The sequence below is a fragment of the Tiliqua scincoides genome, chromosome 7 (genome assembly GCF_035046505.1).
Source record: "Tiliqua scincoides isolate rTilSci1 chromosome 7, rTilSci1.hap2, whole genome shotgun sequence".
In the NCBI taxonomy this organism is placed as follows: Eukaryota; Metazoa; Chordata; class Lepidosauria; order Squamata; family Scincidae; genus Tiliqua; species Tiliqua scincoides.
Genome location: NC_089827.1, coordinates 9,220,259 through 9,292,347, shown reverse-complemented (window position 1 = coordinate 9,292,347; position 72,089 = coordinate 9,220,259). Strand labels below are relative to the sequence as shown.

Genomic DNA, 72,089 nt, shown 5'->3' with positions numbered 1-72,089 from the left:
GTTCCAGAACCACCATTCAGAGCGCGATACCATAGTCTTTCGAGACTGAAGGTTGCCAACAGAGAGAGCTATCTGGATGCTTCACATATTTCTGGACTTGCACTGTTAACCCCTAAATCATATCTAACTCTCCATGTGGTACTGCATCATGGCACCCGCTGTACCCCATGGGGGAGTTTTAGCCTGTATAGTGGTAAGGGAACATTTGCATTACCTTGGGGTAAGGGAACATCTGTTCCTTTCCCGCAAAGGAACTGCTGGCCCAGAGGGTCAACTTGGACCTGCACCAGCAATATCACTGGTGCCAGTCAGCATGGATCTATGAATGCACCTGGGAGGAGGGTTCGGTTACTGCTGCCAAAACCACCCCCTTTGCGTGCGAAATCGACCTCGCTGCTGCCGCCATCATCACCCAGTTTTGGGTGGCACACCCCCCTGCCCTGTTCTGCCCACCCCCACTTCTCTCCGAGCCCATACCTGCTCTTACTTGCAGTGGCAGTTATCCACTGCCACATGCTTGCCAGGTTGCCAGGGTGCATACTCTAGCAGCTTGTGCAACTTCTGGAAAGTGTGTTGTGCCACTGGAGTGCTCATTCCGGCAGCACAAAGCACTAGCAGGACTGGACCGTAACAAAAATAATCTACTTCCAAGGAAACAGTGTACCAATCCTCAAACCAGAAATTCCATAATAATCCCATGAAAAGCAACAGGCTTCTTTCAGCTCAAATTGCTTGAGGATCACATTCCAAATTATAGCTCTATCTACTATCTGGGGCAGTGTTTCTCAAACTGTGGGTTGGGACCCACTAGGTGGGTTGTGAGCCAATTTCAGGTGGGTCGCCATTTATTTCAATACCATGGTATGAAATGCTACCATGGTATGTGACTGCATTTTGGGGAAATTTGACAGCTCTGTACTTTTAACAGGTTACTATCTCCGCATGTGCTTTTAACAATGATAGTCAGTGGGACTAACTCCTGGGTAAGTGTGGGTAGGATTGCAGCCTAGGTTTGTTAAAAAATTTTCCTCCTTGATGATGTCACTTCTAGTCATGACATCACTTCCGGTGGGTCCCGAGAGATTCTTATTCTAAAAAGTGGGTCCCGATGCTAAATGTGTGTGAACCACTGATCTGGGGGATTTTGAGGAAAGCCAAGAGTTTTCAAGAAAGCCAAGAGTGACAACATTTCTCTAAATTGTTATTTTCTTCTTCATGCTGAAGAAACTTGTTATCTAACCAAAAATAGACTCTGCCACTATAGTGATAAGTATTTACAACATGTTCTCTTCTGCTAATCCTCCTTTATACAAGAAGGACATGATATGACTTCACTTTCCTCTTCTGTATCCATCTGTTTGCATGCACCTACCAGTGTTACGAACCCTGCACTGCACTCATCTATGGGTTCATCCAATACTCTATAGCAGGGGTGTTTCCTCCCTCGATTCCTTGTTTAAATATTTATGGCTTGCTCTCTCCTTCTTTGACTAGACTTCATATTAGTTTCTTTTCCTGTCTTCTTGTTTTGTTTCTACCTGCCCAAGTGGCCATGACCAGTTGCTCCTCTTCTCTTATTTTTCAGAAGGTAGTGCAGGGGGAAAGTGCGCTGTGTAACTCAGCCCTGCTGACACGCGTGTGGCCCACAATGCAGGCCATGGCCTGCTACAATTGATGCACATCACCCAAGTGTTCCTTTGGCCTCCTGATTCAGCTTGTGCTTGGAGTAGGCTGTGGAAGATCTCTCCCCTTCAAAGAAGCTTGCTCTAAGTTTCTGCATCAGCTTCTGAAGGGCTGATCCTGTCCGTCAGGCGTCCAAATAATTGGTTACTTGTTGGCAAATTGAAATAAGGACACGATCATTTCAAGCAGCTGGCGTTGCATCAGCTATGGCTCCAAACCATCCGTTTGTTTTCAGATGTGTTTGATTAACATTGATTCCATGCTGAGGGTTTGCCAAAGACAAGGATTTTAATTTTGCATTGCTGGTGATCAATGGCATAGCTAGAGGGGGTGCAAAGCACTAAGTTTTGTAGGAAGCCTCACTGCAGCATGCAAGCGGCCCCTCCCCCTCCCCTTTGGAGCCACTGCCTCCTTTTTGCTTCCCCCACTGGAATGGCTCCAAAGGGGACAGGAGGGGGCCACTTGCATGCTTTGGTGAGACTCCCTGCAAAACTTAGTGCTTTGAACCCCCTCTAGCTATGCCACTGATCACCAGCAATGCAAAATTAAAATCCTTGTCTTTGGCGAAGAGGGGGGTGTGGTACAAAGCACTAAGTTTTGCTGGGAGCCTCACCGCAGTGTGGGTGATTATATTTGTAATATGAAACCTCTGTGTGTGTGTGTGTGTGTGTGTGTAGTTTTATTTCAGTATGGCCTATTGCCAATGAACACAAAACTATCCCACACAACCAGGGGACATCTACCAAAATTGAGTGTTGGGAGAGTTAGGACAGACAAAAGAAAATATTTCTTTACTCAGCGTGTGGTTGGTCTGTGGAACTCCTTGCCACAGGATGTGGTGATGGCATCCAGCCTAGATGCATTTAAAAGGGAATTGGACCAATTTCTGGAGGAAAAATCCATTATGGGTTACAAGCCATGATGTGTATGTGCAGCCTCCTGATTTGAGAAATGGGCTATGTCTGAATGCCAGATGCAAGGGAGGGCACCAGAATGAGGTCTCTTGTTATCTGGTGTGCTCCCTGGGGCATTTGGTGGGCTGCTGTGAGATACAGGAAGCTGGACTAGATGGGCCTATAGCCTGATCTAGTGGGGCTGTTCCTATGTTCTTAGGTTTGTAAGTGACTGGAATAAATGACCTTTCTCTTGAATTATAAGGACCATACAAGTGTGCAGAATGTGGACAAACCACATTTCTGTGGAGTTAAAAGCCACCGCATCTCTCACATAGAACCTATTAAGGTTCTTCTCTCAAAAATCTTTGGCAGGATCATTCCCATTCATTTCCAAGCACTTGCCTCTTTGAGGATTGCCTTCTCCTGCTGCTTAGAAAAACAAATTAAGCACTGAGCAAAAGAAAGGATGAAAGTCATCACAAATCTCTTTTTCTTCCTTTAATAGCATGCTACATCTTAATTGAATGCCCCTTCCACTCAACCACAAAGGCAAGATTGTATGGAGAAAACAGGAAATCATATTAGTGCATACAGTTTCTCAGTCCCTAATGTTGTTTAGCAATACCCCTATACCCCCCTATACCCCCTATACCCCTGGGGGCTGGGGATAAGAATAGGCCCTCAGTTTGGCTGTACTTGTCGTAAGAGGCGACTAAACAGCCACCGGGTAGATGGGACTCGTCAGTCTGGGAAGGCAGCTCATCTGAAAGAAGGAAAACTCTGATCCCAAACCTCCACTGCCTTGTGGCTACATCCAGTTATGGAAAAAGCTTCAGGAGTCAACCTCGAGGCAAAATCCGGAGCCGGAGTCCCTGAGGCAGTTCGTGGCTGAACACAGTCATGTTCTGGCAACTCCTGCGATGCCGCTGGAACCAACCGTATTGGCCTCTGCCTTTCCATTGGACCATTTCAGCGACATGGAGAGGGGGGATTTGCTGCATGGGTAACAGCCTATCCTCCATACCTACTTTACCCAGGCTTTGCGCTCTGGAGAGGACACTGTTCCAGAACCACCATTCAGAGCGTGACACCATAGTCTTCCGAGACTGAAGGATGCCAACAACAATGTTGTTTAGTGATGCAAAATAGTCTTCAAACATGGTGCCGTGATGTTGTTTAGATGACCTATCGAATGTTCTAGCAGCGGAGAGAAAGAGGACGTCTGATAGTTCGGCCAAAATAAATGGAGAGGCTCAGAAAGTCGTTCCCTTATTGTTCTTCGGCGAAATTAGTGATGTGTAATAACGCATGCCTTTACTGTGAGTGAAACCCATTGGAGAAATTGTTATTGAATTTTAATGAACGAGGTTGCCTGGGATTGTCAGCTCTGCCTGAGGAATAATTATCAGAGAAAAATTAATTCTGGCATTCCGTAATTACTACTTCAAATATTGTCCTACGCCCATGAATGGAATCTTTGTCTAAAGCTTTCCTAGCAAAAAAAAAAAAACAAAAAAAAACAAACACAGAGAGTGGGCCTGATCCTTTTCAACTTTCCAGCCCCGAAGCAGCTGCATTGCAGCCCCAAGGCCAAGGAACTGATGCTCCCTGACCTTGAGGGAGTCTCTGTGATTGCCACCCCACTGCAGGATGCAACATACACCCCATAGACTGCATTGGCAATGGAAAGTTGAATAGGATCTATTTGAATGCTAGAAGCCAAATATTGAGAAATGTGCTCAAATCAAGACCTGCTGTTCTTATGCTCTGCTCTTATGTTATGGGCTGTTCTTATGTTCTCATGCTCACCACTGGAGCTGCAGATCCCCGCCGACGGTCAGCCTGCTCCGTATCTCTGTTTCTTGGGATGTCCACCCAAAGAGTCTTCTCGCTTGCCAGATGTAATGGTACACCTTCGGCAGTGACGTACAGGAGGTTCAAGGGGACTCCTTACAGCGACAGGAGCTGTTTGTGTGCGCTACGCAGATTGGAGTTGCTTGGCCCGCATGATTCTGGATTGCATATTTTATTCAGATGCCCTTATGAAGTTTTTAGACCTGGTGTTATTTAAAAAAAAAAAAATACATCTGGCATGTGAGACATTGAGATATATTTTTGTCAGTTAGTGGGTTAGGGCACAATCCTAACCAGGTCTACTCAGAAGTAAGTCCTATTTTGTTCAATGGGGCTTACTCTCAGAAAAGTGTGGTTAGGATTGCAATAATAATAATAATAATAAAAAACTTTATTTATATCCCGCCCTTCTCCCCGAAAGGGACCCAGGGCGGCTTACAACATATTAAAAACAGATTAAAAACATAATTTAACCGCAAATAAAAACATATTAAAACACATTAACAGATACCCATAAAAACAGTAGTCAGATAAAAAGTCAGATAAAAAGAGCAAAACGCAGCAAATCATAGAGGAATCGGGCCTGTAAAAATACTAAAAAGATATAGAAAAGATGTTACAAAAGGCCATGAACTCAGAAGGCTTGTTTAAACAAAAAGGTCTTCGGGCCTCGCCGAAAAGTCTCAAGAGAGGGAGCCATTCTCAAATCAAGGGGAAGGGAGTTCCATTGCAACCTTAGTGGGAAAGGTAACTGCCTTTCTGAAACAAGTAGTGAAGAGTAGTAGCTCAAGACACAGGGTACTGGGGGCTTGTTAAATGTTTCACTGTTGTACCTTGCATTTATAACTGTATGTATTTATGTGTGTGTGTATGACAATGAGCAAGTGCAGAACCAAAGAGACCCGTGTTGGGTTTTTCAGCTTGGGAAGGGGCACCACCGTCTCCACCCTCTCCCAGCAGTGGAGTTACTTTTGATTCTGGAAGTGACAGCCCTGAAAGCCAGAGGAGAAATAGGTTCTGAAGATGCTGTACTGAACTACATCAGCTGTCTTTCTTTTGAAATCAGATTCTGACCTCACTGGCTTTGTGAGTTTCCTCTTTGTAGGATGCCTGTTCCTGAAGAACACGCACACCAATACAGCCACGTTCCCATGCGCTTCTGTGATTCCCAGAGCCTGTGATTGTGCTTCTGATTCACCATCACTCCATTAAAAAGTACATTCACCAGTAAAGAGTTAACAGCACTCTGCAGGCTGTATTTTTTAATGATCCAGATGTAGAAAGACAATGTTACCCTTTGTTACCCAGCCTGCCATCTCATTACGATTTTCCCACATATTTCTTGCGACATATCGGTAATTGAATGCATAAGCTGTCAGACACCAGCTCTTTGAGCTCCCTTTCAGCTTGCTGTTTCGCACTGTCAGGTTTTTTTCCCCCCCTTTTCCCTAAATAAAATCACTTTCTATGAAATAACGTTTTAATAACGTTCAATATTATGATCTCTGTCTGTGTGAAGTCTGTGATGAAATGGGCTCGAAGGCAGCGAGGGTTTCTCAATACAGTGGGCCCTCCTTATCCGCGGATTTCAATATCCGTGGATGCGGAGACCACAGCTGGAGGGCCTCTGAAGGCCTCCAGGATATGACCAGAAGCGACTGCTGGTTCACGCCAGTGACTTCCAGTCATGGCAAGGAGGTACTCTAAGGCCCTCCAGCCTTAGATTTCATTATCCGCGGAGAGCCCTGGAACAGGACCCCCACAGGATGTGGTGATGGCGTCTGGCCTGGATGTCTTTAAAAGGGGATTGGACAAGTTTCTGGAGGAAAAATCCATTACGGGGTACAAGCCATGATGTGCATGTATAACCTCCTGATTTTAGAAATGGGCTATGTCAGAATGCCAGATGCAAGTGAGGGCAGCAGGATGAGGTCTCTTGTTATCTGGTGTGCTCCCTGGGGCATTTGGTGGGCCGCTGTGAGATACAGGAAGCTGGACTAGATGGGCCTATGGCCTGATCCAGTGGGGCTGTTCTTATGTTCTTAAACTACAATTCCCAGGAGGCCTTGCAGGTCTTCTTGTTATCTGGTGTGCTCCCTGGGGCATTTGGTGGGCCGCTGTGAGATACAGGAAGCTGGACTAGATGGGCCTATGGCCTGATCCAGTGGGGCTGTTCTTATGTTCTTAAACTACAATTCCCAGGAGGCCTTGCAGGTCTTCTTGTTGTCTGGTGTGCTCCCTGGGGCATTTGGTGGGCCGCTGTGAGATACAGGAAGCTGGACTAGATGGGCCTATGGCCTGATCCAGTGGGGTTGTTCTTATGTTCTTATGTCTTAAGGGCCCAGTGTATAGATAACTTAGGGGTGTTGCTTTGAATACAAAGATGTTGATGTCTTAGTGGCTGTAACCATGATTGTGCCTTTGTAGAGGCTGAGCTATTCTTGTTGTATTCCCTGGGAGCAGTAGAGGCCTCCAAATGTAGGTATTTATTTAAAGCATTTCTATCCTACTTCTCTTTCTGTTACTTGGATGCCGCAAAAGTAGGGATGCTACAAGTGTCACCCCCCCCCCCCGTTAAGCTGCTTGCTCGATCATCCCTGGACTCCACCCAACCAAAGCTCTTCCCTCCTTCTCCACCTCAGCTGCCTCCATGGAAGCCTCCAGTTTAAAGAAAAACAAAGGCATAGGATAGACCTTGACGATTCCATTCAATCGATAGCCATCCTGCCTGTAGCTCTCAGCCCTTTGCCATCATTCAGTGCTCATACAGGCTCATACAAGTCTTCAAGGATTAAAGGACAAACTAATATAATTAGCGTTAACATTTCTTGCATTCTGTAACGTACGCATCAAGTCTGAATACACTGTTATCACTGTAGCTTGATTGAAGGACATGCTGTTGCTGACACAAGGTGCTCTTCAAAACAGATGGGTGTCTACAAAGCAGAAACAAAGGGCACACACCTGTACAAAGCAACAACTCCAAGTTCCCTTTCGAACATGTACAGTGGACTGTCAATATCCATGGGGGATCTCTTCCAGGTCCACCTGCGGATACCCAGTTCCGCAGATAATCAAATCCACGGACCAGGGGGATGCTCCGACAAACTGGAAGTGACCTTCAGAAGTGTGCAGGAGGCCTTCAGAAAGGCACTTTCAGGTTGTGTCTGGGAAGTCTCTGGGCCCTTCAAGCTGGGGGCTCAGCGTCTACAGATATTCAGATCCTCAGATGCTGAACCTGCGGATAAGGATATACTCCCCCATGGATGTACTGCAAATAGATAGCTTCCAAAGACACAATGGGGGGGGGGGGTGGCTGGAAATCTAAATCTAAATGAACAGGTCTGTAGTAATTTATTTCTGCAGGGCTGACCCATCTGCTGGCACATCACCAGGTAAGGGGAGGGACAGTATTTGGCACACTGCCTCCAACCCTGGGAGCTTTCAGGCTCACTCTGTATTTATGTGTCAGCTTTAGGTGCGATTGTTTGGTGCATCTGGATAATTTGCTTCTTAACCATCATATGAATTTCCACCTTTCTGGACTGCAATGTCATCAGGGAGCCCTGTGTTGTGCCAAAAGCTGAGCCCTGTACGTGATGGTTCATCCATACTTATGGCTGTTAGGTCGGGAGCTGACAAACTGGCAAGCACTTGGCTAAGTTGACCACACATCTCCAACACTTGTGGGACTGAGTATTCAGTGTTTCCTGCTTATCGGTCTCAGATCTCCTGCCCCACAACCAGCGTTACGTGCTTGGCTCCTCTTTCCTTTCGCTTGTCCTTCTTCCTATCTACTATTTTGCCATCAGGACACAGCTTGAGTCTGCTAAATTTAATCCAATTGAATCATTAGCTTTAAATTATCAAACAACATTTGCATAAGTCGTGTGACTTGAGATAATTTACTCATCATCGAGTAAAAGTTTAGAATGCTGCTGTCTGGGTGGTGGAATTTTTGTATTCTGTTTGCAATAAATATAGCAGCTTAGGTCTGGTATTATATTGGAGTAGGGAATTACATGTGTGAGAATCACCTAAGTATTATTATTATTATTATTATTATTATTAATAATAATAATAATAATAATAATAATAATAATAATAATAATAATAATAATAATAATAATAATAATAATAATAATAATAAACTTTATTTATATGCCGCCCTTCTCCCCAGGGACCCAGGGCGGCTCACAACATATTAAAAACAGATTAAAGACATAATTTAACCACAAATAAAAACATATTAAAAACATTAACATATACCCATAAAAACCATAGTCAGATAAAAGGTCAGATAAAAAGAGCAAAACATAGCAAATCAGAGGAATCAGGCCTGTAAAAATACTAAAAAGATACAGAAAAGATGTTTAAAAAGGCCATGCACTCAGAAGGCTTCTTTAAACAAAAATGTCTTCAGGCCTCGCCGAAAGGTCTCAAGAGAGGGAGCCATTCTCAAGTCAAGGGGAAGGGAATTCCATAATGTTGGTGCCACTGCTGAGAAGGCCCTATTTCTTGCCGCCGCCCCACGTACCTCCTTAGGCGGTGGCACTTGTAAAAAGGCCTTCTCTGATGACCTAAGAGGATGAGCCGGATTGTACGGAAGAAGGCGATCTCTAAGATACCCTGGCCCAGAGCAGTATAGGAATACTAGTACTGGAATCCTTATTCAACATGTTTCAGGTGCAGACTCATAGATTACCTCCTCCACGCCAAGATCAAATTCCTACCATATAAGAAATTCTGCAGACCATGGCATCTAAAGAGATGTGCCCTGAGCCCTCACGTTGGTGAGGCACAAATGTCATGGTGCCCCATGACCCGGAAGTGTCTTCACTTCAGGGTCCTCTCCAGATGCAACCCCTCCGATCATGTCTGGAGGTGTTCCGAGTACCAGAGAAGCAGTGTACAGCCTCTCCAGCACTCGGAAAGCTCTTAGAAGGTCTCTGGATCTGACTTTTTTTTTTTTAACTTGCTGGGTCCCTTTGGGGAGAGGCAGCCAGGATCAGGTGAGGCTCTGCCTCCCCTGTCTCTAATGACCACACATCCCTAGGCTTCAATGTATCTATGTGTGGCGCATAGCCTGTGACTTGACTCGTGACTTGGGCTCAGTGACTGGAGCCCATCCCTCCCTGCTGGATGCTTTCTTGTTCCTTACCAAGCAGAAAGCAAACTCAGGGAATTGATTGCACCTCTTGTGATCCTGCATTCATCTGGGTGTGACTGCCAATTGTATAGGCTTGCTATAAGCACATTTTAAGGTTCATTCTCAAGAAGAAACCTGATTATGCCTGCTAGGACTGGCTTTAAACCAATTGAACCAATTGCTCCCAACTGAGCCCTACTCAATTAGAAATAATCTACTATTATTTACTATTTTCAAAGATAATCAACAAATTTTGTTATTTTACTTATAGGCTCACATGCATGCAATTTTTGAGTTAAAACGTGCTTAGATTCATTTGGTCCATTAACCCACATGCACTTTTTAAGTGCACATTTTGATGGCTTTCCATTCTACCATAGAGATACAAAGCCTATAATAAGTATTAGTTATATATCTTAGATTCTATAGGCCTTGGCTTTGGAGCCCCTCAAAAAATGTTTCCAGCTGGGCTCCACAGCTCCTAAGGCCAGCCCTGATGCCTGCCTAGTACGCAGATAGAACTGTCGATCCACCTCCCCTCAAGCTATATACAGCCACCAGCCTCATATGATATCATATTTTAATCAGCGGTAATTACGCATTTTGTACTTCATCTGCTACTCAAACACAAGCAATGTTTTTCATTCAGGACTTGAAAGAGCCATGAAATATTTTTGCTTCCTTTGTCCATGAGCTGTCACAAAATATTAACAAATAAAATCCAGAAGGACGTGATCAGCTCCTCTATTAGGTGACAAAGAACCAGAAAATCGCCGTGTTGGGCACTGTGATCATTCTGGAACACAATCTTCCCTCTGTCCATGCTTTTTAAAAAACAATATCTCCACTGATTTCCATTGTCTTGTGGCATTTTGATGTAAGAATCTAGTTCTGAAATAAACGACTCTAGTCTTCCACCTCATCACTTTCAATTAGGCCTGAGTATTGCAAGGCTAGCTTGCCTGCCTACAGCATTATAATTTTTATTTTATTTTTTACTCAACACTGAATATAATTATTATATTCTGGAAACATGCAAGAGGATCAAGCAATTAGCAATTGAAGATGAATTCGATGTACATATCATTTTGCCCTACCTCTTCAGAATCTGAGCTATTAAAGATTGAATATCTTTGCAGGTCTATAACACAAAAACTGCCACCGGATTCTCAAAAAAACACACAGAATTGTCAGGGGCCTTGACAGAAATATTAGACATGCCTGAGTTGCAGGGTATGAAGGCAAGTCTCCCCCCCCCCTCCCGCACCCTTCCAAATCTCACATCCTGACTGCCTGGGGTTACAAAAAGTGCTCTTCCATCACTTCAGTGGCGTCAAAAGCAAACAAGTAGGTAATACAATGTATAAAAAAAATAGAGAGAGGAGAAATCACAAGAAATTATTGGGCTAGAGCAATATGAGCTTAATCACTGTTATTTTAAGATCTGGTGCTTTATTGACTTGATGCATTATTGATATTTTATGCTATCCTGTGGGATCACCCAAGCCCTATTGGTGAGACAAAAATGAGTCTCACTAAGTAGATTCAATATTTATTCATAACTAATATGTAACACTAGACACCGTATAGAAAATGGAAAGTGACATTGTTCCTTCCCAGCGAGCATGTAGGCTGCATGAGACTGACGAGTCAACGAGTGACATTTGTGGTAACAGATGAGTAGGTATGACAGGAAAGGCGGGAGCTGGATCCTGTATTTATTCTAGAGCAGGGGTGTCCAAAGTTTTTGGCAGGAGGGCCACATCGTCTCTCTGACACTGTGTCGGGGGCCGGGGGGAAAAAGAATTAATTTACATTTAAAATTTGAATAAATTTACATACGTTTACATAAATGAATATATTAAAGATGAACTTATATGAATGAATGAAGGTCTTGCAATAGCTCAAGGCCTATAAAAGGCCTTGTACAAAGCAAGGCTGATCTTTCCTTTTCTGCTACTACTGCATCACAGATGTGAAACAGCAAGCAGTAGAGAGAGCCCTCATCCCACAGTTCACGTGAGAGGTCAAACAATTGCCCTCATGCTGAGAGCAGTTGCATCTGGCCAGTGTGGGCTCCAACAAATCACTGGAGGGCCAGAGGCTCATTGGAGACTGGGAGCTCTCTGAGGGCCACACTGAGGGGCCTCGAGGGCCGCAAGTGGCCCCAGGGCCGGGGTTTGGGCACCCCTGTTCTAGAGTAACATCAAGAATATTGACCCATTCCAATCGTCCAGTCTAAACTTCAACACTGGGGGGACAACTGTGGGAGAGAGGAAAAATGAATTACAACCCAATCCTATGCATGCCTACTCAGAAGTAAGCCCCATTAGAGTTAATGGGGCTTATTCCCAGGAAAGTGTGGATAGCATTGGGCTGTTAATTGTTAATTATTTAACAATGTTGCTAATGTATTTAAGTATTTCAATGTTTGTTTGTTTTTAAAATACGTTTCAGCTGTCAAACATCTGAAGTTTATTGCACGTGGCTCATAAGCAAGTTTGGCCAGCCCTGTTCTAGACCATATCTCTTCTCCGCTGGTCCTCTTCTGTTCCAGGGCCCTCTTTCTCATAGGTTGGCAAACCTTCAGTCTCGAAAGACTATGGTATAAGCCTACAGCACCTGGTATTCCCAGGCGGTCTCCCATCCAAGTACTAACCAGGCCTGACCCTGCTTAGCTTCCGAGATCAGACGAGATCGGGCATGGAAAGACTATGGTATAAGCCTACAGCACCCGGTATTCCCAGGCGGTCTCCCATCCAAGTACTAACCAGGCCTGACCCTGACAATTAGCACCAGTCCTGTGTTAAGCCCTCCCCCCCCCGTTTTGTTTTAGAGCATTTCTTCTCTCTGACCTTGCCTCTAATTGACATCCCTCATCATCACAAGCGCACTTCTGTAGTGACAGCTTCCTGCTGGGGCCCTTCATTCATGTGCAGTGAAATGCCATTGAGAAGCAAGAGAAGGAAGTTCAGTCACCATCACCAGGCACATTCAGATCTTTGGAGACGGCTAATTAGAACCAACATTGGAGAAAAGCTGGTGAACCCCCAGTATGAACCAGGATTACTTGGACTCCTCACAAGAAACAGGAGCAATGTTCTTGTTTTCAAATCTGTTAACAGGAATTGAGTTTCGGCGCCAAGAACAGTGTGTGCTGTCTACGCTGAAACACACGAAGGCCACAGAGTATATTCTGCTAGGCGACTTGACTTCAGAATAGGTCTTTCCCCCCACTTTGGTGGTTACTGCATGACATGTTCAAGTGTACCCTGTAGCCTAATAACTGCAGATACAGAAAGTACAGCTGAATGGAATGTATATGTGCATGACAGTGTGTAGGTAGGTTTGCAGACTTGTCTCCCTACTAAACATTATTCTGCTTGATGACCAGGGTCAGTGTCAGTACTGGTATAACTGGGCAGCTGCTGACGGGCCAGGGTCAGTGGTGTCACTAGCTAGGCACAGGAGCTGCAGAATGCACCGGGTGACAGCACAGGAAGGGGTGACCCTGGAGTTACCTGTTGAAGAAGCTCCTCAAAGAGTGGCAGGCTAAATGCATTACCCACAACATTCTATGACATTCCTGCAGTGAGGAGGCAAATTCACTTGGGTTGACTTGCAGCAGGTCAAAGCCTGCTTCTTCTTCACCTTCTGCTTCTTCCTCTGTGTCCTTCAGTGCAGTGACATACTTTCTCTGTGGCACCACCCTGAGTTGCTGAGGTGGGAAAGGACTGCCCCATGATCAATGCAGAGGATCTGGTCCAAGATGTCCATGATTGGCATGGTTGTCCAGGAGCACCCAGAATGACTGTTCCCCCTCCTTGATCAGTTTGTAGTTTCTCAAGTTTGCTCCTGCACATCTCCAGGTCCCTGTGATAGCCCACATCCTTCAGCTTCTCCATAACATATCAGAGCTGCTCCACATTTCAGTAAATTTTGGCAAGAGATTCCTGGACTAAGTCCTCCTGCTAAATGTTGATAAATGTCTTCAGCTCCTCCATGGTCCATGAATAGCTTCTCAGATGGTGAAGAAGTGTCCCATTGCTAAAAGGAGGAGATTCAGTAGTGTCAGCCATCAAATATCGCTTACCTCCATCATGAGCAAAATCAGTGTTTGGAAATTAATAGCAAAGGTCATTCTCAGTTCTCAGATCCACAATTCAAACGATATTTGCTGCCATGCCTTTCTCTTCTACATGCCACAGGTGTGGGGACAATAACAGCTGCCTTTTCAAGTCAAAACCAGTGAGACTCAGAGCTGTGGTGAAAAAAGGGCTCTCTAGGTGGTCAGTCTAGGATGCTGACGTACCTGCCAAACTCACAGATATCGAGATCCACGTGAGTTTTCCAACCACCCATTGGAAAACTCCATATGGAAAAATCAACTCACAGATTAGGAGGGTAACAAGCTGCAAAGGGATGTTCCATGGCACAAAACCAACAAGATAAGGGAAGCCATGTGTCTGTGGCTTCCTGACATGCGCTTATCCTATGGAAAATATGCAATACCACGTGAATTTCCTCACATGTGATTTGGGCCTCTGTTGCGGCTGAGAAAAAGAAGTGAGATGGCTTTAGGTCCTCCTGAAAAGAAAAGGGATGGCATCCCACACAGGTTGGAGCACTGATACAACGCTCATGGAAGTTTTGTGGTGGAAATAAAAGCAGTGATGAAATATGGACGTAAGTCTTTACAGTGGGAAAAGAAGAAGAAGGATGACACAGTGGTATAGCTAAGGCATCTAGCACATGGGCGCACAAAGTTTTTTGTGCCATACCCCCATATCACACACACACACACACACCCCGCCATTTTAACAGCCCCCATAAGACATCTTAGAGGCTTCTGAAGGGCAAAAAATTTTGGCAAAAAAACCAAAACCCTGTAAGTGCTTTTTGGAGACCAATAAGATAGACCTTCAAGGTGTGGTACCTGGGCAATGTGCCCCCCTGGATCTGCTAGAGGTCCCCTGACCCCAATTAGCTACACCAATGTGGTGATTATGATGACAACAATGACAATGATGAAGATGACAGTGATGATGAGTCAATTCTTTGGGCAAAGAGGGTCAAGGATAGAAAGGAGCGCTGTAGAATGTGTGTGAAGGACTGTATATAAGGGAGCGGGTGAGTCAGAGAATCAGAATGTCAGGCTAAGCAGAAGTTGTCTGCAAGTGCTGGATAGCCTGAGGAGAGATGGGATCAGAGCAACCAGACTGCAGTTGATGAGGAGTGACAAGGTAGGACTGGAGGGGGAGGACTGAGAGAGCACTCCTCATCCTCAGGAGGGAGTGGAGGAGGCAGATGTGATGGGATGAGAGGAGATGGAAAGACAAGGGAGGCCAGCAAGCACCAAAGAAAGGGGAGAGAGAGAGAGAGAGAGAGAGAGAGAGAGAGAGAGAGAGAGAGAGAGGCATAAATTATTCTTCTCATTTATATGTGCTCCATACCCCTTGCTGACTTTATTAGGCTGCTAATGAAAAGTCCTATTAACTGCTGCATCCTCAAGTTCATTTGGGGAGCAATAGCTTTTCATTTGGCTTCGCAGAGATCAGGGATCACACTTAGCCAAGTGGGGAAGGATGAATCCAAAAGGAGGGGGATCGGAGCTGAGGCCGCAACCCATTTCTCATGGCCACTTTCCAGGAGAATTTCCTGGCCTGAAAATAACTCAGGACCCTCAACTGGATCAGGGCAGACCATGCGCCCTGAATCCTGATTGTTCATAAATATAACCCTCTGTCCATCACAAAGTGAAACGGACATGTAATAATAATAATAATAATAATAATAATAATAATAATAATAATAATAATAATAATAATAATAATAATAATACAGGTATTTCTATACCGCCTTTCTTGGTCTTTATTCAAGACTTTATTCAATGCGTTTTACATAGGCAGGCTATTTAAATCCCCGTAGGGATTTTTACAATTGAAAGAAGGTTCTATCTTTCAAGAACCACAACATTCAGATGTTTCTTTCTGTTCTGGTTTCACATCCTGGCCTCCATCCTCCCACACTCAGAGCAGATGGAATAACTCGGCTCAGCTTGTCAGCTGCTTCAAGGTCGCACAGTGCCGGTGGCCTCGAACTGGCGGCCTGTGGATGTTATCTTCAGGCAAATGGAGGCTCTACCCTCTAGGCCAGATCTCCTGCCTCCATGTACTATGTGCTCCTACTCTCACAAGACACACCCCTCTGTTGATTCAGCCATGCCCAAAGAGCATGTGCTGCAACTTGCAGGAGGGCAGTCCTAGAGCCCTCCTTGAAATAAGGGAATATTTGTTCTGCCTCTTCTGCCCCAATGGGCCTCCTTGGACCTATGTCAGCTCCTTCTCACCCTTGACATGCCCCTCCCATGCCCCTTCCCTGCTCATAAACTGCCCCATTCTTCAACCTCCTTGCCTTGTCTCCATTTTGTTTGTTTCTAGATTGCAATTGTAAGCCTTTGGGGGCAGGGACTTGGTCTCCCATGTGAAATCATGGTAACATGGTAAATCCCCATGTTAACAGAGGGTGTTTTATATTAACTAGTATATAGTACCATCTATTTATGCTAATATTAATTATACAGGCCTACACACGTTTTGCTGCCATAAAAGTTAAACTGATTCTTGGATATATTTGGGGTGGTGAATCCAAAAATGGCATCGGTTTTGGCCGATTGCCTTTGGAGGGTATAGCATAACAACCTTATATAATGATTCAAGCAGCTTCTTTGCGAGGAAGCCAAGGTGTGGGCTTGCTTACAAGGAAGCTGCTTGAATCGGCGTATAAGGTGGCCATGCAGTAACCCCAAAACTACAGACAGCCAAAACCGATGCCATTTTTGGATTCAGCACCCTCAAAATATCCTAAATTTGTTCAAACTTCCTTGGTAACTAAAAAAAAGTTGGGTTGCTATTAAATTAAATATATGTTCTCACCATGAACTTTAAACTTATCCGGTGGAGTCTGAGTTTATGCCCAGTAAATAATTATAAAGTTCAAACAGTTTATATTTACCTTTTGTATTAATTATGATGCAAAGAAGAGCTCAGGCAACATATTTCCATGAGCTGCATATTATATGTCAAAGAGCTGTAGTTTGACCACTCCTAGAACAGAGCTTCTCCTGGGAAATGCCCTAAGCCCACACCATCCTTTCCTCCACACGTCTAGTACTGTCTTTCTTTTCAAATGTGGATGTGTGGGTCTCCAATGGGTCTTCTCGGACTTACAGCATGAGGCTGCAATACTATGCACACTTTTGTGAGAGAATATTGCCTCTGACACATTCTCGGCATCACCTGGCAGGACAAAGTTCCAAACAACACAGTCCTGGAATGAGCTGGAATCCCCAGCGTGTATACACTGCTGAAACAGAGACGCCTGCGTTGGCTCGGTCATGTCGTGAGAATGGATGATGGCCGGATCCCAAAGGATCTCCTCTATGGAGAACTCGTGCAAGGAAAGCACCCTACAGGTAGACCACAGCTGTGATACAAGGACATCTGCAAGAGGGATCTGAAGGCCTTAGGAGTGGACCTCAACAAGTGGGAAACCCTGGCCCCTGAGCGGCCCGCTTGAAGGCAGGCTGTGCAGCATGGCCTTTCCCAGTTTGAAGAGGCACTTGGCCAACAGACTGAGACAAAGAGGCAAAGAAGGAAGGCCCATAGCCAGAGAGACAGACCAGGGACAGACTGCACTTGCTCCCAGTGTGGAAGGGATTGTCACTCCCAAATTGGCCTTTTCAGCCACACTAGATGCTGTTCCAGAACCACCATTCAGAGCGCGATATCATAGTCTTTCGAAACTGAAGGTTGCCAACTGAACTGCCCCATTGACAACAATGGGACTTCTGAGTAGACAAGCATAGGTTTGGGCCCTCAGTCTGAGAATACTCCTAGGGTGTTTCTGGGCCAGGAAGAGGAGATAGAATCTTGGCGTGCACCGCTGCCTCCAAGATCCTCCCCTTTCTACCCCAGCCTGACCCATTTCCCACCCCAAACCACCCAATATCTTCCCCTGAACCACCCTCTCCACTGACCTACCTGCTTCAGCAGTGGAAGTAGGTCAGTAGGAGGTAGGTCAGTGTCCTGCTGGTTCAGGGCTCCCTGGCTCCCATGGCATTGCTAGCTAGCTACCCACTGTTAGTTGTGGGCCCTGCCATACGCTAACTGATTGTGAGATCCATCAGCATAAGGCCCAGATAGAATTGGGAGGTCAAAGTTGAGACTTGCTGGCAAAGAGTGCTTTGCTGATTTCGATGAAAGGAGCTGAAAGAGCTTAGAAATTAATTCTTCATTTTTTCCCCTGTATTTGTGGGTGACAAAATTATCTGTGATGCAAAGCGATAATAGCATTAGGGATGTTGTGATATAATTGTTTATTAGATAATGTCAAATCAGGTAACGGGACATTATGTCTCACACTGTGATGAAATTAGTCCCCCCTGGACGATATATTCCAGAACCAATGGAAGAAGAATCACCTAATTGTCATTCCTGAACAGCAGAATTGCATTGGAATAATTAGGGTTTCTGTAGTGTTAATGTGGCATCTAAAGAAAGCATTTATAGGCTTATATCGCAGTGGCAATTACACACCAGTAAAGCTGGGTAAATCATGAAATTTTTCTTTCAATATCTAACCAGTAGCTGAGACCCAGTGGCAGACCTCCCCAGCCCTGAACTCCGGGGCAAAGAACTGCGATGGCGCTCCCCCCGTGGGATGCCACCGCCCCCATTAATGAATTCACCCCACCCCCACACTCACCACAACATTCTGGAACCTCGCACAACTCCAGGACACACCAGAGCACTCTTAAACTGTGCTTCCAGCAAACCAAAAGCACAGTTTCTGACTCCGTCGGGAGCCTCTGTGAGGCTTCTGTGCAGTCCTAGAGGCACGCAAGGCTGCGTAGCCCAGGGCATTTGCCCCTTTTACTTAATGGCAGGTCTGCCACTGCTGAGTCCCATCTTGCATGAGTTTGCCCCCTGTTCATTCAAAATTCCACACTGAAAGTCTTGTCACTCATCTATCTTTATATTTGTCATCAGCAGTCTGTAGTTCTCCCAAGATGTTGTAGAATCTGGATAAGTCGCCTTTCTTGGTAAGAGAAATAGCATCCATTTTTTCAAATGTTGTCATCGGTCAACAAATATTAAAGTTTCTCTGCAAACCGCTTCAGTTTGGAGGAGATTGATTAACGGGAGGAGAGTGGCCATAACATTTCTGTGCCATTTCATCTGAAGTCACGATTGTATCCCGTTTGCAAAATCAAGTATTCTAGATACATTGTCTTCTAGCCAGAAATTGGCTCACTGAGTGTGAATTCAAGGGGGGGGGGGAGCCTTAATTCACATCCATTTTTTTTCCACTGTGACTATGTGTTCTGCAAAAGCCTAATTTAAGCACAATCTGACAGGCTGCAAAGCAACTAGCAAAATAATGGCCCACTAATCACTACATTGTTTTCCCGTGAAGAAACCCACTAGTTTCTCACTGATGGTTTCTCATGCAGCCTGGTGTTACCAAATGATTCTATGTTAACTAGGAGAATAATTTAAGGGTAGGGAAAAAAAAAACTAGAGACCAGCATTTAAATAGCCTGGAAGCGAACAAAATCCATCACATGATTTTAGTTATGCGGATCTTGTGAAACCGGAAGTGACTTGTGTTTTTTCCTCAAAAACAAGTCATAACTCGTAAACTTGAGTCTCTTAACTCAAGTATGGCACCCACCAGCCCATTCTGTGGTGCATTTCTGTGCGACTAACAGACTTGGTGAGAGGAATGTGGGTTGGTTCCAGGAGGTGGGGGCTGGGGAGAGGAGGGAGGAAGATTGCATGAGGCTAGGGGGAAGAACCAGAGGAAGGTGGGGGCATCCAGGATAGGGGGTGGTGGTGGTGGATGAAATGAAGGACTTCAGCACATCACTGACCAATGGCAGATGGGAACATCAGGGCATTGTTAAATGAGAAACCAACTCACACAAACACCACCAGCACCTCTGTGTTTTCTGCGGAGCCACAGCTGACTTGCAGCTTGACTGGTTTTTTTTTAAAAGACTCAAACATTTGACTCTAAAAACACCCCTGGATGAGTTGCGAAGGCCACCTGTTTTGACTCATTTGCAACTCGGATCAAGGAGCGGGGACTTAGGACTGGACTCGGGACTTGAGGATGTGGCTCTGGGACATCCCTGCTGCTTTGTTTGGCAAGCACCTGTACATTGCCGTCACTGCCTGGAATGGCGCCAAAGGTCAGTGGGAAGGGCTGCTTACACAGCACATTGTGGAGCCTGGTTGGCAACCTTCAGTCTCGAAAGACTATGGTATAAGCCTACAGCACCCAATATTCCCAGGCGGTCTCCCATCCAAGTACTAACCAGGCCTGACCCTGCTTAGCTTCCGAGATCATGGTATAAGCCTACAGCACCCGGTATTCCCAGGCGGTCTCCCATCCAAGTACTAACCAGGCCTGACCCTGCTTAGCTTCCGAGATCATGGTATAAGCCTACAGCACCCGGTATTCCCAGGCGGTCTCCCATCCAAGTACTAACCAGGCCTGACCCTGCTTAGCTTCTGAGATCAGACAAGATCAGGCATGTGCAGGGTAACAGTTGCTGCCGTGGAGCCTGTAGTACTTATCATTCCCCCCCACCAGCTACACCACTGTGTGTATTTATCTGGTTTCACAACCTTCAGGACTGCAAACGGTGCTCATCTCATTGTTTTAAAGGGTTCCGTGTCAGACGATAAGCTGAAAATGATCAAACGGTTGCGCTGAAATAATAACCTTCCGGACAGCTTGATAGCACTTCTTTTGAGATTTATGGGTGGTGTTTATTAACCCTGCGGAAAAGGCCAGTTTTTAAAAGAAAATATTGTGAAGTCATTTGGTCGCCTTGGAAATCCTGCATCGAGGCCCAGGGCAGGCTGGAATAAAGCCGATAGGACCACTCAGATTTGTAGCTCCACTTCCATTATACCCCATAATTCATTAAACCAGCTGCCAGTCAGCAGGGTTACGAAACCATATATCAGGGACAAGTTATTTACTCAGTATAATGAGGCATCTGCTGAGGTGAATGAGACTCGCTGCCTCTTTTCACACATCGCCACATTTACCTTGTAGCAAAGCAGTAGGAGATGACCCTCGTAGAGCACGAGCACATAGGGCAGCTACACCCCACTGTATTTGCACCAATAAAATTCCCAATTACCTCAGCGAGAGTTCAGCTTCGGCATGGCCTATAAAAAATGACTCCTTAAGAAATTTATGTGCTGTACTATTGAAATATAGGTTTGTAAGCTCAGTCCAGACTCTCTCTCTCTCTCTCTCTCTCTCTCTCTCTCTCTCAGTGCCAGTGCCGACCTCCATTCATGAAGCCAAAAGGAGTGATGTGCAGCCCAATCCTGAGCTGCCCATTGCATGGGGCTGCAGTGGTGCCGAAAATGGCTGCCGCTGCATTCTGCGTGCTCCAGGCAGCCACCGGCGGCTCCTCAGGAGAAGGGGGCTTTCACCCCCCCCCCCCGGGTAAAGCAAGAAACCCCACAATGGGGCTACTCAATTCTGTGACGACCCAATGGAAGCTAGGAGTTGTTTGATCTAGCACAGTATTTCTCAACCAGTGGTACTCGTACTACTGGTGCTACTTGAGGTGGTATCTAGTGGTATGTACGGGACCCTCAGACCCCCACCACCTGGTAGCAAGGCCAGCAATGCAATATGACAAGCTACAGTAGGAGGTTTGGTGGCAGAGCTTTTTGCATGCTCGACAAAGTCCTCCTGTCCACCCTGAGCCTCTTACCAGTGTCTGTCGCGTTGCATCTGGCCTCCCAATTGGGAAGGAACTGGTGATGACATAATCACCAGTTACTTCTGGTGGTACTTCCAGCGGGGGAACCATGCAAAGTACTGTGGGAGGGACAAACTTTGAGAGATGGTGCACTAGAACTATCGTATGATTTGGTACCCGTCCTGATTGATGTGAGGAATGGTCACATGTACCCATCCAATAGTCTGCCTTGACAGCAACTGAGCATCAGAGCTATTTCATTTCAGGCACGAAAGAGTGTGAGAAAAACTGCTTGCATTACTTCATTGCTGTTTTTCAGACTCCATCATGTACAACAACTACTACTAGTACTACTGGAAGTGGTTCCAACTGGAAGTAGCTGCAGCATGGAAAATTAAAGAAAGATACAGGGACATTGGTATTTGATGCACAAGGTCAAGCATTACAAATAAATGTTAGGAGGACAATAGTGGAAAAGATCTCGAATGATGCCAGGTGAGGAGCTGCAAAGAAAAAGATGAAACAACGAATCACATTGTAAGTGGGTGCAACACAATCACACAGAGCAGTAAACGGCCGCGGTGAAGTCACTGCTGTGCTGCGCTGGAACTTGTGCAAGGAATAGAAAATAGCATCAGTAAAGAAGTGGTGGGAGCTCATGCGTGAAAAGGTGGTAGAAAATGAGCGGGTCAAAATCTGGTGGGACAGATTTAAAAAAAAAATGGGAACACAACATACCTGATATAACCGTGGTTGAGAAGACACAAGTGATGCTTATTGATGTGGCCATTCCATGGGCCAATCAAATCAAGGGGAAAAATTGGAAAAAGATCACAAAACACAAGGCCTGGAAATTGAAAATACAGCACCTTTGAGGAAAGGTAACAACAAACCACCCCGATTGTCATTAGTGCAGTAGGTGCAGTCCCCAAGGCCCTTAAGGAATATCTGGCCGATATAAGCATTGACAAGATAACAGCTGAACAACTGCAATGAGCTAGGAACATCAAATGTTACCCAACAACATCACACCAGTTCTTAAATTCTTGGACAGAGTTTACTTTACTCAGCGTGTGGTTGGTCTGTGGTCTCTGGAACTCATTGCCACAGGATGTGGTGATGGCATCTGGCCTAGATGCCTTTAAAAGGGGATTGGACCAATTTCTGGAGGAAAAATCCATTACGGGTTACAAGCCATGATGTGTATGTGCAACCTCTTGGTTTTAGAAATGGGTTATGTCAGAATGCCAGACGTAGGGGAAGGCACCAGGATGCAGGTCTCTTGTTATCTGGTGTGCCGCATTTGGTGGGCCGCTGTGAGATACAGGAAGCTGGACTAGATGGGCCTATGGCCTGATCCAGAAGGGATGTCCTTATGTTCTTAACTAGGCCTTGCAGGTCTTAAGGCCTTGCAGGTCTTCTTGTTGTCTTCTTGTTGTCTGGTGTGCTCCCTGGGGCATTTGGTGGGCCGCTGTGAGATACAGGAAGCTGGACTAGATGGGCCTATGGCCTGATCCAGAGGGGATGTCCTTATGTTCTTATGAACTAGTGAGCACCCAAAAATTCTAAATGCAAAAGGTCCACAGCGCATCCCAAACTTCTAATATACATGCGTAAGCACCTGGAGCACATCACAGGTGGGTTTTAATTCCTCCATCACTGTCAGGAAGCACACAACAAAGCAATCCCACCGCAGGTAAGAAATAAGGAATTTTGAGGATGGTTGCACACAGAGACAGTTCTCGTACAAAAGTTATTGCCCACAGCAGGGGCATAACTAGAAATTCATCCTCAACCTGGAGGATTCATCGGTTCAAATCAAGGGGCTGTTGGAAGCCTGTAGACATGATTTGACTTACAAATCCCTTTTCTCGGAGCCAGATCTATCATGTTGCAGGACCCCCAAATTGTGACACAGTCTTAAAATAATATTACTTTTTATATTGCTTCTGTTTTCCTTCAAGTTTGCTTTTGATGGTCATGTTTTCTTCAAATTTCTCTTCCTTTTCAACAGAATTTCTCTCTTTTTTCAAGCTTCTTGCTATTTTCCTGGCCATTGTAATTCTCCAGCGGCTGTCCTTTGCCAATTGCATTGCACTGACATAGGTATGTGTTATTTATCTGAAAATATATATATTCGACCTTTGGCTCACTACCTTTAATTCAAACTATGCAATCCATAGGAAAATTATGTAGGGGGCTGGATAGAGTGGATAGAGAGACGCTCTTTTCCCTTTCACATAACACCAGACCCAGGGGACAGCCACTAAAGTTGAGTGTCGGGAGAGTTAGGACAGACAAAAGAAAATATTTAAGCATGTAATTAGTCTGTGGAACTCCTTGCCACAGGAAGTAGTGACGGCATCTTGCCTAGATGCGTTTAAGAGGGAATTGGACCAATTTCAGGAGGAAAAGTTCATCACGGGTTACAAGTCATGGTAGGTATGTGCAAGGTAGAGGTAGGCTGCCTCTATTTGCCAGATGCAGGGGAGGGCACCAGGACACAGGTTGTGTCTGTTGTCTAGTGCGTTCCCTGAAGCATTTGGTGGGCCACTGTGAGATACAGGAAGCTGGACTAGATGGGCCTTTGGCCTGATCCAGTGGGGCTCTTCTTATGTTCTTATGACTACTAAATTAATTCATGAGTCAGACTGAAAACAGGAAAGCAGATGTTAAAAATCACAGAAGGAGGACAAAGAAACCACTGGTGTTCCTGGGGGAGGGACATCAGGGGGGAAGTACCACAGGGTGCCATGCCTGTGAGTCCTGTGGGGGCAGCCCTGCTGCCCACGCCCGCCACCATGTACTGCTGGACCTCTGGAACCCTTTAGAGGTCCGGGAAAGCCTTGCGCAGCATCCATTGGCCCTTCAAAAGCCTTCCGAGACCACTGGAGGGCCATTAAACATTACTTCTGGTTTCTAATGGAACCATGGGTGTCTTCAGATCTGTGCCAGCTCCGCAGCTCAGGATGGGGCCTAGGATTCGGCAGCCATCCCCATCCCAGGCCCAATCCTCCCTCCAGCCTGCCTTCCAGGCCACCCAGATATGCCCCCGCCCTGCCTTTCCCCAGCTCTCCCCCTGCCCTGAACAGCCTCTCTACTGACCTGTGGGGGAACTTAATGCCGGCTGCTCAAGCCACACCTCTTCCTGGTACCAAGGTCCATCACCAACTGGCACTGACCTCTCCGTCGGTGCAACAGGCTCACCAGCAGGGGCGAAGTGCTTTATGGCACTCACACAATGGCTGATGCCAGGGTAGTGCGCCAGCCACCAATACTATCCTGGGTTAAGGATCGGGCCCTAAGTTTTATGTTTTAAGCCTCTAAGTTTGAATTGAAGAGTATCTTCTCTGAGAGAAGATCATGTCCTCACAGAACTTCAGGCTTCAAAGTTCTACTATTCCCCCTTCCTTCCTTCCTTCCTTCCTTCCTTCCTTCCTTCCTTCCTTCCTTCCTTCCTTCCTTTTTATTAGTTTGAAGACATTGGTTGTCCTTGTCAAGGAGTCATCTCAGTTCATGCCATTTCAGAACATGTGGGTGGGGGGGTGAGTGTGTAAGCACAACTTGGAACAACAAAAATGACAAAAACAAAAGATGGTGTTAATAGAAAAGGGGAGGATCAGGAACACAGAATGGAATCTGGAGCACGATCATGTTGCCAAGGTAACTGGGCTGCTTTCATTCACATTTTTCTCTCGCTTTCTTCAGCTTTCAGGACATTTTCTACTAGTTGTGGCACATGTCAGGTTGTACAGCTACCCCCTCTCCTGCAAGCACAAAAGTGCATCTCAGTGACAGTGCTGGAGAGGGATCCGGGAAACGGTGAGAGGCTACGGCAGGGTCTGCGGAATTTATTCTTTCTGAATACATTTTCAATCCGTGGTTGGTGAAATCCACGGCTATGGGACGTGTGGATACAGTGGGCCCACTGTAATATAACCAGAGACAAGTGACAACCAGATAGAACAAACGCAAGACCTTCTGGGAGGCAGGGGCAGTCCAAGCTACTGCATGGTTGGCAGCCTTCAGTCTCGAAAGACTATGGTATAAGCCTACAGCACCCGGTATTCCTGGGCGGTCTCCCATTCAAGTACTAACCAGGCCTGACCCTGCTTAGCTTCTGAGATCAGATGAGATCAGGCACGTGCAGGGCATGAACTGGGACAGATCCTCTACTCTTGCCAATATGTACACAATCCCCTAATTACCCCCGTGTTTTACTTCTGCCCTATTGCCACCTCTCCCCAGATGCCTGGCTGTTGAAGGAAGCAGTTCAGCAGCAAGAAGAGAGGAGGGGAGAACAGTGCAGTAATTCAGTCCAGAGTTCCCGATCCATTACTTCTTCTTGCCTTTGGGCCTGTCCATCCCTCTGCCGCTTCCTCTCACTTGTTCCTGTCTGGTTGTGTTCAAATGAACAAGCTGGGTGGAACATGCTGGGAGTGGAACTCTGCTTCTGGCATGCCTCACAAGGTTGATTTGTTTGAGCAGGGCAGGACCAGGAACAGGTGGGAGGCAGTAGCAGGTGGACCTAAGGAATGGGGATGATTCCACCTTCTTTGTCTTCTCATCCACCTGGAGGAGGAGAAGGTGAAGTGATCCTATCTTGATAGCTCATGTTAGCATGCAATTAGAACAGGATCAGAACTGGGATTACTCAAGGCAGCAGTGCTGGGGGAAGAAGTGGACCCCCACAAACCCTCCTCTTGCTTGCTGTAAGTATCCGCCCCATAGCGTAGCTGAGGTTGAAGTTGGCTTCAAGGGCCTGTAGTGAGTACTTGGCAGAGGTGAGAGTTGAACTATGGAAGTCCTCGTTGGTGGAACTCAGCAATGACACTGCACCAACCCTGAAAACAATGTGCAGTGCTTCGAGACACATCACAAGCATCCCTTGAGCCTTTGAGAAAACGTGTCAAGTCTAGAGCAGTGGTTCTCAGATGTTTAGCACTGGGACCCACTTTTTTAGAGTGAGAATCTGTCAGGACCCACCAGAAGTGATGTCATGACCGGAAGTGACATCATCAAGCAGGAAAATCTTTAACAATCCTAGGCTGCAGTTCTACCTACACTTACCCAGGAGTAAGTCCCATTTACTATCATGGTTAAAAGCATGTACATAGTAGCCTGTTAAAAGTACAGAGCTGTAACATTTCCCTAGATGCAGTCATATACCATGGGAGTATCAAGTTTAATATATCAAAAATAAAATAATGTAATGAATGGGGATCCACCTGACATTGGCTCATGACCCACCTAGTGGATCCCACAGTTTGAAAAACATTGGTCTAGAGGATTGCCTGCCCTCTCCTAACTCTCTTGCTTGTTCTCTCACTCTCCAACCCCCCCCCCCCACACACACACACACACTTCCTAATGTTCAATAGGCAGGATCTGAAGGCACAAAATGTTCCACTATGGAAGAACTAAGCAAGAAAATGCACTTTGGCTAAACTTGGATCTAGTTCTCAGAATTCTCCACTGAAAGAGATCGTCTGTTCTTGAGAGACATGGCAGCCTTTGCTTTTCAACACCAGGATATAGTAAATAAGGCATTTCCTCCAGCTATCAAATGCAACAAGGAAACTCAAATTGAGAGGACCATAAGCTCTTTAAAATGAGCAGCCCATGCATTTTTAACAATGATGACTTACATACTGATGATTCAACACAATCCCACTACAGAAAACTTTAATTATACTCCAGTTTGAAACTTGTAATGAGCAATATAGGCTCAGGGGGAAATAGCAGTAATTCAGGAAATAGGTGGGAGGCCAGTACATAAATAGGAGGCTTTTTCTAACTCCATATATCTCTTAGAATGGAATGTAGCAGCAAGTTAAAGTACTACATAGTCAAAGCGACTCCGTCAGGACTGCATCTTAGCTATGAGGATGGTTTAATAGCAGTGTCCTAGGCTGCAATCCTACACACATTTATCTGGGAAGAAGTCCCATTAAACCCAGTGGAGCTTACTTTTCAGAAGGCTTGCATAGGATTTTGCTGATATTCATTAAGAAATTACAACCGTTCTTTTCTGAGGCCAACTCAACCAACTCCATTGTATTCAAGCTGTGGCTGACAGCCCAATCCTATTGAGCTGCAGTGGAGACGGAGCTCGCACTCCGCTGGTGCGCATTGTCGCAAAAACGCTATAGAGTGCTTTGTGACAGGGCTTCTTGGTGGAAACGCCAAAGCCTTCCTTTGTGTGCTGGTGGGTGCAGGTGCCCACTGGAGCAGGTGAGACTGGTGTAGAGGTGGGGGAGGGATGGAATGGGGTGGGGGACAGCAGCAACTGGGACGGGCGGATCAGGCCCAAGAGGGGGCGAGATCAGCGGCACTGGTGCATGCTATATTCTACCCCTCTTCCCAGGCCTGATCCACCAACATGGATCATCACAGACCTGCACCAACAATATTGCTGGCGCAGGTCCGAGTTCACCCATATCGGCTTACCCATGGGCAAGGGGACAAATGTCCCCCTACACCAAAGAGACCTCCAGCAGCCAAAATTCCCCAATGGGATGCAATGTAGCCCACACTGACGCTGCTGCATGGCCGCGTGGGGATTTCACTAGGATTGGGCTGTGAGCTGCCAAGCAGGACTTTCTCTCTTAGCCTAGCCTACCTTACAGGATTGCTGTGAGGGTGGAACGAAGTGGAGAGAAACCATGTATGCTACCCCCGAGCTTCTTGAAGAAATTTCAAGATACAAATGAGAGAAATAAATACGCAACTGGAGATCGATTTGCTGAACTTGCTTATTTGTGTCACAGATGCTGCTTGAACCCTAAGTGCTTTTTACACAGATTAATGGACAGAGTGGATAGGGAGATGCTCTTTACACTCTCACATAACACCAGAACCAGGGGACATCCACTAAAATTGAGTGTTGGGAGAGTTAGAACAGACAAAAGAAAATATTTCTTTACTCGGTGTGTGGTTGGTCTGTGGAATTCCTTGCCACAGGATGTGGTGATGGCAACTGGCCTGGACGCCTTTAAAAGGGGATTGGACAAGTTTCTGGAGGAAAAATCTATTACGGGGTATGCTCAACCTCCTGATTTTAGAAATGGGCTATGTCAGAATGCCAGATGCAAGGGAGGGCACCAGGATGAGGTCTCTTGTTATCTGGTGTGCTCCCTGGGGCATTTGGTGGGCTGCTGTGAGATACAGGAAGCTGGACTAGATGGGCCTATGGCCTGATCCAGTGGGGATGTTCTTATGTTCTTATGTAAGGACTTTCCTACATAGGTTTTAGTTACAAAATGCCTTCTCAAGAGGAGAGACTATCTAATTTTAAAAATCAAACATCTGCTTAGGAAGCAGCTGCCCAAAAGCTTCACACACACTTATTCTTCCTTCATTCACTCTATGAAGAGAATTTCAGTTGTGCAGTGAAGGGAAATTCAAAAGCCTATTTCAATGTCTTCTGAAGGTGACAGAGTGGGAAGTTGTCCTTCTAGGAGAGTAAACAACATTTACATCATTTCTGCCCCTAGGATGACTGTGTCTTCAGCATAGTCATCCCCCATCTGTTGGGCAGATGGAATGGAAAACAGCATCACGGCCGAGAGACGAATTAGATGTGATGGCTCCAAGGCCACCAAGTCCTGTGGTGAAGGTCCATGGAACCACCGTTTAAAAGTCTCCTACACCATTTTTGTTTTTTTGGCCCATGGTACGTAGGGCTGTAGGGTGAGAACGCCGTAGTCCCCGTGTCAGCCTTGGGGTTCTGGCTGCTGATAAAATTCAAGAAGCTGACCTGATGTAAATGATCCCTTTTTGAAAATGCCTGACAGCCCTTATTGAAGAGGATTGTCAGCGCTGAAAAAAGCTTTTCAACACCCAGAGAGTAAGCAGTGCCAGTGGGCAGGTCTGCATCATCCAGTGGGTGCTGTTTCCAGCCCAATGGCCACAAGGGCAGAGACATACTGCACCAGGGGGGTGAAGGGTGTTGTATCCTGTTTGGGCCTCTTCAGCCTAGAAAAGAGACGCCTGAGGGGGGACATGATTGAGACACACAAAATTATGCAGGGGATGGACAGAGTGGATAGAGAGATGCTCTTTACACTCTCACGTAACACCAGAACCAGGGGACATCCACTAAAATTGAGTGTTGGGAGGGTTAGAACAGACAAAAGAAAATATTTCTTTAGTCAGCGTGTGGTTGGTCTGTGGAACTCCTTGCCACAGGATGTGGTGATGGCGTCTGGCCTAGATGCCTTTAAAAGGGGATTGGACCAATTTCTGGAGGAAAAATCCATTACGGGTTACAAGCCATGATGTGTATGTGCAACCTCTTGGTTTTAGAAATGGGTTATGTCAGAATGCCAGACGTAGGGGAAGGCACCAGGATGCAGGTCTCTTGTTATCTGGTGTGCTCCCTGGGGCATTTGGTGGGCCGCTGTGAGATACAGGAAGCTGGACTAGATGGGCCTATGGCCTGATCCAGAGGGGATGTCCTTATGTTCTTATGAACTAGTGAGCACCCAAAAATTCTAAATGCAAAAGGTCCACAGCGCATCCCAAACTTCTCATATACATGCGTAAGCACCTGGAGCACATCACAGGTGGGTTTTAATTCCTCCGTCACTGTCAGGAAGCTGGACTAGATGGGCCTATGGCCTGATCCAGTGGGGCTGTTCTTATGTTCTTAAGGAGCAGAGGAAGGGCAGAATGGAGGCAGGAAGGGGGTGCTTTAGGGTGAGGGAGGGCAAGCAGGGGGATGGTTCAGGCCAGGTAGGGAACAGGGATGGCCGAGGAGGTTGTATCCTAACCCCCGTCCCACACCTGAAAGCCCTACATGGAGCTACTCGGTTCTGCACCAGTGATTCAGCTGGCACAGATCCGAGTAGCCCCAATGAGCAGGCCGGAGCTCTTCCCATGGGGCTCTACAAATGTTCCCTTACCCCGAAGAGACCTCAAGCCTGCTCCGTTTCAGTGCTGGATACAGCATTGGCCCAGCAGCCCCACTACTGGATAGGATTGGACTGTGAAGTGGTAGTTATTTACGTAGCACCATCTTGAGTAAGGACTACTACCTGTACTGTCTATCACTCCAGTGCATGGGGTAGGAACCTCTGCAGACACTACAGCAGGTACAAGAGGAGCCATAAGGGCTCTTTGGTGGCGTCCGATAAGGGAGGTGTCATATTTAAAAGGAACCAAAGACTGTATACAGAACAACCATTGGTTTCATGCTTTCCAGATGGGGATTTGACAGAACAGCTCTGCCCTTAATTTTTAGTCCGTATCTAGCACAGAGAGCGAGGAATTAAACATTCAATTTGATACATTTTTCTGTCTGTACTAATGCTACTTTGTCCTTCGAAGGGCGAGAATACCGCTGTCTCATATTTAATGAAACACAGCGATGATATTTACTTTATTTGATTCCCCTTCCTTATCCTCATACATTTTTTAAACCCTACAACACCTGAATTTTAATGCCTCGGTAATTCTCCATGTGAAAGGACCGCTTCGAGCTATGGCTAAACTGACACGCACTGCCTCCAAATCTTTTAATCGCCGTGCGTGAGTGAGGCTGACTTGGTAAAATCTGTTTATTAGGTTTGAAAGACATTATTTTTTTAACAAAAATCTATTCTGGGGATATGGAGGTTTGTCAAGGAGGTAGGCAACTTTGTCAGAACCAAACAACAACTCTCGATTATTTCCTATTAAGGAATCCAGGCTGCCTGTGCTGTAATCTAATTTACTTTGATTGAAAACATTGGCAAAAGCACCTTCTATTGCTAAAACATCTTTCAAAAGAGGAGCGGGCCAGACATTTAACATGGATTTTGCAGATAATTAATGTTTCCGTAAGATAGCTGGGAGAGGGTAATTTTAATAGTGGAGAGGCACTTCTATTTACAGAGTAGGCCATACAGAAGAACAAGTACTGGTTATTATGAACTCTTACTTCCGATCAAAGATTTAGAACTCTACAGTGGCATAGCTAGAGGGGGTGCGAGAGGGAGTGGGAAGGGGGTGTTTTGGGGCAGGTTGAGGGCATATAATTTTGTCACCTATGTAAACCACTGAGTGAATGACTTTTTAAAAGCAGTATATAAACATTCAGCATTGCCAACAGAGTATGTACTTTATGCTATGGTGGGGAGGCAACCAGACAGCCCAGGAGAGATAAGTAAAGATCAGTTTTACTTACCTCTCCACAGGTTGCCAGGCCACCAGTAGGTCTCCTATATCAGCTCTTTAGCTGGTCTAAGTTCAAATTGAGTACTGGGGGTGGCTCCAGACCAGCAAAAGGGAGTAGGATCCAGTGCACGCTCCAGCCACTCCAATCCACCTCCTTCCACCCCAAACTGTCCCCGCTCTTCCTGAACCCTGCCCCAAATTGCCCATGAACCACTCCTTACACCCAGCTGATCTAAGTTTCTGGTATCACTAGGGCTTGTGTCACACGGTGCGGGAGGCCAGCACACCACCCCCATAATGAACCTCCTCCCATGCTGTGGGTGGAGCAACGCCCCAAGTGGTGGGCGTGGTGGTGTATGATAGACCTACTCCTACTGGTTTTTTTGGCTATAACCTTTGGTAGAATAGAGATATTTCGATGTGGTTTATTTCATTGCATTCTGCATGAAATTACACATCAATTGATATATAACATGATGCTATTATTCGAAAATACCAAGATTTTGAAAATGTTGCTGAGTAGTGGTGTCACCGTCACATGCGTGTCACCCGGTGTGGCCCGCACTCCGCCGGCGACATAACTGCCTACGCCACCTAACCTGCTCTGGTGCACCTTCTGGTAGCCACTGCCATGCACATGGGGACTCTGGTAGTTTGTGCTGGTGACCCCAAAGTGCATGAGAGCAGCATGACTTTTACAATGCTACAGTGGCACTTAAAGCAGTAGGTTGGGAGTTCTGCCACAGAAAGCACCCTATGGGATTGGGTTTAAGTCCATTCAATTTAGTGGGCTTAAATCCTCCTAAGTCTGTCTTGGACTGTGGCCTACTGAAACGTAAAATCCATGATGACATTACCGAGCTTGCTTCTGCTTGTCCTTTTCCCCCATTTGTGTGACAGTGTTATCTTTCCTAGTTTTTTCCACCCTTTTAACGCCCTTTAACAGAGGAAATCAAGTGAACTCAGCCGTTGGTGCAAAAGCGACACTTTTCCATGCAAAATCTGCAGATGGAGAAAAGGAGTGTTATGTACCGAGTGGGAAAGAAAAACCTGTGGTCGTCCAGCATACATAGTCACAAAATTCTTCAGGGTTGCCAGGGATCATGACCTCATGCGGATCTGAGAAATAAGCCAGTGGTGCAAGTGAAATGCTATTGCTTTCCATTGCTTTTGTTCGTCTTTCCAGTCATTCTCCCCCTCTGAAATACAGAATAGCCTCAGAAGCACTTGAGATACAGAGCCTTTGCACATCCTTGAGTATCCCACTGTTGACTACTGCAGATGCAGCTCTCCCTTCTTCCGGCCACAGCAATTGTTGCACCAGTCTCCAGTGCATGCTTGGAACTGCCCTTGCTGGATCATGCCCCCGGGGTTCCTGTTGGTGTGCTGCTTGTGGAGGGGCAGTGGAGGAGAGCAGGCAAACGGAAACACCCCATCCTCCACCCGTCTGCTGTCTAAGATGACTGTGGCCCAATCCTATCCAATTTTCCAGCACCTATGCAGCCACGAAGCAGCCCCAAGGTAAGGACCAAACCTTACCTTACCTTACCTTGAGAAGCCCTCCTTGATTCCCCACCTATGCAAGATGCAGCACATGCCCTGTTGGCATGCTAGCATTGGCAATGGAACTTTGGAAAGCATCAGGCCCTGCATCACTCATTCTCATGGATGGCCTGACCTTGCATAGACAGGAAACTTCATGAGAGGGGAAAGACTGGACAATTTGCAATGGCTTTTCCTCCTCAAAAGCGGTCATGTCGCTTTGTACTTGGGTCTGTGAAATTCAGTGCCACTAAATTATCTTGCGCTGATCAGGAGTTCCAGTGTCACATAATTTCACATTTTGTTTCACAGGAATTTCACATAATTTCCTGGCACATTTTGGTGTGCCGTCCACCCATTAACAGGAAGGATTTATTCTGCTGATGGTCCAATCTGTTCAGCAAAAATGCTTGTAAGTAATGCAGAAGAAAATGACTTTGTATCCAAATTTTAAAAAATATGCAGATAAGCTAAATCCCAATTCCTGAAACTATTCTGTATGGCTGTAATATGTATTCATCATCAAGGGACAACTCTCTTTCTGCATAGTTTTAGAATTGAAATATCCCTTTATGAAAGCAGGGTCTTTATTTGGGTTATTCTAAGTTAGAAGCATCCCTCTCATCTTATTTCCTCTTAACCCCTATTTATGGTCCTTGCCATCTGTCTGACTGGATTCCTGGAGAATGTCCCAAATATTTCAAGACATTTGAGAACAACCAGCTGCCTGTGATCACAATTAGAACTCCATGCTTAACCCTGTATATAAAATAGATATACAGAGGTATGAGGAACACCATACGTGACACCTATCTACTCATAATTCTTCTTGTCAGTGTCGTAAGTGACACGGTTCTCATTCATAGTTCCACTTTTTTTAAGTTGACATCATAGAGGGGTGGCATCCTCATTCACGGGCTCACTGCAGTGACTTCCCCCTTACAGTGACGTCCTCCTTATCCACAGACTAAGCATCCATGGATATGACTTAACACGGATCCCAAATTTGTAGTGGAGGACCACCTGGACTTGACCAGAAATCCCTTCCAGTCACGTCCGGGAGGAGGACTTCTGAGGTTCGGTCGCATCTGAAGGCCTCCCGGAGGCTTCTGGAATGCACTTTCAGTTTGCCAGCAGATGCATCCCCTCCAGGGGCTTTAACTATCCTTGGAATTTGATATCCTCAGGAGGTCCTAGAACAGATTCCTTGTGGACACCATAGGCCCACTGTACTGCTTTGCTTAACTACAAACTTTAAAGATATATATTCACTATAAAACCTTCTATTCAAGACCAAATTAGACAAGCGGCCCAATTCTAAACTGGGAAACACCAACGTACCATCAGGTAGACCAGCGCAAAGGCAGTCCCATTATGAATGAATCGATTTGGCCTGGAAGGGGTATGCGATCGGTGGCACCAGCATGCATCTTATCCATTTCTTGGGCATGATCTGCAAACATGGATCAGTTTGGACTTGCACCAATGATATTGCTGGCACGGGTCCAAGTTGGCCCATTGCAGCTTGCTGGGGCTTACCCCAAGGAGACTTCCAGCAGCAAAATTCTCCTGCGGGGTGCCACATAGCGACACAGGTATTTAGTTAGGTTTGGGCTGTTAAACATACAGATACTATGAATGGATTTTATATTTGGTAGAGAAATGAGATAGCGATTTCTGTAGTGAGTACTTGTGATCAAATTTTTATTTATTTGAGTGTGCATCTGATGTTCTTTTTATAGCAAAACTCAATCACATTATTAATATAAAAAATTCCATTACCCTAATAACTCAAGGAGCATCTCAAACATCTGATGGTTTTTTAATAGAGACACTTATTGGTTATCCGGTTCTCACAAAATATTTTTCCTCCTCTGAGCAATGCACGTGTAAGAAGATATATGTACTAAGAGGGTGGAAAGTCTTAGTTGGGAGGATCTGGAAGGGTGAAAAGAATAACTGCTCCTGCAGATAGATACAGGAGAGCTTATCACCATCACCCCCCTTCACTGTCATCCACTAAGCAGTTGAAAGTAGGGATACAGTTGAAGTTTAGAATTAGAGAGTTCAGAGCAGAAATTTCTCCATCTGTAGGATCTGATCCAAATTTCTCTAAATTTTAAAACTGACTCGTACTTAGTTTAAATCCTGCTAATCTTCTTTGCCACAGCACCTGCCCCCTTCCCTTTCCTGCTGAAATACAAGTCTGTTTTATGCAGAATGTGGGGCACAGGAAAAGCTTGTGGGGCACAGGAAAAGCCAACAAAAGCTTTCCACGTGCAATGTTAAATGTATTTAAATTCATTTGCCCGGGGTGCAGGCCTATTCATAAGTTATCACTAGCGCGCTGGCAGTTGATAGCTCGAACAGGTATGCCACTGGTAGAGCCTTTCTGACGGCTTCTGTCAACACACGGTAAGAAAGGAAGTGGGCATCAGGGCAGTGGTTCCCAAAATTATGTGGCTAACAGCATCCCGCAGCCTTTTCTTCCGGGCTGCCACCATCTTGGATCTCACAAAGTGTCAAATCCACCATAAGTCCAAATTCCCCTGCTTCCTGCGTAGCTAGGCAGGTCTGTGCCCAGGGTGGGCGTTTCATGATGATGTCGTCATATCAACCCTGCATCATCACGTCGCCCCTCCCTGCATTGGTACATCTCCCTCCCCCAGTATCCAAAATGGTTCCAATTTGGAGCCAAATCGACACAGGAGTGGGTGGGAGGGCTAATCAGTGCTCTGCTTGTCACTCTGAGTACCGCGCACCCCACCGCACCCCCTGCAGAGAACCCCTCTTCACCGGACTCGCTACACTACTGCTCCCAGTGTACCACTTCAAGCAATCAGGATTCTTTTTCATACCAGAAGTTAGTACCAGTGGAATATGGCTAGATTATTATAATTATATTATACATATAATATGGCTAGATTATTATAGAGTAACTTATCTAGATATAATTAACTCAAGTGCTGATATTTTTTTACTGAAATACATACATAGATGAATGGTGCAAAAAAAAATAAAAATTCACCTTCTACTTGATGTGGGGAGCTTAAGTAGTAACATTGCCTGTTGGCTCAGCTGCAAATTTGTCTAGTTTTCTTTCTATTGTCGGGTTGTCCATTTTAAATATCACATTTTTACTTGGTTACCAGGGCATCTGTTTTTTTCTAGCGCCGACAAATGTCAGGCAATCTGTAGAAAGAACATAACTGCTTGACGTGCACAGATCTTTAAAGATGATCTCATCTGGCACCTGGGAGGCTGAAGGCAATCTTTTTTAAAAGTACTTTATCTGGAGAAATGGGTTCATAATGGCTGGTGAGTTGCTTCTGAAAAAGAAAACAAAAAGAAAAGATTACATCCAGATCATGCCATTATTTTAAAAAAAAATGATCTAGAAGTTCACATCTAGGTCTTTTTGATTGGAAAACCTTTGTTTATACAGTTGTTTTTTAATGCACCTGGTTCATGTGTAAATGCTTTGTAACATAATAGTATCTTTATTGGGTCTCACATTTTAGTCTAGAATCCTGTGGTCAAGAATTGACTGATTACTCCCATCAATATGTGAAGTTCAGGGCCTCTTTTTTTCCAGTGTGGTCTTCGCTGGTCTTTGTACATCGGGGTTGTAATGTCACAGCAAGACTGCTGTGGCTGGTCCAGAGAAGATCAAACACCAGGCCAGTAAACATTTTGACTTACCTCTACCAGGCTGTCTGGGCATGTCGTCGTCGTCGTCCCCAACCATAGCATGGATCACAAACTTGGTTGGTGCTACAGAATTGCACACACTGGTGGAGGATAGGATTGGGCTGCCTGCCATTGACTCTCCTAAGAGCTGCCAAAGAGATGGTATGTAGCTCATGTTGCACTAAGGCTACCCTCCTAGGCAAATGTGTAAAGAAGTAATAGATGACTGGGGGGCATAAATGTGGGGGTATCAAGCTCCTGAACTTCAAAATTTACCGTCATAACACTGGTCTTCCTTCCTCCCGCCAGGTCATAGTGCTGAGTGACAGTAGCTATTGCATATAGCTCTTTCTGATCTTAATTGGAAGTTTTTTTAGAGCCCCGTCTTGCCTCAGATCCTTATTTATTCCTTCCTTTTCTGCAGGTCCCTTTTTCCTTCATTTACTTTTCCCTCTGGTTCATTTTTCTCAGTCCATGACATACAGCAACCTTGCCTCTGTTATCTTCTAGAACTTTTTTCCAGCCTTCACAGCACAGAGATACTCCTGCCCCCAAGACCTATGTGAAGTGTTCATTCCAGCCTGATCACATTCCCCTTCCTATAGAAGCAGAACACATTGCTTTCTGAGCAACCAGAATGTTTGTGAACATTCCATGATGTAAGACCGGGTCAGTCAAGCTGTCTTAGAAGCTTAATCATGACAAGCCCAACATAATAATAATATAGATTAAAATGAAATCTACCTTCTACGATACTTGATAATAGAGACTGAGGGCTGTCGTTTCTTTAAAAGAACTGTGTGGAGCTGTACATAAAATCATTTTTTCTTTTTCTTTTTTAAGAGTAAAACTGTATTTAGGATTAGAAATGCTGTTGAGATTCTCCTGAGCCATGCTTAGAAATGAATTTCAGGGGCTTGTTAAAACTTGCCTCCAAGGAGCGACAAACTTCACAAGCCTCTGAATTCTTTTTCAACTTGGATTCAAGTTGAGCAAAAAAGAATTTCAACTGCTCTTGCTCATCCGTTCACAGAACAGAGCTCAGTGGTTCCATTGCATTGCATTGGGGGGAGGGGGGGCAAATAGGGAGGTGAAGAACTGACCACCATTCATGGAGATCATCTGGATCAGAATGTTCTTTCACTCACCCTTCCCCCTGTTTTAAGATATGGGGTGGGGGAGAGCCATAGAAGCAGTTAATGGATAAATTCTCCACTGACAGCTTCCACAGCTCTTCTTAAAGAGTGCTCCATGGGACAAGGGGAAAGACTACCTGTGATGGAAGAGACAAGAGAGCATGTGAAGGCAATGTGGGAAGAGGGAAAACAGGTTCAATGCCTAACAAGCTTTGTGACAGCCCTCCAGCTGTCTCTCTCCTAACTGGTTGATATATGGAAGAGGTTTGGGGAATTGGTAGGTACAGTAGAAATTGTGATATCCAGCACCTCTGGGAATGCTAGATATAATAATTTTCTGGATATTAAAATATCTCTGTTGCTATAGCTGTCAGTTTCTCTCGGGATTAAACCTAATCTAAGTTAGAACATAACCTAAACAGGTCAGTAAATTGGGACACAGGATCTAGAGAGCAATAAAAAAATTAAACAAACCCAAATAAAAACTAGCTTGAGGTTACAAAAACAGTCCAGCCTAAGAGAGCAGAACTAGGAGGGGAAGGACCTAGGAAGGGCCAATTCCCAACCCATTAAGAGCCCCAAGCAGTCCATTCAGGAGCCTGCAGAGTAGGTCACGCCCATCAGCAGCCATTTGCCTTCCTGAGCTTTTGTAAACGCACCTGGGAAGGCCAGCCCCCTTTCCATCAGGAAGGAAGGAGGGGGGAGGAGCCAGCCAGGAGTATAAAGCTAGGCAGGCCATCGCGTGAGGCTCTCTGCAGACGCGTGTGGCCTCTGGGAACCAAGTGCCTCTGGGAACTAAGTGCCAGGTAAGGCACGAGAGTTTAGCATCTGGGCGAGTTCAGCAGCAGGGCGAGGAGGCCAGGGCCCCATACACTGCCCTTCCTCTTCCCTTGAGAAGAGGGCTGCTATCCAGTGTACGGTTTTTAAAAGGACCCCTAAATAAAACAACAACAACAACAACAAAAAAGCTATGCAGTCAGACAGCCAGCAGCAGAGTGGGGGCTATCCAGTGTTCTGCATCGAGTGCCACATGTATGATTATATGCCTCTGGGGTTTAAGTCATGGGTGTGTCCTCGGTGCAAGGAGCTCCAGGCTCTCAGGGAACGCGTCCGCTCCCTTGAAGCCTTGGTGGCCGACCTGGAGAAGCGCAGGCAGCCAGAGGAGGACCGTGGGGAGACTTCTGGGGACGATCAGGCTTCGTCCCAACCTCAGGCCTGCAGCTCCTCGGCTGCCCGGGTGGGAAGTCTCGGGACTGGAGGACGTCATCCTGGAGAGGAGGGAAACAATCCCCTAGGGGGGATCCCTTCTCCAGGGGATGGGCCCGTATCCGAGCGCACTCGGGATACTCCTTGGCGGGAGGGGGGTCGGGGGCTTCTTGTAGTGGGGGATTCGATTATTAGAAACATAGAGAGGGGGGTTTGCGACGGATGTGAGGACCGCATGGTGACTTGCCTGCCTGGTGCGAAGGTTGCGGACATCACTTCTCGTCTAGACAGGCTAGTAGACAGTGCTGGGGGCGAGGTAGCGGCTGTGGTGCATGTCGGCACCAACGACGTGGGCAAGTGTAGCTGGGAGGTCCTGGAGGCCAAATTTAGGCTTTTAGGCAGGAAGCTGAAAGCCAGGACCTCAAAGGTAGCGTTCTCTGAAGTGCTACCTGTTCCACGCGCAGGGCCAGCTAGGCAGGCGGAGATCAGGGGTCTCAATGCGTGGATGAGACGGTGGTGTAGGGAGGAGGGGTTTAGATTCGTTAGGCACTGGGGAACGTTTTGGGACAAGCGGGGCCTGTACAAGAGGGACGGGCTCCATTTGAACCAGAATGGAACCAGACTGCTGGCGCATAACATTAAAAAGGTGGCAGAGCAGCTTTTAAACTGATCCCTGGGGGAAGGCCGACAGGAGCCGAGGGGCATCCGGTTCGGGACTCCTCATCCCTATCCCTATGGGATGAGGATGGGGAGGTTAGAGAACAACAAGACAAAGGCAGGGTAGGAGAAGAAATTGGGAAAGGTAGGGTGATGGGATGTGATAGACGGTTTGGCACAATGAGAGGATGCGGGGACAAAGGAGCGAATAAGCAGCCCATCCTGGGGCATTCCGTGTATAAATGCTTTTATGCAAATGCCCGAAGTCTACGAGCAAAGGTTGGAGAACTGGAATGTCTGGTGACAAGGGAAAATATTGACATAGTGGGCATAACGGAAACCTGGTGGAATGCGGAGAATCAGTGGGATACCGCAATCCCGGGCTATAAACTCTACAGGAGGGACAGGCAGGGGCGTGTTGGAGGTGGGGTGGCCCTTTATGTTAAGGAAGGGATAGAATCCAGCAAAGTAGAGATTGAAGGTGGGTCCGACTCCACCGTAGAATCTCTGTGGGTTAAATTACCAGGCTTGTGCAGCGATGTAATACTGGGGGCGTGCTATCGTCCTCCAGACCAGAAATCTGATGGGGACCTTGAAATGAGGAAACAGATCAGGGAGGTGACAAGGAAGGACAGGGTTGTAATCATGGGGGACTTCAATTATCCTCATATTGACTGGGTCAATTTGTGTTCTGGTCACGATAAGGAAACCGGATTTCTTGACGTGCTAAATGACTGTGGCTTAGATCAGCTAGTCACGGAGCCCACTAGAGGACAGGTGACTCTGGATTTAATTTTGTGCGGTACGCAGGACCTGGTTAGAGATGTAAATGTTACTGAGCCATTGGGGAACAGTGATCATGCTGCGATCCGTTTTGATGTGCACGTTGGGGGAAGAATACAAGGCAAATCTCTAACAAAAACCCTTGACTTCCGACGGGCGGACTTCCCTCAAATGAGGAGGCTGGTTAGAAGGAGGTTGAAAGGGAGGGTAAAAAGAGTCCAGTCTCTCCAGAGTGCATGGAGGCTGCTTAAAACAACAGTAATAGAGGCCCAGCAGAGGTGTATACCGCAAAGAAAGAAGGGTTCCACTAAATCCAGGAGAGTGCCCGCATGGCTAACCAGCCAAGTTAGAGAGGCTGTGAAGGGCAAGGAAGCTTCCTTCCGTAAATGGAAGTCTTGCCCTAATGAAGAGAATAAAAAGGAACATAAACTGTGGCAAAAGAAATGTAAGAAGGTGATAGGGGAGGCCAAGCGAGACTATGAGGAACGCATGGCCAGCAACATTAAGGGGAATAATAAAAGCTTCTTCAAATATGTTAGAAGCAGGAAACCCGCCAGAGAAGCGGTTGGCCCTCTGGATGGTGAGGGAGGGAAAGGGGAGATAAAAGGAGACTTAGAGATGGCAGAGAAATTAAATGAGTTCTTTGCATCTGTCTTCACGGCAGAAGACCTCGGGCAGATACCGCTGCCCGAACGGCCCCTCCTGACCGAGGAGTTAAGTCAGATAGAGGTTAAAAGAGAAGATGTTTCAGACCTCATTGATAAATTAAAGATTAATAAGTCACCGGGCCCTGATGGCATACACCCAAGGGTTATTAAGGAATTGAAGAATGAAGTTGCAGATCTCTTGACTAAGGTATGCAACTTGTCCCTCAAAACGGCCACGGTGCCAGAAGATTGGAGGATAGCAAATGTCACGCCTATTTTTAAAAAGGGAAAGAGGGGGGACCCGGGAAACTATAGGCCGGTCAGCCTAACATCTATACCGGGTAAGATGGTGGAATGCCTCATCAAAGATAGGATCTCAAAACACATAGACGAACAGGCCTTGCTGAGGGAGAGTCAGCATGGCTTCTGTAAGGGTAAGTCTTGCCTCACCAACCTTATAGAATTCTTTGAAAAGGTCAACAGGCATGTGGATGCGGGAGAACCCGTGGACATTATATATCTGGACTTTCAGAAGGCGTTTGACACGGTCCCTCACCAAAGGCTACTGAAAAAACTCCACAGTCAGGGAATTAGAGGACAGGTCCTCTCGTGGATTGAGAACTGGTTGGAGGCCAGGAAGCAGAGAGTGGGTGTCAATGGGCAATTTTCACAATGGAGAGAGGTGAAAAGCGGTGTGCCCCAAGGATCTGTCCTGGGACCGGTGCTTTTCAACCTCTTCATAAATGACCTGGAGACAGGGTTGAGCAGTGAAGTGGCTAAGTTTGCAGATGACACCAAACTTTTCCGAGTGGTAAAGACCAGAAGTGATTGTGAGGAGCTCCAGAAGGATCTCTCCAGACTGGCAGAATGGGCAGCAAAATGGCAGATGTGCTTCAATGTCAGTAAGTGTAAAGTCATGCACATTGGGGCAAAAAATCAAAACTTTAGATATAGGCTGATGGGTTCTGAACTGTCTGTGACAGATCAGGAGAGAGATCTTGGGGTGGTGGTGGACAGGTCGATGAAAGTGTCGACCCAATGTGCGGCGGCAGTGAAGAAGGCCAATTCTATGCTTGGGATCATTAGGAAGGGTATTGAGAACAAAACGGTTAGTATTATAATGCCGTTGTACAAATCTATGGTAAGGCCACACCTGGAGTATTGTGTCCAGTTCTGGTCGCCGCATCTCAAAAAAGACATCGTGGAAATGGAAAAGGTGCAAAAGAGAGCGACTAAGATGATTACGGGGCTGGGGCACCTTCCTTATGAGGAAAGGCTACGGCGTTTGGGCCTCTTCAGCCTAGAAAAGAGACGCTTGAGGGGGGACATGATTGAGACATACAAAATTATGCAGGGGATGGACAGAGTGGATAGGGAGATGCTCTTTACACTCTCACATAATACCAGAACCAGGGGACATCCACTAAAATTGAGTGTTGGGCGGGTTAGGACAGACAAAAGAAAATATTTCTTTACTCAGCGCGTGGTCGGTCTGTGGAATTCCTTGCCACAGGATGTGGTGCTGGCGTCTAGCCTAGACGCCTTTAAAAGGGGATTGGATGAGTTTCTGGAGGAAAAATCCATTATGGGGTACAAGCCATGATGTGTATGCGCAACCTCCTGATTTTAGGAATGGGTTAAGTCAGAATGCCAGATGCAGGGGAGGGCACCAGGATGAGGTCTCTTGTTATCTGGTGTGCTCCCTGGGGCATTTGGTGGGCCGCTGTGAGATACAGGAAGCTGGACTAGATGGGCCTATGGCCTGATCCAGTGGGGCTGTTCTTATGTTCTTATGTTCTTATGGGATGCCGTCAGTGCTGCACTCAGAACCTTGTAACTCAGAATGGGACATCTGGTCTCTAAGAGACCTCTAACCGTGTTTAAAGACAACCATGGTTAGAGACTTCTGTGCAGGGTTCTTGCCTATCTTGGGACATATGCAGACAGCCAGAGTTAGATGTGTGAGAAACATTTCTTACTCCCTACCCATCCCAACTTCCTGACAGTCTTTGTCCAAATTTCCATCTCCTAATTTTCCCCTCTGTCCATTTTGATAGATATTTAGTGCACTCCCCCTCCACACATTTATATAGAAATATGTTGATTTTCTCCACATATGATTCATCGTGTTACTTCTCTACAAATTTCCTAAATGAACTACTTGATCCTGGCAGCTTTTGGTCTCCATTAATCCAACATTTGGCTGCTGCCGAAAAACAGTAATTTAACATTTAAACTAATAGAATGTTGCCTCTTTGCAACTCAGGGGATCTAGTGTTGTTGGCAACCTTCAGTCTCGAAAGACTATGGTATCGCGCTCTGATAGGTGGTTCTGGAACAGCGTCTAGTGTGGCTGAAAAGGCCAATTCGGGAGTGATAATCCCTTCCACACTGGGAGCAAGTGCAGTCTGTCCCTGGTCTGTCTCCCTGGCTATGGGCCTTCCTTCTTTGCCTCTTAGCCTCAGACTGTTGGCCAAGTGTCTCTTCAAACTGGGAAAGGCCATGCTGCACAGCCTGCCTCCAAGCGGGCCACTCAGAGGCCAGGGTTTCCCACCTGTTGAGGTCCACTCCTAAGGCCTTCAGATCCCTCTTGCAGATGTCCTTGTATCGCAGCTGTGGTCTACCTATAGGGCGCTTTCCTTGCACGAGTTCTCCATAGAGGAGATCCTTTGGGATCCGGCCATCATTCATTCTCACGACATGACCGAGCCAACGCAACCTGGGGATCTAGTATGTTTCACAGTATTTGATGGCATCTGGCTTGGCTGCCATTCAAAGGGGATCAGACAGATTTCTGGAGGAAAAGTCCATCACAGGTTACGAGCCATGATGCGTATTTTCAACCTTCTGGTTTTAGAGGTAGGCTACCTCAGAATGCCAGGTGCAAAGGAGGGTACCAGGATGCAGGTTTCCTGTTGTGTGCTCCCTGAGGCATCTGGCGGGCCACTGTGAGATACAGGGCCTAACTGGTAGTTAGGCTGACGCAAGTCCCTTGTGCCTGCCCAGGGGTGTTGCGCAAGTGTCGCCACCCTGGAGGCAGTTAGGCCTGCGCAGGGGACTTGCACTGGTCTAACTGTGCTGTTGCGGGTCCCAGGGATGATGAGTTTGTGTTGGCTGAGTTGGCCGATGCAGGGTTCTGGGGAGGGTGGGGAAGAGGTGGGGAGGAGGCGTTTTGGGGAGAGGACGGACAGTCCTGGAGGGCGGGAAGCGAGAGGTGGGGCCAGGATTTAGCTATTATGCTGGATCCTAGCCCCATTCCTGGGCAGCCTGGGCCTACCTCAGGCTGCTTGGATTTGCGCTAAATCCGGAGGTGGCACAGATCTGAATAGCCCCATTGGGGCTGCAGTGGCTCTCTCTGGGTTATGGGGAAGCAACTCCTCTTGCCCTGGGCTGAGCCACTAAGCACCCGAAACTTGCACTGGATTATGCAGGCCCACTGGCCTACCTGTTTCCAGCATAGTTAGGATTGCTCTAACAGGAGACTGGACTAAATGGGTCTTTGGCCTGATACAGCAGGACTCTTATGCAATACAAAACCGCAAAAAGCAAGATGACTATTTATGTTGTAATATTGATCAAATAACTCAGATCTGTGACTTTTTCAAGGAACAACTTCCTCCCTCCCCAAATAAAAGCAGAAACAGGGGTTATGGAGATCTAACACTACACTGCAGAAACTGCCTGCAGGGGGGAACAAAACATTGACAGAGCTGACCTGACAGTTTTATGTCAGGAAGTATTAGCCTGTCTTGAATTATTCTCAGCTAACAAGCATCTTAATAGAGCATTGCAAAAACATGTTGTTTTTCTACAAGGTAATGCAAAGATTGAGATGATTTAAAACAAAAAAACACACATATAAAATACCCTATTGACCTAGCAGGGTGAATCCAAAAGACCAGACCAGCCTTGCTGTTCACTGCAGGATTGAAAATTTCATCACCAAACAGCCTCCCCTGTATTTCAGCAGAACCACACATTCACAGCTCCAGGGGGTCAAAGAGGCAAGCAGGGAAATCAACTGTGGAAGGGGATTGCAAAGCGATACACCCGAGAGCTTAGCTCAAGGAAGAAATGGATTTGCGGCAAGGCATCCGTAGCTCTTCCCAAAGGCCAGCCAGGATTATGGTTGTCGACAGGCAACAGGCCACACTGGATAGCCCCAGAGAGATCCTTTAAAAGTTCATCTAATGGCCAGTATGTTTGTAGCTGACAGTGCCATAGCGCAGGGGTGTCAAACACAAGGCCTGCAGGCCGAATGCAGCCCCTGGAAGCTATTTATCTGGCCCCTGTTATAACTGGGCTCTCCCATATCTTAAAAAGATTTACACGTTCTCTTTTGTCATTTGCGGCTACCGGGTTTCTATGTGAGAATGAAGTGCTTATTTCTGGCCATCATCCGCTTAATGATGTCACTTTCTGCTTAACGATGTCACTTTCTGCTTTATGATGTCACTTCTGGCCCAAGCAGACACCACATATGCTAACTTTGGTCCTTTGTGTGAAATGAGTTTGACATCCCCGATCTAGGGGTACTGTGAAAAGCCATATGCTAGCGCCCCACACTTCTTTCTTTCTTATGCCCTGTTGCCTTCAACCTGTGGTCTTACAAGTCTGCAGAGGTGGACACCTTTCTGCTGCCCCAGTCATTCAACACTGCAGCATGGCACTAGAGCAGGGGTGTCCAAAGTTTTTGGCAGGAGGGCCACATCATCTCTCTGACACTGCATCGAGGGCCGGGGGGGGGGGAAGAATTAATTTACATTTAAAATTTGAATAAATTTACATAAGTTTACATAAATGAATCTATTAAAGATTAACTTATATGAATGAATGAAGGTCTTGCAATAGCTCAAGGCTTATAAAAGGCCTTGCACAAAGCAAGGCTGGCCTTTCCTTTGCTGCCACTACTGCATCACAGATGTGAAACAGCAAGCAGTGGAGGAAGCCCTCATCCCACAGCTCACACGAGAGATCAAACAGTCACCCTCACTCTGAGAGCAGTTGCGTCGGGCCAGTGCGGGCTCCAACAAATCCCCAGAGGGCCAGAGGCTCGTTGGAGACTGGGGACTCCCTGAGGGCCACACTGAGAGGCCTCGAGGGCCACATGTGGCCCCAGGGCCGGGGTTTGGGCACCCCTGCACTAGAGCAACCATTCTCAACCACTGTCCCGTGGCACACTAGTGTGCCGCAAACGGTCCCCAGGTGTGCCGCGGGAATTTGGGAGAGGGTCATTTATCAATAGGACCATTAGGGGATGTGAGTCCCCATTGATAGCAGAGTGTGCCTTGTCAATTGTCAAAAAGCTGATGGCGTGCCTTGACCATTTTAGTGCCTTGCCAGTGTGCCGCGAGATGAAAAAAGGTTGAAAATCACTGTGCTAGAGGGAGACTAAGCAAACGTTAGCAGGCAGTAGAAACTGTCCTGCTGTCTGTTAATGTTTGGTTAGTCTTCTCCCTGGAGCGTCCAGGTTGATTGCCGGCATGCTGCATTATTTAGTTAAGCCAGAATGTTCCATGTCAAGCAAGAAGCATCGATGCTTCAAGCGCTACCAACAAAAAAGCAAAAGTAATGGGCGTCGGAGGTGCAGGAGGAGGGCTGCTATTTATAAAGGGTTCCCCTATATCCACGGTTCCCATATCCGTTGGTGGGCCCCGAAATGGAAACCCTGCAGATACAGGGGGAAGCCTATACAAGTCATCCACAGATTTTGCATCCGCGGATTTGACTCAGCGTGGTCCCCTGACCTGGACTGAGGCCCAGCTTGTACCCTCAGAACGCAACCAAAGGTGTGCTCCAGTTGTGTCTGCAGGGCCAGGGACGCTGCATGTGAGGTGACCAGTTCTTGCACTGGGTGACGCAAACCCTACTTATGCCTCTGCCCAGGAGCTGTTGTGTCTGTGATGTGCCTGGAGTACCTGCCTATTTCATGTGCAGGAAATTCCACTGAAGGTAGGTACGTTTTTCCATAATCCTTTCCTAGGGCTCAGCCACGAAGCAGGAAGAGTCCTTCCCTTGAATTAGATGCGCACCAGCATTGCGGAGATATCATGATTCGCCCCCAGTGTTTGCGGTAATGAAAAATGTGTTTCATTTCTGTTTGAAGGGATATTTGAATCAAGACACATATTTACACTTAAAAAGCTGTTTGAGATAAAATGCCTTTTTTTAAAGAAGTTAAATTTCTGTGATATATTTATATTAACTTGCTTATTGACAGCTGGGGAGTTGTGTGAGCCAGCAGCATTCAACAAAACACTCTTCCCGAGGCCAGAAAAATGGTATTTATTGTAAAATATCTTGTTTAAGCTGTTACTGGAAAGAGAGGGTAATTGAAACAAGGCGTAAGGCGGCAATCTTATATATACATACATAGGAATAAATCCCACTGAAGTCAATAGGACTTATTTACGTGCAAAAATGGATAGATCAAATTGCCTGCATGTCTGCATGTCATGAGCAGAAGTTAAAAACTGTTTTGCTTTTCTGTTTGCATGAAATCAGAATTCAAGCTATGGGTTTGCCTCCAAAACCATTGGGCAGCCCAATCTTAAGCTGTGCTGGTACAGCTGGGCCACACAGCCTGTATTGCATTCAAAGTAGTATACGAGGTGGCTGGAGGCACGTCGGGGTGGTATATTTCCCCTTACCCTGAGTAAAGCCCCAAGTATCCCTATGGGGCTTCTCAGATCTACACCAGCTATATAACTGGTGCAAATCTGGAAAGCCTATGTAGGGCTTGCCCAGTCTGGGAGTGGGGAGGGGTAGGATACAACATGTGCTGCCACCACAATTCCACCCTCTCCTAGGCTCGATCCTCTCCCGTTCTACCCTCCCACCACCCTCTTGAAGCCCCCATACTGCCTAGTGCACACTAACCTGTGCTGGCCGGAGCAAGGTTGGATATAGCGCTGCTGAGCTGGTAGGAAACTCTGAGCAGCACAGGGATGACTGTTCCAGCTCAGGACTCCCTTAGGATTGCTCTGTATGTCTATGGGAAGGGCAGTTTGGTTTGAAATTCCCACCCAACTGGAGCTAAGCAACCCCAAAGTGTATGTAAGGGCAAGCTCACATCCATTCAGGGAGGGAAGTTACAGCTGAAGCTGAAACATTGACCTAAAAATCACTGAGCTGTATCACCAGTGCATCACACTGCTGAACTGTTTGAAAGAATGATTGCTATTGATGTGCCCTTTGTAAAAATAATCTAGTTTCATTTGAAGCACTGCATTGTCTCTACTGCAATTCAGCTCTAAGTTCTGGTGGAGTGTCCGGTTATGGTAGAATGAACCAGACCTCGGGTTTAAGAACCCCGAAGGGGAGCGTCCCTAATCCCTCAAGGCTTAGCAGAGAGTGAGGCACTGGTGAGCTAGGAACTGGTGGCAGAGGACAAACATACAGCTGAGTTTCTCAAACTGTGGGTCGGGACCCACTAGGTGGATCAATTTCAGGTGGGTCCCCATTCATTTCAGCATTTTATTTTTAATATATTAGACTTGATGCTATCATGGTATGTGACTGCATTTGGGGGAATGTTACAGATTTGTTTTTACCAGGCTACTATGTATAGGCTTTTAACAATGATAGTAAATGTGACATACTCCTGGTTAAAGCGTGGGCAGGATTGCAGGCTAAGATTGTTGAAAATTTTTCCTGCTTGATGATGTCACTGCCAGTCATGACATCACTTTCGGTGGGTCCTGACAGATTCTCATTCTAAAAAGTGGGTTCCAGCACCAAAAGTTTGAGAACCAGTGCTAGAGAAACCCTAGAGGAGGTGACAGTGAGCGCAATAACATGAAGCAGAGTCTAGTGCTGTCTGCGTGACTCCTCTGCTATCCACTTTCTATTAATGTCACTGTCACCCAAGTGTTCCTTTAGCAGCTACGAGTCTAGGTTTTCCCAGTTTGCTTCCTTTTGCATCTTCCATTTGCAAAGCTTTAGCAAAGAGAGGCAAGTCATAAGCATGACGGGCAACTTGAGTAGGGTTCGCTGCTGTCCACATTTTTGCATATCCACATTAGCAACAGAAACCTATCCATAAGAACATAAGAACAGCCCCACTGGATCAGGCCACAGGCCCATCTTGTCCAGCTTCCTGTATCCCACAGCGGCCCACCAAATGCCCCAGGGAGCACACCAGATAACAAGAGACCTCATCCTGGTGCCCTCCCTTGCATCTGGCATTCTGACATAGCCCATTTCTAAAACCAGGAGGTTGCACATACACATCATGGCTTGTACCCCGTAATGGATTTTTCCTCCAGAAACTTGTCCAATCCCCTTTTAAAGGCCTCCAGGGCAGATGTCATCACCACATCCTGTGGCAAGGAGTTCCACAGACCAACCACACGCTGAGTAACCCCCTCTACGCTGTGTATGGTTATGGGGGGGGGAACCTGTACACAACATTGTTATTATTAACAGTATTTATATACCGCTTTTCAATAAAAAGTTCACATTTGCAGTCATCTAATGTCACCCTTCCACTTTCTCTTGGTTGGCAACCTTCAGTCTCGAAAGACTATGGTATAAGCCTACAGCACCCGGTATTCCCAGGTGGTCTCCCATCCAAGTACTAACCAGGCCTGACCCTGCTTAGCTTCCAAGATCAGAAAAGATCAGGAATGTGCAGGGTAACAGTTGCTGCATCCACGTTGCCCATCATATTATTGGCAATTACATTGTAAACTTGCTGGTGCAGAATCCGGTCTTTTTGCTTAAGTAATTTTTTAATGCGCCATCTACATTGATGCCATTGTGTTAATTTCCTAATAATAACAGCAGCTACAGTGTTACTAACATGTAGGTACTATCCACAGGGGCTCTCTCCAGCTGGAACTAAACAGAGTGGACAACAGACAACATCCATCTCATAAAAGTTTACACCTGTTTTAATATACTATCATTTTTATTATATAGTTATGTTTTAATGCAGTTCCCAATCTATAAAAAGGAAGCTTTAAGAATGCACTCAACAGAATTGTTCTGATGGAGATAATGATTGTCAAGAATAATAATAACCGTTCTGAACTAATAAGACTTTAAATGTATAAATAGTTTAAAACTTATAGCCTAATGCTGCAATCCTAACCCCTTATGTCAGTGCTCTCCAGCACTGACATAAGGGCAATGCAGCTCTGAGGTCAGGGAACAAACATCCCCTTACTTTGAGGAGGCCTCCGTGAGTGACACCCAACTGCAGGATGCAGCACATGTCCCATTGGCACCGCTATGCCAGTGCTGGAAAGCACAGACATAAGGGGTTAGGATTGCACCCTATGCTACTCAAAGTACTGTGATTTACGGTGCCTTTTAAAAACTAGGTTTTTTTAATACCACTTTTTATTTTAAAGAAATACAGAAAATACACAAATGTGTGGGCTTAAAAAAATACAGTATTTCTACATTTTATTATTTATGAAACTTTATAAAAAAACATCAAATTGTTTCATCTCATAAATTCAATAAAAGGCCCATTTGCTCCGAAAATTATCTGCCATTTCTTAAGCATACAAATTATGTAAGTTGCGATCTCTTTGCCTATTTCCATACTTGACTATGGGTGAACCGAAACTTCTTTCCAAAGAACAGTTGGCTTGAGCAGATGCGGCAGGTGGACAGTTGTATTCCTGGTCCTTCTGCTGTCTGGGGGCCAGGAATACAAATGCCGTAATTGTGATGAAGTGATGATGTCACCTTAATTACTTCCAGCCTGCTCAGGGTGGTTGCACATGGCTCTGATCCTGCCACCCATTTTTTTAGCTTTTTTTTTAAAGCGAAAGAAGTTGGCGGCTGCTCAGAGAAGCCAATTATAGCGGGGGACCTGATAAAGAGCTTCCAGGGGCAGCATCTGGCCCATGGGCCATATGTTTGATACCCCTGCCCTATCCACTCTCCCAATTTAAGCAATCACACCCTTACTCAGAGCCAGACATCCCACCTCCTAGTTGAAAGCTGAACCCCAAGATACATTGCAAGTAGCTCTAGACCCAGATCACTCATCAATATTCCATTTTCTCCCACTAGTACCAAGGCCGGAGTACAGGGTCACACTACTCTAATGGTTGGCTGACAACGCTGCTTGGTTCAGCAATGTGCAAGCGTTTGCTAATCTGTGGAAACAATATAGCCATTGATGTCCTCGTAACTACACCTGATAATGAGAGAAATTTCATAGCGCTGTGTACTTTCTGATTAATGGACTCAACTAGCGCGAAAAGGTCTCTTGCTTCAATTTTTTAACAGCACTGTGTGCGAAGGGGGGAAAATGGGAAAGCTTTTCACCTGGAACAAATAAAAGGCACTCAAGGAGGCCAGAGAAACAAATTGTGCACCGAGGCTTCAGAGCGTTTTATTTAACAAAATGTTGGTGTTAACGGCTCACAGCCCAGTCTGATGCTTTTCCTTCTCGGTGCGGGATATCGTCGCCCAAACAGAATGCTGAAAGGTCACCCATCTTAATCGGAGCAGAGATAGAGATCTTAGGAAATAAAACCAGAGCTAATCAAACATATTAGGTGATACAGTCCTGATATACAATCCCTGATTCTCAGAAGACATACCATGTATAATAAGTAACCTGCCCATAACAGCTTTGTGTCGGAAGCTGCTCAAGCATTGTATACCATGGGATTTTAATAATCCATGATGCCATCTTACAACCCTTTAACATCAGAATTATTAGCCTCATATTGCACCTGAAGCTAAAAGGAAGTGGCTTCCCCAAGGCCACCTAAGAGATTCGTGCTGCACCGTCTCTTAGCCACAATGATGTTGAGTCTCATCAGCGATTCTCAAACTTTTTGCCACCATGACCCACTTCATTGGCCGCGCTGTGCCCCAGAATGTTTTGCAGCTTCTGGGTCACATCTCAGAATGTCGCAAGGCATTCTAGGGCATGATGTGGCAAAGGAAATGGATCGTGCGCTAGTGAGTCCCAGAAGCCGCAAGGCACTTTGGGACACAACATAGCCTAGTACGTCTTGTGGCTTCCAGACTGCACCAGCCCCGTGAACCACCAAAAATTGGGTCGCGACCCACAGTTTGAGAACTACTGCACTAAGTGACACCAGTTCTCATTTTATAATTTAATGTGATCTTAATAATGAGATGGGGGACACAAAAACAGCTGCCTCTTGTGGACTACTAGCCTATCTGAAAACTAGCCTGTTCCTCTGCAAAAATCTCATTTGCTGATCTGCTCAGGTCCTGAGTTTGGAAAGAAAAGTATTTGCTGAATAATTTGACACAATATCCAAGGGATTACTAGAACTGCAATTTGAGGGGAGGACATTTAATTACACTTATGACGTGAAGACTAATGTTTGCACTGGAATATCACCCATGGAATTTATGCTCCTCAAAAGTTTGCACTATGCAGTTCCCAACCTGTGTGGGATATACAACAGGTATACAAAACCTGTGTGTTGTCTTAAGAAAAGCCTTGTGGCTACACAATCTTGCTCAGGTGTTTTATTAGGTAAGAAACTGCCAACTAAACATTCAACCTCAGCAGCTATCACAGGATGCCATAAAGCTAAGGTGAAATCCTTTGCACACCTGCCTGGGAATAAGCCCCATTGAACACCTTTCATCTGCTGAGTCACATTCCTCTTGATGCCTGAAAATATACTTCCTAAAATATGTTTAAGAGAGCAAATGGCTCTCTTTCCACCCCACTAGCCAACCTGCTGTCTGAATTTGATCCCACTGATGCAATTATATGGGTTCTTCCAGATTATTCTTTCGCTAAAGCAGATTTGGCCAAATAAGAATTGAGGACTGGGGTTTTTAACACTACCATTCAATCTGATATAGCCTTAGTAGTTGGCAATAAACTTTTTTGTTTTGTTTTTTAAGCCACTTAAAATTGGACCACGGCACCCACAGACTCCACTATCCGTGGGGGGCTCCGGAACAGAACCCTGTGGATATTAGTGTCCAACCCTTATACCAGAGTAATTCACAAAGTGGTTTAGTGCCCAATATTAGACCCATGGTTTAGTTTAACTTCTCAACCAGTTCCAAATTTCTGGTATGGTTACTGAACCGTATCTAGTATTTGTAGTATATTGGGACCAGATGGGAAAAAAAATCCGTGAATGGGAGGAGGAGTTGAGGCAAGTAGAAGGGATATATACAAAATGTCCTTGAATTTTCAGTCTTAAGGACCATGATTGATTTCATTATGTCTTACACAGATACAGGGTGGACATACTTCTCTGAAATACAAATATCCTTTCCATGCACTATAGTCTCAAGTTTGACAAAATACTCCAACTTGACATGAATGCAGCTGTTCCCAACTTTTCTATTATTGCAGCTTTTCTATTATTAAGAAAGTCCTTTTCCATCTCAAAATGCAGGGACAGAACAGACATCCACCTACCAGATTTGACGAGGACATGAGCCAGTCAGCAAATCAAGAGATATAGTTTTCAGAAACTGGATTCCTATTGGGGCCACCCCCAATGCAGAGCATGCGTGAGAGGCCTCCACCTTCCCCATGGTCCCCCACTCATCGTGCAACTGTGGCCAGCCGGGCATGGGAAATGGACTTCTACAAGGCCCATTTCAGCTCATTTGGAGGCAAGGGCAAGCAGAAGGGCCGACATGGCGCTCTGCTTGCAACCCCTTGGCGTGGCGATTCTATGCCGCAGCAGTGGCAGCACAGGTTCCCTTCACCAGCCCGATGCCACCGGCCTTGATTCCTATGCAAGCTTCTTAGGAAAAGAAACAAGCATCGGGTAGAAAAACACCACACACCACACCAGTTAAACCTTCAAATTTTATTGTCACTAGTTTTGTGGCAAATCTTACCCCCCCACACACACTGTGGCACTGTCACTTAACAGCAGGAGTTACACACAAAAACGGAGGGCATACTCTTAGTGTAGAAAACATGGTAAAAAGTAACTAGTCAAGTCACAGGTTATACACCCTGATGTGAGCGGAAATCCCATGGCTCAAACCGACCACGACAACCAAGCATACATCTACGTGTTAGAAGTACCCACTGTCAAAATATCAAACCTTCCGACTGTATATTGTACACCAAAGAATTCTCTTTTCTCCCACCCAGGCATTTCCTTTAGACATGTAAGCTGTTGCGCAGATGTGCCCCAAATTCCAGCTCAGTATCAGAGCACACAGTTGGAAGTGTTCAAGGGTGTGTGTGTGTCTTCCCCTTGTAGTAGTGTAGCTACAGGGGGTGGTGCAGTAAGTATTGCACGCACCACAATGAACCATATAAGCAGCCACTCCCAGAGAGAAGAAATGTAATGAACACAATCAGAGCCATTCTGGAGCAATGGCAATGCCCTGCGCATTACTGTCGCTGCCCAGAATGGCTCCGTCAGCGAGTGGGGGGTGCTTACACTACTTACCGCATCTGTCTCCCTGTAGCTACACTACTACCCTCTTGCCTTCTCTTAGAGCAACTCTGCATTGGTGTTGAGCATCCAGGCATACAACCCATACACTGCACTGCCCCTGAAACTGAAACAGTCACATCAGAGGCTAGGGGAGGAACCAGCGCATAAATTGCAGTTTGAATGCATGGCATTTGTGCAATGGCACACTGTGAAGATTAAGTGTATTATGTGAAAGGCATACTTAATGCAAGTCAATTGATAAACAGTTCATGGATAGGAAGATTTGCTTTCCTGGTCACAGGAGCTTTTAAAATTTAATCTGCAACGCAATCCTACACATGTCCACTCTGAAGCAAGTCCCACTGAGTTCAATGAACATTATTGCCATGGCACACTCCTTTACCCCAGCATGTGCAGGACTTTAGTCAATTTGGCATGACTGTTAAATGCTGGATTCAAACAATACAAATTTATGTTACACTAGTGGGTTAGTTTTTTTCCAAAATGCCAAATAACCTCATAGTAGTTCACATAAAATGGGCATAAAACTATTCTCAAGTATACCAAACCGCATCTTTTGAGAAGGAAAAAAAACAAGAAACATTTGGGGGGGGGGGGGAGAGAATGTAATGAACACAATCCAGTCAAAGTTATCACCATCATCCATCCTGATTTCAATGGAAGAATTAAGTATACGCTCAGCTTCCTGCCACCAAAATCAATGAAACTTGTGATTATTTGCTGAGCTCCCAAAAAACAAACAGTAGAAGTGCTTAATGTAGAATGGATCATGCCCAAGGCTTGCAATTTGCAGTAACTATTTAAAATAAAGCTAGCAGTAAATTAAATAATTAAATGGAAGGATGGCTTTTCCTTTCCGTTAATACATAAAAATACTAGCACCAAACCAAATGCAAGGTTAAGACTTCATGTTGACAGTACAGGTGGGTCCTCTGTACCTCCAGATTCGGGGCCCACAGATCTGACCCACCATGAGTTCCGAACCCATGGCTGAGGACCCAATGAATCTCCTGGACACAACTGAAAGTGGCCTTTAAACAGCTTGGGGGGGGGGCGCTTTCTGAGGCCCGTGGAGGCCATGCACGACCTCTATGGGACTGGCTCCAGATGTGACCGAAACAAGATTCTGATTGTGCCAGACACATTATCCACAGGTTTTGGTATCTGTGGTGGTCCAGGAATGGATTGCCTGCAGATACCAAGGTCCCGTCCGTACTTTTTTAATGACTAACAGCGCAATCCGATACATGTTTACTTGGAAGTAAGCACCACTGGGTCTTCAATGGGACTTACTCGCAGGAGGATGTATATCAGACTGCAGCTTAAAACATGACTTTTCAAAGCAAATGTGTTAATATGAAAACCAGCTTACAGTAGGTCTTTAGAAACTTTTCTTTACTTTTCCTGCTCCCCAACATTTAGTTTTAAACCTTGAGATAAGAACACCTCTCAAAACCCAGGCCACCCTCTGAAGACACAAGAAAAGCTTCCGCTGATGGTCATGAAGCGGGCCTGAGGTTGAATTAACAGTGAGTGCCAACGGAGGCAAACGTGGACATCTCGCGACGTATAGTACTGAAAGGGGAGAGTTCCAGCTCTGTGGTGTATTCATTGTCATTATCATCGCTGGTCACTGTCGAAGACTTCTGGATGCACTCCTCACAGCAACAACAGCAGCACTCCATAAAGGCTCGACTGAACGGTTTGCAAAGACAGAAAAGGAGTACTGGAGTCACGCAGGACTTAAAGAACAACAGAAACTGACTAATGAGGTGCAGGAGATCCATAGTCTGCTGGGAGACCCCCGTGGACATGTAGGCAGTGACAATGTTGCAGATGTTTTCAGGGATGATGCAGAACCCATATAAAATGGTCAGCGCCACCACTGTGCAGTTCATCTGACTCTCCAGCTGAATCTGCCGCTTGTTCCCTCTCGTGCAGGCTTTCTCCACCTTTCGGATTTTCCTCGCCGTCACTAGCGAGCAGGTAATTGTGAAAAGGGTCGGCAGGCAAAAGTAACAGCCAAAGTACCACCAAAGTCGTGCGCCGTCGTACGTGAGCGCCAGCACGTAGATGGTGTCGGGTAAGTGAGGAGAGATCTTGACGACGCACCGTTCCACAGGCGGACCCCCGCTGATGCCAGAGTCCTCCTTAGTCAACTGGCGCAGAACCACTTCGGGAAGGGCCAAAAGCAGAGCGCCAACCCATATAACGGCCAATTTGGCAGTAGTCGAGGTGCAGTTTTCAATCATCTCGTAATACATCTGCACATTGGTTGCGGCACGAAAACGGTCTATGCAGAGGGCACATAATGTAAAGGTAGTTACTCCAAGAGATGCAACCTGAAAAGGGTGGAAAAAATACAGAACAGAGTTAAGTTCTGAAATATACAAATCTTTATAAAAGCAAGACATATTCAAGACTAGGTTGCCATCATCCTGACCCACAAAACGGTTAAACTGGATTACTTGGATTGCCAGGTTAGTTTTATGCATTCCATTATATCCTGATTCTAAGATTTTAAGACCGGGGGTATGCAGATTTCAAGCCACTAAGGGCCCAATTCTATGCTTTAGGAGCAACAGCAGAACATGGGTATCGTAGGTGCATGCTGTCGTAAAAGTGCTTTATAACAGTGCTTCTAGCTAGTAGTTCTGGCAGCCGGAAAGTCAGAGATTTTCCATGCATTTTGGTACTCACAGGAATGCCTGTCGCACCAGTCAGGCACAGAGGTGGGGGAAGGCAGGGAGAGGTGGAAAGGGGTAGATGAAGGGTGGCAATGGGGGCAGATGATCGGGCCCAGGAGAGGGTGGAATTGGCAATATCAATGCACGCAGCAACTGTTACCCTGCACATGCCCAATCTCGTCTGATCTCTCGGAAGCTAAGCAGGGTCAGGCCTGGTTAGTACTTGGATGGGAGACCGCCTGGGAATACCGGGTGCTGTAGGCTTATACCATGATCTCGGAAGCTAAGCAGGGTCAGGCCTGGTTAGTACGTGGATGGGAGACCGCCTGGGAATACCGGGTGCTGTAGGCTTATACCATGATCTCGGAAGCTAAGCAGGGTCAGGCCTGGTTAGTACGTGGATGGGAGACCGCCTGGGAATACCGGGTGCTGTAGGCTTATACCATGATCTCGGAAGCTAAGCAGGGTCAGGCCTGGTTAGTACGTGGATGGGAGACCGCCTGGGAATACCGGGTGCTGTAGGCTTATACCATGATCTCGGAAGCTAAGCAGGGTCAGGCCTGGTTAGTACGTGGATGGGAGACCGCCTGGGAATACCGGGTGCTGTAGGCTTATACCATGATCTCGGAAGCTAAGCAGGGTCAGGCCTGGTTAGTACTTGGATGGGAGACCGCCTGGGAATACCAGGTGCTGTAGGCTTATACCATAGTCTTTCGAGACTGAAGGTTGCCAACCATATTCTATCCTGCTTTCCAGATCTGATCTGTCAACACAGATCAACTCAGGCTTGTACCGGTGGTTTTGCGGGCGCAGGTCTGAGTTAACCCATTGAGGCCATTGGGGCTTACCATGGGGTAGGGGTACAAATGTTTCCTTACCTGGAGGAGACCCCTAGCAGCCAAAATTCCCTGGCAGGATGCAACACAGTCCACATCGCTGCATCACCACATGAGAGTTTAGTTAGGATTGGACTGCTACTACGTTAGTTTAAATAAGATGTACATTGGGGGCAAAAGCACACTCCCATCTCTCTTATTGATGCAGAATCTCACTGGCTGTAATGTGGCCACGGTGGGTCTTGTCATGGTGATGCACAGTAGTGCAGGAACATGGAAGTGAACTGCTATAGATTTTTGCATCTTTTTAGCAGCTTGGCTTCATAGTATAGTAGCCCAGAATCTGCACAGTGCATCAGTTTGATTTTTTTAAATGAAATATTGGGCAGATGACTGCAATTTTTGCTTACTTCATGTGCACTAAGATAATTGAGATTCTATAACGGTCACATTTCAAAATGCAGTTTGATTCCCATCGTAATTTTGAAATATTCTTGTTTATGTACATCTCGTTAAAAAAAAACCTTTGCAAGGACAGAGAGTGCAATTAGATAAATGTATCATACACATTGGCCTTCAGCATTTAATGGGCATATCTGATTGCTATGGGTAATGCTGGTAAACACAAACAAAATGTGCAGATAAATTGAGAACAACCATTTTAGGGAGTAAAGATTAGGTTCATGGAACGATGGAAGAGCTAAAATAGCTAACAAATAAGCTTTTTACACCTCAGAGTTGCAAAGTGTCAGACTGTAAAATGCAAGTTTTATGACCTTGCCTCTGAAACATTTACACCCTCTCTAGCAGTTTCCCAAAGTCACATCAACACACTTCCCTAGTTCAACCATCACAACTGCCAAGTTCTGACACACCAAGAAACACATTTCTGCACATGATGAAATAGCAAAAAATAAATAAAATAAAAATTCTAAAGTTTTTTTTTTCCACTACAGGTGGAGCCTATTTATCTGCATTAGTTCCGTTCTGTGACTCGGCGTGATGAACAAAAAACGCGTTGCGCTAAATACCATAGAGTTACGCAAATACGCTGCAGCCTGACACTTGAGGCTGGACGGAAACTAAGGCAGCTGTTATCAATCCCCTCCCCTCTGTACTCAGCCCTCCCGTTGCCAGCTGTCCTGCTGAGCTTTTAAGAGTCCAGCCCTATGCGTTTCTACTCAGAAGTAAGCCCCACTGTAGTCAACAGGGCTTACTCCCAGGAAAGTGTGGTGAGGATTGTAGGCTAAATCACATGCTTTGTTTGCTGGGAAGGCTTGTGGCTGGAGTAGGAGAGCCTGCAGCATGGGGGGGGGGGGAATTTGGCAAACACTCCCTGGGTTTTTTAAAGCAATCTCCTCTCCTTCCCTTCCTGCCTCCCCCTCCTGAGCCCTCCCCATTGCCAGCTGTTCCGCTGAGCTTTTAAGAATCCAGCACTATGCATTTCTACTCAGAAGTAAGCCCCATTGTAGTTAATGGGGCTTACTCCCAGGAAAGTGTGGAGAGGATTGTAGGCTAAATCACATGCTTTGCTTACTGGGAAGGCTTGCTTGTGTCAATGATTGCCTTCACCATGGGGGGGGGGAATTTGGCAAACACTCCCTGGGTTTTTTAAAGCAATCCCCTCTGTTGCTACCACACCTGCCCCTGTGTGCGTGTGAGTGAGTGAGAGAGAGAGAGAGAGAGAGCTCCACCTTGCTGCACGTAAAGATTATCGGCCCCCCCCTTCCCCTCTTTAGCCTCTTTGCTGGCTCAGGGACTCTAGGAATGTTACTGTTCCTTGCAAGGGGAACCTCTTCCAGAGCTCCAGGGCTATTTCCCTGCCTGGACTGCCTAGAAAAGGAGGGAGATGCCAGCGTAGGGCAAAGGAGGCAAAGGTGTGTGTGACTTTCAGTACCCCCACCCTATTCGCCTTGCGACAAATCCGCAGATAAAAAATCCATGGATAAATAGGCTGCACCTGTATAACAGTATTCGTAGCCAGAGTCCAGACTTGGAACTGGGTTCAAACTGCACATCAGTCAAACATTCACTGGGCAACTAGAAGAGTGTTAATTTCACTATCTAAAATCTCTTATGTGTCAATTTCAATCTCCTGCAGCCTCATAGATTGGCTGTGATGAAAATAAATGACTTGGACACCAAATTGCATGACCAGAAGGGAGCTCATGGATCCCCACCAACTCTGCAGCACAGCGGCCTGCTGGAAAAAAATTGCTCCTGAGTGTACAGGAGAGGGGAGCACAGGATGTAGAGGGCTGCAAAGAAAACGGAAGTGCTTCTTGCCTGCACAGAGCCACTTAGGTTGCAATCCTAGACAGGCGTCCCCTGGTATCCGCAGATCCAGTATCTGCGATTTCAATTATCCACAGATTCCAGGGACACATAAGCAACTAGCTATGTTTCCGCCTGCATCCTTGGAACTGTGACTTGTCCCCTGAGATCCTACCTGAAGAAACAAGCCTCAGGCTTCTCAGCTCCATGTCCAGCTTTTCTGATCACAGGTAGAACTCACTGGTTGAATAGGGGAGACTTTATGTTTTTATGAATGCAGGATTTAACTAGCCCTGCAAGGCAGGTCTTCTCTGTTTTACAGAAGTCTGGCTAGATAAAGCTCCAATTATGTTTTGCCTCTTTATTTATACTTTTCTTTAATGCATAGCCCACTTTTTACACTCCCCCCCCCCATGGAGCCCTTTTGATCATTCACAACCTCTAAGAGTAAGACAAGGAAACCATTGCAACAGGTAACAAGTTGTACAAAATCTTAAAGTTGCATTCATTCAGAAGGGTCCTCTTGGAACCTCAGTGAGGGGGTGTGAGGGTGGGGAGAGTTTCATCTGAAAGTGGATTTGTACTCCCAGGGTTGAAAGGCTGTGCTTAGGTGCTTTGTAGACACAGCCTCAGCCACAAAGGAGCTGCTTTTGCATAAGCAGATCTCCTCTAGCTGGGAGCTGTATGGGACTGATGCAACCGTGTCGGGTGCGGCTGATCTTTCCCACGGAATCGGCACCCCTGGCTCCCACGCACCTGGAGCAACATTTAAAAGGCATTTTTGATTAGGGATTAGGTTGCTACAATGTCTGGGTAAGTGGACACCTAGGTCAGCACTGCCAAGCTGGTCTCCAATATACAGTGGGCCATCCTTATCCCATCCATGGATATGAATATCCGTGGATGATGAGCCCATGGCTAGAGTGCTTCAGGACCTCCTGGATGCGACTGGAAGGTGCTTCTGGCTTTTATGTTTTTCATTATCCGTGGAATTTGGTGTCTGTGGGGGGTCCTGGAATGGATCCCCGTAGCTACCGAGGTCCCACTGCACTGCTGAGATAATTCAGGTTTATGCAGTGATCTTGTAAAGTAGCGTCATCATAGTACTGTAGCTCTGAGAGTAACCCTCCCATCCTCTTCTCTACAAACTCAGAAGGGAGCTTAATGCCAAGGCCAGCACAGGCAGAACCAATTCTGTTACGCCGAGATAACAAATGTAGCTTTTATACCCCCTCCCTCCCCCTCGAAAAAATATTTTGCTGACCTTTTTCTTCTGCCCAGTCTAAAACAAATCCTTTCCTGCTCTGAAATCCCCCACTGAATTTAAGCTGGAAGCAAATATTTGTGGACAAATCAGAGACACATCCAACGTTCCTTTTCTCTGCTTGTATCTTGGAGATGAGAAAGGAATGGGGGAAACGTACAGGCGACCACACCATCATTTTAAGTGTCAGAATGGTAAAAAAAAAAAACAAGTTTAGCCAGCTGGCTGAAAGGTTGTAGGCTTGCCAAATAGCAACCATTTAAACAGAACCCAAGGCTTTTTAAGTGGGGAAAAAACCCCTCCAAAACACTACCTAAATGTGGGAATGCAAATAGCAAGTTAAATAGATAGTTGTGCATCTATCAGGGCACAGAGAACCCAACAGCCTGTCCTGCAAGTTCACCCGTTTCCTGTGCTAGATTTGACCTGACCAGCACAAAACACTTATGTCCATGGTTCTCGAATGTTTTAGCACCGGGACCCACTTTTTAGAACAACAGGACTCACCGTAAGTGATGTCATTAACCTGGAAGTGATGTCATGGCCAAAAGTGACATAGGGCACAAGCCTAACCAGAAGTAAGTCCTATTTTGTTCAACGGGGCTTACTCTCAGGAAAGCGTGGTTGGGATTGCAGCCATAATCAACTTAGGATTCAAACCTAAGTCACAATCAGCCAGAGGTCCCATTACACAGCGCTTTCATGATTCTGATTAGCTCAGAAGTCAAACATTTCAGCTTGGAAGTCAACAGAACCGAATTTGGACCGTTCTCTAAGCACACGCCCCCCCCCACTTCAAATATCCCATCTGCCCACCTATTTAGGGCAAAGCACCATGCCTTAATCTCACCAGGAGCCTACCCTGCCCAGTAGCTCTGTACCGTTTTTTTCAGCTCTGTATTTGCAATCTGAGCTAGGTGCTACACAACCCACCTGAAAGTGGCTTGTGACCCACCGAGTGGGTCCAAACCCACTGTTTCAGAAATGCTACCTTATGTGATTTGATAATTTCTCCCAATTTCCTTTTCATATACCATTAAAAACTAAAAAAATTGGATGAATACTTTTTACCTTTGTCATCAAACTAGACAGGTGGAGAGGTAGAAATCAAGCAGGCGGAGGGTGTGTGCGCGCGTGCAAAAGTGAGTTCACAAAATAGAGAAAGTGAGGGGAAACTAACATTGCCATCCTATGTATGTCTACTCAAAGAAAATGTCATTGACTTCAATGAGACTGACACCAAAATCCTACGCACATCTACTCAGAAGCCCCACTGAGTTCAGTGGGACTTACTCCTAGGCAAGTATGCATAGGATCGCAGGATTAGGCTTCCACTACAGAAATAAATGCCAACGTCAGCCCTTGGAACAGCTGCAAGCTTGGAACAGCTGCAGGACAAACACTTGCAGTGCACAACAGGCTGACTGTAGTGTTGCTACAGTGTAGTACAGTGCAGAGTACAAGAAGACCACAATCCTAACCAACTTTCCAGCACCGAGGTAAGGACAATGCAACTCCAAGGTAAGGGAACAAACACTGCCTTACATTGAGGAGGCCTCCATGACTCTAGGATGCATGTATGTCTAGCTATGCCAGTGCTGGAAAGGTGGTTAGGATGGCACCCTAAAACGGTCAATATTGCCACATGCTTATCCAAGCTAACCATGCCTGGGATGGGGCTCGTTCGAAGAATTCATACTTACCAAAGACAACTCCAGTTCACGTGTGTGGCCTCCCCGACCCTAAGAAGGGCCTCTGGAATCCACTGGAGCACAGCATCAGTGGGGTTTGGAGGGCAAGTCCCCCAAAATCTACAGATTCCAACATCCACGTAGGTTCCAGTAACGGAACCAAAACAGATAATGAGGGTCACCCTATACTCAGTGGCTTTGTGCAAGTCAGCCTGTCTCTTGCTCTACGTGTCCCAGCTCAGGTGTTAAGCCGGATAACAGCCACGTCTCTCACAGGGCTCTTTAGTGCTGTTTTAATTCATGCTTACAAAATATCCCACCTACTAGATGTGCGCATGAATGCCAAACAAACAGAAGAAACGGACGTACACAGGGGACTACATCACACCTCTGATGGCCATATCAAGAGATGACTTGCACATGTGAAGCAGTCATCACAGTTCCAAAAACTGCAGAGTTTTGATACAAACCTCAAGCCCAAAAGATACAAACTCAAGGTACAACCTCAGCACAAAAACAGTATTTTTCAACAGAGGAGGTTCATGTGGTCAGCCACAGAGTGCGATGCCTTATACCGAGTCAGACCATTGGTAAAACTAGCTCACCACTACACTGACCAACTTTGCTGACTCTCCAAAGTTCAAGCTGAGTATTCCCCTACCTGGAGATGCCAGAGATTGAAACTGGGACCTTTTACATGCAGAGCACAGGCTGTACCACTGAGCTATGGGTTGACCCCAAAAGCTGTCAGTCATCAAATGACCAGTGACTGAGCTATGAGACATTTTGATATACTTGTACGCAGGATAGGCAGCCCAATCCTACCCAGTGCTGGTGCAGAAGGGCAGCACGGCCCATGCTGTACCAAGCAGGCTGGAGGTCTACACGGGGTAAGGGAACAATTTTTTCCTTACCCTGTGTAGAACCCCAGCCTGCTCAATGGATCTACTCGAATCTGTGCCAGCGAAATCACAGGTGCAAGTCTGAGCAACCCTGTGTAGGGCTCCAAGGTCTGGGAGGGGGAATAGGATTTGGTGGAGGCCTCCTCTGCTGATCCTATCCCCTCCCTGGCCTGATCCACCCCTATCCACCTCCCCCAGCCATTCCACCGCCTCCTTGCTCCATTCCACCCTCCCCCTGCCTCCATACCACCCGGCAGGAGCAAATCTGCTCCATTGGCACGCCTTATGGATCCAGCACCAGTGGGACAGTGCACATCTTCCTGACGGTGTCGCTTGCTCATGGGGTGCTGCAAACATGCTTTTATGGCATGTTTGCGACACCCCACGCTGGCGCAACAGCCACTGAGCCAGTGTTACCTGTAATTAGGATTGCGTTATTAGTCTTCATATGGGTAATTTCCTGAAGTGCTACAAAACAGGCAAGTTTGATCAGGAAAAGAGTCATCCAAACATAATGCTCTTTGCTTCTTCCAAGGTGCTCCTCTAGGTCTGTTTACCACACTCTGCCTAAAAAGCAGAGCAGAGAATATTTCTTTAACCAGCACGTAATTAGTCTGTGGAACTCTTTGCCACAGGAAGTGGTGATGGCTTCTTGCCTGGATGCCTTTAAGAGGGGATTGGACAAATTTCTGGAGGAAAGATTCACTACGGGTTACAAGTCATGTGCAAGCTCTTGGTTTTAGAGGCAGTCTGTCTCTGATTGCCAGATGCAGGGGAGGGCACCCGGATGCAGGTTGTGTCTGTTGTCTTGTGTGCTCCCTGGAGCATTTGGTGGGCCACTGTGAGACACAGGAAACTGGACTAGATGGGCCTTTGGCCTGATCCAGCAGGGCTCTTCTTATGTTCTTAAATAAAATAGCCTGAATGCCCTCATTTGATTTCACTTGATTGGGATTCTTTTGTGTGATTAAAAAAAAGAAAAAAAAATGAATCTACTTTTGTACACAAAGTGTGTCTGAACAATACAAAAGTAAGGCCATAACCTCTATAAATAATGTCATTCACCTCTGCAAGTGGGATGCCCGCTGTTTGTGACACATTACAAAAAAAAATTACACTGGAGGGAGAGTGTTGAATAGCCAAAAGGAAACCACTATTGCTACTAGTCCAGCTGATATTTAATTTTTCTGCCTGGCCAAGCTAAGAATATGATCTGCGCTTATACACAAAAACCGTAGGCATTAACAAACAAATGAACAAAAAAATCAAAGTGCGTTTAAAAAATATATCTCACACAAAAGGATATGTGCAGGGTGATCAGGTTTCTTACTTGCTCTTGTCACTAATTTTCTATGCAGTTAGCACCAATTGAGCTGTGGTAATGGCTAATTAAAACACAAATAGCTATGCTAGAAATATTCAATATTGTTAATTTGCATTACTGAAGGCCTCCGAGTAAAATTTATAGAACATCTATACCTAGGATCATGCAGGTTAACCAGCGGATTACAGGATAGCAGTGGTTCCCAAACTATGTGCCCTAGCTCCCTGGGGAGCTGCAGAAACCAGTCAGGGGAGCAGCGGAATCCTCAATAAAACCTGTCACCCTATACAATGTATAGGATTGTACCCTAATGGGGAGCTGTGGCCAATGGCCCAATAGATCAAGGGAGCCATCTGTTGAAAAAGTTTTGGAACCACTGCTGTATAAACAGCTCTGGCCACTGAGGAATATGCCTCAAGTAGTTTCATGTATAAGTTTCATGTATTCTTATTCATGTATAAGTAGTTTCATGTATTTCATCAGAAATACATCTGAACCCCAAGGAACTGGTTATCGACCATTTATGCTGGTGTCACACTAAAGCCCACTCAGCAATACTGCTGCAAGCAGGCTTTAAACAACTACACCGAGTTCCTGACTTATGGACATCAGAGTTGTGAATGTCCAAGTTATAGATGTCCATATCAGAGCTTCTGCACACCATCCCTCTGTTGTGATGCTTCTGTATGGGCACACAAGCAACAGGCCAACAGTTTTGACCTACTTATGTTCTGATTTCAAGATAAACCTTCAGAACAGAACCAGTACTTATTTGGGGGACTGATGACCCAGTTCTATCAAGGGTCTACGGCAGCAGAGCATATGGCCAGCAGCCATAGACCCCATTGCGGCAGTACAAAAGTCATGCCACCATGTCACACGACAGAGCCATTGGTGGAAATGGCCATGTACCAGACTCATACCAGCCCAGGTAAGTTGGAATTAGGGATGGACCAGATGTTTCGGGGGCAGTTTGGGGCTTCCACTGGCCATTTTAAAGCAGTCCATGCTGGTTACAGGCTCCAATCTGAAGGTCCCTGCAACCTCCAGAAGGTCTCTGCATAGCAGAAAACGGGGACATGGATAACAAGAGGTAGGTAGCAATTCTGCTCCCCACAGATATGTGAATTCACAGACAGTGAGTTAGCAGGTAAAGAGACAGCTGTATCTTGGGAATGGGACCCAAGTCCAAATACAAAATTCATTTTTGTTCCATATGCATCTTATACACACAAGCCTGAAGGCAATATGATACAATATTTTTGCCATATTGTGCATGACACAAAGTTTGGACTGCGACCCCTCACGTGAGGTCAGGTGTAGAATTTTGGAACCTTTCGGATTAGGTATGCTCAACCTGTATCATGTTTCATTTGCTTCTGCTTGAACCTGTAAGTCTCAATCTACAAAAGGGCACAAACACAAAAATGGTTTTTAACCAAACTCACAAGTGTAATACTAACAAAAGAGATTTTAAATGAAAAACACAGACATGAATGAGATTGTTTCCACAGCAAACTGAAGTTCTGAAATGCTTTTAGTAGGTATGACTCAAAATTAAATAGCTGTTAATTCCTTTATTCTGTTTATTAGCTGCGGGCAAATTACCATAAAATTGGAATTTACTATTTCAGAACTCTTTATAGAGACTCTTTCGCACCAAAATGTTCTTGTTGATGGATACGGTTTCTTACAGAGCTAAAGAAACACCATGCGTTACACCCAAATATTCTTAACAGATTAGTCCAGGTGAGGCTCTGAGAATCACTTTGGTTATGTACCATGAACTTAAGGGCCTTCATAAATCTGCATAATTTCACAGCATGTAACTGACATTATTTTAATATTTTCCTTCTCATGAATAATGCAAAGGACAAGCCAAGCTTGGCTTAACTCTCCCAAGATCCTTGTTTAGGCTTAGAAAAGCATCCAATTGCAGAAACATTTGGGCTGCTTTTTAGATGTCGCCTCATTAACGGTGCAATCCTATGCGCAAACTCAGAAGTTTCACTGTATTCAGTAGGTCTTACTCCCAGGTAAGTGTGCATGATTCCAGCTTTAGGAATGGTTCTCATGACAAACCTTCTCCCCCTTGACCAGCATGCCATATCAGTGAAGATTTGGTCATGCCCGATGATCCGCAAATTTTTCACCCGTGGATCTGATTCAACGCGGGTCCCCCGACCTGCGTTGAGCCCTGACCTGAACCCCCCACCGCTAGACATAACTGGAGGGTGCTCAAAGGGCCAGAGAGGCCATGCATGACCTACCCAGCCCTCAGAATGCCTTATGAAGGCTTTACAAGGCATTCTGAGGGCAGGGGAGGCTGTACGCAGCCATCCTGGTCCCTAGAAGGTCTTCTGGGGGTCAAAAATAGTTACTTCCAGTTTTCAGCCAAAAACCAGAAATGACCGTTTTCAACCCTTAGAAGGCATTCTGAGGGCCGGGGAGGTCATGCGCAGCCTCCCCGGTCCTCAGAACACTCTCCAGCCACAACCAGAGCACAGCTCCTATCATGTTCAGAAAGTTGGGCACCAAGACCCGCAAATTTGACTATCAACGGGTTTCAGCATCCGTGGAGGTTCTGGGAACGGAACCCCTGTGGATACTGAGACACAACTGTTTAGAAGAACTTCTGATTATATGGACAGGCAAGATCACCAGACTGCTTTCCAGACCGGCAACTAGGCACACCATGCTGCCAGTGGGAGGCTCACATCCCCCACTGACCCTACTAACAAATGACCTTCCCCCCAATTTCCTGTGGCACACCTGTGGACCACTCACGGCACACCAATGTGCCACAGCAACGTGGTTGAAAATGGCTGCTCTAAGGTTTCAGGCAGGATTCAGGACAAGCAAAGAAAGTACTTTCTCACAGGACACATGCAGAACTTGCAGCCACAAGTTGTGGCAGTGGCTACTGGCTCTGAATGGGTACTAGATCAATTCAGCGATGTTCAACCACTGTACCAAGTGGGCTGAAAATGGCCCACAGTGTGGTGTGGGAGTTTGCAGTGTGCTGCAAATGGCCCACATGTGTGCTGTGGGAGTTTGGGGGAAGGTCATTTATTAGTAGGGCCATGGGGAGATGTGAGCCCCCCCACAGTGGGGCGTGTCTTGTCCACTGTCCAAAAACTGATCCACTATCCATGTCTTGTCCACTGACCAAAAAACCAATTTTGTGAAGGTCCAAAAACCTTCACAATTTTAGCACCTGGTCAGTGTGCTGAGAGATGAAAAAGGTTGAAAATCACTGTCCTAGAGAACAGGTCTAGCAACAACTATTGGGATAACATCTCAAAAAAACCTCCATGTATCCTCTAAATATCAGATGCTGGGAAATACAGTGGGGATAGGAAGTGGCTTTCATGTTTGACTTGTGAGTTTCTCAGAGGCATCTGAATGGACACTATTGAAAACAGGAAGCTGGACTAAACAAACTTTTGGTCTGGTATGGCACGGCTACTCTTATGTTCTTATTACCACAAATGAACCTTTGGGAAGGATTTGTTTATTCAGCACAGATGTGCTGTGCAAGAAATCCTGTTTAGGGTCTATGCTCAAATCTGAAAGGAGAGCACTGAGATGTCACAAGTCAAAGAAACATATTAACCACTTAGGTACCATGTCTATCGCAGGGGACCGCCCACTACAATAGGATTGGGGGGGGGGAGAAGACAAATTCACAGTTCACACCCACTCCTCTCACCAGAGTAATCTCTTTGTGTACATGTCATTCAAATGCAATCCAATGGGTAGCTTTCTTGCCTAACATTCATCTTAAGGGATACACTTTTTCCCTTTTCCCCATTACTTCTCTCAGTTACTTAAGTGAATGATGTTAAGCATATTGTCACATGCACAGAGCAGTGCGCCCTGCCAGAATTCTTCCACACTACCGACCAGCTGTAGCATTTTTCCCCAGTAAATAAATAAGCCAGACAGCCCTGAACAGTAGCAGGATTATAGCCAACTGGCTGAAAGCTTGGCTGGTATCTGCACGTTTGCCAAGAAGCAAAGATTTCAGCAGCACCTGAAGCATTTTAAGATAATAAAAAAAAAGCAGTAGCTTCAGTGTGGGATTTGGAACTAACCAACTAGTTAAAAATGCATCAATCACATTTACGGTTTCTATCGACCCACATCCTTCACACCATCATCTTCTCACTCTCAAAGGAGAAGGGGATATTTCTCCCGCGGAACTGAAAGCAATAAGAGCTCAGTGATTCTAGCAGAACTCAAATATCTCACTTTTCCTGCACTATATACAAGAAATATAAGCACACACATACGATAGAAATCCACAGTTTCAACTTCTCTAGAACAGGGGTCTCCAAACCCCGGCCCGGGGGCCAGATGCAGCCCGCGGCAAGCCTCTACCCGGTCCATGACCAGCCTCTGATCCCCTGAGAGCATCTGGCCCAGTTGACCAACACAACCAGAGCTGTGCTTGTGGGGTGATGGAATGAGGGTCCATGCATTATTCCTTGGGCTCTGTTCATGCTTGGAGAAGTCCTGGACATTTGAGCCCATTCATTTATCCATTCATCCAAGTTCCATCTCTAATGTATTTATTTAAATTTTATATTTAATTTTTTTTTCTTGGCCCTCGACCCTGTGCCGGATATTTGATGGACCCTTCAGACAAAAAGTTTAGAGACCCCAGCTCTAGAACACCAAGTCTTTGCACTGGTGCAAAACTCCTTGTTCCAGAAGCAATATCATTGTATAGTTGCCATTTACTATATAAAGCATGTATGTGTGTACAGTACTTTATGTATTTGGCTAGGTGCTCACACATCTAAACAAATTTAAATAGGTACAGAAATCAAGTCCTTTTTACTCTGTATAAGTGTGTACAGAGGGGCTCGTGCAGTTTTCTACTCAATAAAAGTCACTTTTTGTGGATTCCTGATTCACCAATGAAGCCAAAAGATCCGGATTTAAATCAACACAACACATTCACTTGGAAGGCAGAAATAAGTTTTACTGCTTTCACCAAGACTTATTTCAAAGCATTCACTGAAATCATTTCTACATTGTTTTAAAATCATAATGCAAAGGAGTACAACTTTTAATAACAAATCCTTCCACTCCAGCCCAGAAATTATTGATATACACTTCCATGCAAGAATTGTTGTGCTGAATGCACTCCTGTGTGTGAATGCACAGACAAGCAGCATAATGGGAACTGACAACTCCTGGGGATCTGTGGACCAGAGTCAATCTGTACAAGTAAATCCTACTTATTTCAATTGACTCACATTTACACCATTGCGCTTGGGATCGAGGTTCTAGCCTTAGTGAAGTGAATGGGGCTGAATCAGCTTAAAATGCAAGTTTTCTTGCTGAAATAGTTGCAAGAGAGAGTCATGCACCCTCTATGCGCCAGAATCAGATTAATAGGTTAATAAACTGAACTTTGTCTGGAAATGGACATGAAAACCTTCCACAGTTAGCAAGCAGAAGATGGAAAAAGTGAAAAATGAAGCAAGCAAATTCTGAGTCAGCTGAACTCAGAATATTGGAGCTGAGAGTCCAAAATTCTTCTGAGATCTGGGCAAGCAACAACGCACACTTTCCTGGAGTGTGTCCCACTGAACATAATGAAACTCACTTTTAAGTAGACCTGCGTGGGATTGGACTTTTTACTAAATATGCGCTACTGAGATTTACCATTAAACCATTTTTGCCCAACATTGCGTATATGCAACAGGGGTCAAATGTGTACACCTGCGGGCTGGGCAGAAATGGGTTAAGAAAGTTATGGACCCACAATTCCACTTTTTGGAAAGCCACTATGCAACAATGATTGTTTTCACATTGATTGTGCTTACCTCGATATATGGTACAATTTTGCAGGATAAATCCTCCAGCAACCACTTTTTGGTGAGTTCTTGAAAAATTACCAGAGGCAAGCAGAAAAAAATGATGAGAAAATCCCAAAAAGCGAGATTGGCCAGCAGGGAATTGGAGATGCTTCTCATGTAGTAGTTGTGGCACACAATGCACATTACTGCCATGTTACCCATAATCCCAATGCCAAAGATGACCACCGACAGGCACATGACTGCATAGGCACCATAAGACTCCTCGGTCAGCGGGTAGAAAGGGTTCTTGACCCGGGCTGGCCGGTACGTCCCATTCCTATGGGAGCCAACATCCCTTTCTCCCGTGTGAACAGTAGAACCGTTCAAGGGCAAAGACTGGGGGGTGTCCTTCTCCATCACATTACTTGGAGTTGTTGGACCAACTACTGAGTTGTTCAAAGTCCTCAAAAGTTGGGTGCTCTTGATGACCTGGATCCTTCCCAGTCTGTTCTGGGGCTCTCTAGCCCCCCGCTTGCTTCTTACATGCTCCTTGGGGCTCAGGATCCCTGCTGCACCCCTCCTGCGTTCCTTCTCCTGGACTTCAGCTTGATGAAAGTATCTCCCGATCCTCAAGGCTCCAGGATGGTCGTTCAACTGGTTCTCACCATGAGCTTCCAAGGAGTCATCAGGCTGGCGCATGGATTTC

General features: G+C 46.0%; 1 protein-coding gene and 3 pseudogenes across 1 annotated transcript; all 4 read right to left on the bottom strand.

The window, feature by feature from the left end:
* Positions 1 to 12,192: 12,192 nt before the first annotated feature.
* LOC136658139 (5S ribosomal RNA) lies at positions 12,193 to 12,307 on the bottom strand (annotated as a pseudogene).
* Positions 12,308 to 20,088: 7,781 nt separating this feature from the next.
* On the bottom strand, positions 20,089 to 20,205 carry LOC136657905 (5S ribosomal RNA; annotated as a pseudogene).
* A 29,524-nt stretch (positions 20,206 to 49,729) lies between these two features.
* Positions 49,730 to 49,849, bottom strand: LOC136657678 (5S ribosomal RNA; annotated as a pseudogene).
* A 6,183-nt stretch (positions 49,850 to 56,032) lies between these two features.
* GPR37 (G protein-coupled receptor 37) lies at positions 56,033 to 71,800 on the bottom strand. Its single transcript, XM_066634318.1, has 2 exons — positions 71,411 to 71,800; positions 56,033 to 56,934 (listed from the first exon to the last, which is right to left on the bottom strand). The coding sequence occupies exons 1-2, from the start codon at positions 71,798 to 71,800 to the stop codon at positions 56,116 to 56,118; spliced, it is 1,209 nt and encodes a 402-aa protein (XP_066490415.1). The 3' UTR covers positions 56,033 to 56,115.
* Positions 71,801 to 72,089: the final 289 nt, after the last annotated feature.

Coding starts and splice junctions, on each gene's coding strand:
- GPR37 (XM_066634318.1), bottom strand. CDS start 71,800: ATGGAGAAGGACACCCCCCAGTCTTTGCCCTTGAACGGTTCTACTGTT. Junction 56,935..71,410: donor AAATTGTACCATATATCGAG/GTAAGCACAATC, acceptor CACCCTTTTCAG/GTTGCATCTCTTGGAGTAAC.